Here is a 58563-nt window from a genome sequence, read left to right as displayed (position 1 = left end):
ATTTCAGATCCTCCCAGAATGAGATACCCGGAATGAAACAATGAGGTTTAAATTGCCCAACCTGTCCCTGCACAGAGCCTGTATCAGTTATTCAACACTATATTTCCAACTGTTAATATTGAGATTAATGGAATGTACAGCTGCAAAACAAGAAATGTAGTTTACTGTATTCCATGACAGAAATGTAAACTACTTTGTACAGGACGGATTTAAAGATGAAAGTTGAAAAAATGAGAGAAAATATTCATGGTCTGATCCTGCTAATAGATCCAAAAATACAAGAAATTTAAGTCTTATTTAATGAAAATGGTTCCCTTTTTAAAGTTTTCTGATTTGAAAAAATAACATTTTTTAAAAAAATTTTTATAATTTATATTTGCTAGAGATAACATTACCAAATGACTCCTACTTGCCAACTGCATAATTATTACATTTCATACTAGAACGGCTTTCTATGAAGGTAACTTTAACCTCCAGTAGGAATGTGCAGAAGTTTTGTGAATATTCTCAATAACCTAATTGCACAAATTCAAATTTTATCTGAATTGTTGCATGCCACAACAGTGGCCTGTGTTAGTTAGCCAAAACACTGTTGTGTATCATCGCATTATTAATACTGTGTGTATAGCAATAGTTAGTTGGAATAAAAGAATAGCAAAATCCCAAAGCTTGGTATTTTTTTTCAGTTTTTTATGTTAATTAACCCATCTGCTCCTTGGGACAAAGTATGGCCTTATACAATAGATCCTCAGATGTTTTTTTTTTTATTATTGTTGTTTTGTATATTCTAAAATTGGTACAAGGTGCGTCCAGAGATTTTCGGTGGTGATTGGGATTTTGTATTAGTAATGTTTTGATGATGATTATGAAGAGTTTTTTTTACACAGTATCAGTTACACATGGGTCAGGAACATGTAACATGTAATGTAAAGTATTATATAGCCAGCTACTTAAATCCTTTATGACAATAATAACCTAATAATAAAAATTAACAAAATTAGAACTTACCAAAATTTGAAATATAAACCATGTAGAACCATTTTTACAAAACATAAAAATGATTTTTATTAAAAGGAGCATTTTTGTTTAATTTAATCCTGAAATCGCAGTCATTATAAGGTTAAAAAAAATTATTTTATTGATTAGAAGGGGTTTAAAACTATTATTGAAAAGATTACTTAACACTTAACAGGCTAGGGGGGGGGGGTAGTTTTGCTTCCTCCCCTCTAGTTTTTTTGCCCTAGCACCCTCATTTTTGACACCTAAAAGATTTCTTGTAATTTTTTTCTTTATGCATAGGGTAGGGTACAGGGTCTTAAAAAGTCTGGTCTATGTAAAAAATAAAATTGTAATAGCCCATAATTTGTTTATGACGAAAGCTACAAATCTAAATATTTTTTAAATTTAGCATCCATATGTTTATTTCAATAAATCCATAAGATCAGCAAGGATTCAGTGGTAGAGCTGTTTTTAAATCTAGGCCTCCGGATGGGAGGTGGGGAGCTGGCGGTAGGGGGTGGAGAGCTGATGGTAGGAGGTGTCGCCTCCTTCTTCTTCTCCTTATTCTTCTTCTCTTTCTTCTCCTTTTTCTCTTCATTCTTCTCTTGCTTCTTCAGTCCTCACATTTTTTCTCTTCTGGAAGTGAATTAAGCGTATATTAGACAACAAATCTAAATATACATTTTTGAAAATCATGTGTCACTTATTGATATTTGTTTTAATGCAATAAAAAGTTAACATTTTGTAACCTTTTTTGATATTTTTCAACCCTCACTGGCATCCAAACTACAATAGATATTAATCTATTTTTTCTCCATAAGCTGGCCTTCAAAAATTGGGCTTTCAATATGCATTTCAACCCTAAACCCCCCCCTATATTTTATTTTTTAAATTACATGTGTTAACTAAACTGGACCCAGCCCTACTTCCATCTATGCTGAAATTTTCCATTTCATGTCATTGAAATAGAATTTCCCTAAGCTTTATCTATGCATATGCTTTGCATGCATCAGTTAAAGTTAGAATTAATAACATTTCAAAACATGTTTTCCAACAGTCAAAACTTCCAAAACCTATGCAATAGTTTTATGAACTCAATCTTTTCGACTTACTATCGACAGCAAACTATTTCAAGGGAAAATTCCACATTTTATCAGTAGTAATTCAAAATGGGCCAACTTAAATATTCCTACATTTTTTATTTTTTTATGAAAAAAATAATATTTTTTGGATATTGTAAGCAACTAGCTGGAAACCCAGCACCACCATCTGCATTTGAAGGATTTTACTGGGAAATTAAAATTTTGCTATTAAAGTCAACCCACTCAATTATAATCTCAAAACCAAGCTAAGAACATCTACATGGGTCTTCAAGTTCCCAAATTAAAATTTGAGGCAAATTGTCCTAAGTTTTGATCAAACAAACCAACAGTCAAGAAAAGATTACAACTTTATATATATAGATACAAGGAAAGAATGTAAATTTGCTAAAAAATGGAAAGATATTGATGCATAAATGTAATGATAAATGTTTTTAAAACTACAGGATACTAATGTCAAAAGCTTGTAAATTATGTAGAAATGTAAAATATTAAAAAGAATATTGTCAAAATGTTGGCAAGAGTAAAAATTTCTACACTTGATTAACTAAAATATGTTTCATCAGTCACATTTTTCATTCACTGTATTATTTTAGAATTTAATAATGTATACATTACAATATTTAGTGATACAAAATGCATTGCATGTTTAAATCCTTTTATTCTAGGGAAGCTCATTGGACACAATTGGTCAGCTATCATTAATGTTTGCTAGGGACTAATGAGGTTTATAAAGAATGTCAAATAATGCCGGACTGTCAGCATAATTGTCCGACAACTTGATAAAGTTCACAATTTTGTATCCAGTTCTTAATAGCTTATCATTGGGATTTTAGATCTTTATCCTTATTAGCAAAATAGTTATGGGCAATTTAAAATTATTTATATTGTAATTTGCTCTATCCTAATTAAGTGCTAGGGTAAATTAAACTTAAGACCCCAAAGTTGGTTAAAACTTTGTTTTCTGTTAACAGACGTTTAACTGAGATCTGGTGAAGTAGATTTGTCCTACACAGAACATCAGATACATGAATGCCATATGGAAATAGTATTTAAAAAATAACCAAATTAAATGCTAAAGGGTAAATGTTTTAATTCACACACTGTATGTTATGCACATGAGTTAAATGAAAATAAGAATTTCCAATTGGAATTAAAAGTTTTAATGAACTTTCCTGCTATAATAAAATCATGATTGATAAAGTTATACATATTGATTTAATAATGTTTAATGGGAAATCAAAATCTGTGTAAATCTTTTGTAGGCCTGAAAGTAATGCTATAGAGGTGCATTACATGTTTATTGTTCATTGTTCATAGTCAAAAGTTGTTACACAGACATGGATTGGATGACTGTAAATACTCATCAGACTACAAGGGAGGGTTGACAAAACATTATTTAAGAATTATTTTGAACTGAAATTATTGACTTATAAAAATGGTTTAAATGTAGAATGAAAATGTTGAAATTATTAAGTATCACTAGAAATAGATAATTCAGTTGTATTACTGTGGTCAACTTTAATTTGATTTCAATGTTTGTTTAAAACCTATTCATTTACAGTAGAGATGACAGCAACAGTATCATAATATTTTATGTTTTTGTGTGCCAGGTTACAATTATAGAAAACTTTTGGATATAGCTTTTTCCTCATATATGTACTTTGTATGTATGTATGTATATGTACATGTAAGATATAGCTGGCCAAACGGCTGAACCATATGGGCTTACATTTTTAGAGAGAACCCTTGATTACCCCAGGGGCAACATAGGCTATAAAATTGAAATGTATGCACCGGAATTATTGAACTGGACTCACAAAATTTAAAAGTGAAGAATATGCAAGTTTGAACTAGTTTATGGTTAAACTTACAGTTTCTGTAAAGAAATAAATTATATACCTGAAGAAGTTTAAAGTATGATAATTTCATTTTACTCAAGACCATTAGAAGGATATGATTTTCAATGGCAGGGTTTAAAAGTTAAAAGGAAACACAGGGACTACTTAAAAGATTCAGATTTCTTTTCTGGGAGTTTAAAATTCTACAGGAGGGATTCAGATATCCTTCTGGGGGTTTAAAATGCTGCTGGAGTTATTCCAATAGCTTTATGGAGGTTTAACATTCTACTGGAGGTGTTTAGATAACCTTCAATATAGGGTTTATATTTGCATTGATTTAGATATTTATACTAACTAGATTACGCAGAAAAAAAATCTGCACTTAAAAGAGTTGCAGCTGCATTAAAATTTGCGAGAAAAAAAAATTTATTTCTTTTTAAACTGAAATTTTGCAAAACTTTTTAATTTTTCCGGAAAGCCTATTTATAACTATTGCAATCTTTGAAATCAGGAACCCCAAATTCACGTTTGTTCACCATTTTTTTCATAGTATAATAGGTAAAACATTTCTTTAGTACATCTTAATCTTTTAAAGATTATATGTTAACTTCTTATTTTAGTAAACTATTTGTAATTCTCAATTGTTGTACTTTTGGGTATTCATATTTCATCTCTGTTAATTTATATACTTTTTGACAAATTTATTGAACATTGTATATTTGTTGATGTTTTTAACCATAAAAATAAAATGAATTTGTTTGAACAATTATATCTAGATGGCAATGTTAAGGGGTAAATTATATTTTTCTATTATACTAAAACATTATTATATTCTGTGTATTGAAGTCTTGGTAAATATAGCTGATAATGTTCCTTAAATATATCCAACAGCCTTTTCCCCCTGATAATAGGCTATTTTTGATATTGTTTGCAGTAGCAGAGCCAAATTCAATTTAATAGCATTTCTTGTCATATTTTATTTATATTTAATTTATCATTCCTCTTCATTTGAAAAATAATGCAAAAGGTTGAATTTGGCTTAGTTACAACAACATTTTTTTCTAATGAAAATTTTAGATTCCTTAGAGTATTGGCCATTTAGATATTTTCAATTTTTAGTGTAAATGTTGGCTTATTTACTGTTTTGAGTAAAAGGTACTGTTTTCTCTTTTTTCACAATGATCTAGTACACACAATTTATGTTGTCCAGTTGCACATACTTATCAGATCTGCATAGTTAGGACAAATGTAATAAAGTCTTTTTTTCTTCTGATCAAAATAAAGGAACAAAATTAAATATCTTAAGTTTTTAAAGGATTTAAAAGTTATGTAATAACAACAAATGACAAACTGGTATTGAAATACCAGCCATGCTTAAAATGAGCTAGAAGCTTGAAAATTGAAGTTAGATGAAAGTATCTTGTTTCATATGAAATCAGAAAAGTTAAATAGGGTAGGTTTTTAAAAAATAAATAGAAATTTTTAATACTTTTTGCCATGAAGCTAGCTGAAGGGCCCTGCGTTGCCCGTGAAAATAAAAATTTGGAAAAAAATTTCAAATTTTTAAAGCCTACAGCATCTCCGGCCATCCCTGAGTGTCCACAAAAAATTTCAGCCCAATCGTTTGAGCTGTTTGGCTGGCTAGACGTAAGATATATATTTACCAATGTCTTGTTTTATTTTATATATATTTTTGATTAATATTAAATTTAGAAACATTTGTATACATTTTAGCTTTATGCCAGTTGTGAACATTGATGCAGAACATTTCCCTACTTGATGATTTTCAAATTTTCACTTTAAAGAAGGGTGTAAGGGTGTTGTGGGGGTATTAATCAGTTTTAACTATAGTTTCTTATTTATATTAGTAATTAAAACAGAAAGTGTTATTTTAACTTATTAAATATAATGTTGAAGTTTCAAAATTATTTCAATTTTGTGGGCTCTCAGTAAATGACATTCTAGATATTCTGGATAGATTGTCTGACATTAATTGATGATTCTGATGAAGATTCAGATTATCTGCAAAAAGAAGATGAGAATATTAACTTTTCTCTCTTATTGAACGTTTCTTGTAACCAATAAACAACATTATTATTTGAGGAAAATGATAATCTCCAGCAGTGATACATCAACTTCAGAACACAACCTCTCCTCTTCAGAACACAACCTCTCCACTTCAGAACACAACCTCTCCACTTCAGAACACAACCTCTCCTCTTCAGAACACAACCTCTCTTCTTCAGAACACAACTAAATAAATGGATAACTGGATAACTGGATGATGTCAGGATAACTCCAGATTTACTGATTAACCGCAGAAACCTGTTCACAATTCTTCTTAGGTCTGGTAGGAAGACTAGTGTCTTGTATTTCTCTTCCTGGCGTAAAATCAAGGAACTCTTGAGGATTGAACCTGTTAGAAGCATTAGTTTTTTCTTTTTTCAACTTCTTCAGCTTAACCCCATCAGGGAATTTGAACCCAAAGGCCTGCAACGATATCAGTTGGCTTAGAATCAGGACAAAAACGCCTCTCTTCCAGTCGTCGTACATCTGTGTCTGGCTCTCAAGTTGTTTAATGGGATAAACTTGGCATGTTAGGGAAGATATAGTTGCTTTTCAAATAATAAATCAATCCAACTCTGGTCGGGAGAAGTCACTTCAAGTCAGTTTGGCTTGGACAAGGCGGTGGTAGCATGAACCTCATGCGTAGCCACATCTAAGAGCATACTTCTGTGAGGAAGGGTAAATGCTATACCTTGCAAATCTGCCTGCACTTACTGCAATCCTCCGTTCTGCGTACAAGAATCACTAGGACGGTATAAAGGAAGGACATGGAGTTGCTTGGACACTCTGCTATCCTCATTTTTACCTCTGATTTCTGGCTTAGATAAATGTTATTTATGTCCTTATGATTATGTGTGGAAAAATCTACCACCCCTGTTACATAGGGGTGGTCTGATCCTGGTCCGATCCGGCAATGCACATCTAATCAAGTGTTGTTGCAGTCATGTCCAAGCCTTTTTTTTAAAATCAAAAATAAACTACTCTCCGTTCTGAGACCTCATGATTACCCATTCAGGGGCAGGACATCTATCAATTACAGAATCTGGGACTGGAACTGCTGGCTGAATCACAATAAATCGAAGAGTGTCCCCCGACACACTAAACCTCTTATTAAAAGTTTTTTAAAATCTAAATATTTATTGTCTTATTATTTAAATTGTACAACATAGTTTACGTGTGTTCAATAATAAAGCTTAACGACAAATTTGTTTACATTTTTTTTGAGAGATTTGTGAGATAAATACAAAATAGTTTACATGTGTTCGATAATAACGACAAATTCATTTACATTTTTGAGAGATTTGTATAAGGATTAAATACATACATTTCGCTTTCATGCAATTTGGGCAATTTGTGTAGAAATCAGTTCGCGCAAACAATCCACAATCCTCATGAAACATTGATATAAAGTCGCTGTACACTATATGGAAAATACAACGATTGTACTAACGAAGAACATTGAAGGTTCTACGTCGGTATGGCATTACATTAGTTAAACTATGTCGTCTTGATGCTATTTAGCCAACGTAAGGATAGAAAACTATATATTTAAGATACATACTGGCGAGGAACATTGATGGTTCCTTCCTGCATGTTCTTTTTTCTCTGTGGTTTAGAATCTACACGACCGACATGAAGATGACAGACTCCAAAATTAAGAAATGTTAAATGTGAATAGCTTATTAGAGAATCATTTAGTTTCAATTGTAAGAAAACACATTATATTTAAGAGCTGGACTCACGTAGAACATTTATCGTTCTACGCTCCTGTCCAGGACATTGAAAAGAGATTATGGTTTAATCTCTTCATTTTTCTCAAATCTTCAATACTCTAGAGCAGATATGGTGCTCGTTTATATTGTGCTACGAATTAGAGATATCGATGTAGCGTAGTTGTCCCATTTTCTTGAGACATCCTGGTTTCTCGGCGGGGTTTGTTGGTTCAGGAGGTGTTACAGTTCTCTCAGACTGAATCAGGAAAAAAAAGATCATCAGTTTATTTTATTTTGAGAGAAAATTCCGGGTAAGAAGGAAGATTCAGATTTTAAACCAAAGTCCTCTTAATTTAAAGATCAATTTCTAAACGATATCAATAAAAATCTATTAATTTAGACAATTTATTTATAGGGACTCGATTTTACTGGGAGTTTTTATTTCTTCAGTTTTTAGTTAACTTTACGACAAAAATGACGTTTAGTTTTTTGATTGCAGTAGTAAAGTAATAGTAAAGAAATATCAAATTACAAAATAAAGGATAAGAAGAAAATCTTTAAACTTAGACAACTGACATTGTATACTTAAAGTTTGAATTTTGTTAGACTTTTATTTCAATTGAGTGTACGTTAGTTACGGTTCAATAGGGTTTCAACCTTAACAATCCAAAATGATCCATGTGCACGCTCCTGCTCTCTGTATATAAAAGGTTAGAAATTCATTGATAATGAAGGAAATCTGCCAGTCCTCGAGGGGACTTATGGAAATATATTCTTTTACCGTTATTTTCTGCTGAGTGGTGAAGCTATGGGATCCGCCGGATCCTCTGAGGTTCGCTGCTCATTCATCTTCCAGGTTTCAGTTTAACAAGGTAAAGAGAGAACCATGAAGAAGGGAAAAAATCAAGGATGTCGGCATTAGAGTTCTAATTCTGGGATTTCGAGTATCATTGGAATTCAAAACTTGAGTTTAAACATTGAACTATTTAAGTAAGATCTTAAATTTTAGACTAATTTAATTTCTTGGAAGTTTTATATCTGAAGTATCTAATTATAAAATAAAAGATAAGAAAGTCTTTAAACTTTGACAACTGACATTGTATACTTTAAGTCGTAATTTTAATAGAATTTTATTAAATAGCATGTACATTAGTTCCGGTTCAATAGGGTTTCAACCTTTATAATCCAAAATGATCCGTGTGCACGCCCCTGCTCTCTGTATAAAAAAGGATTAAAAATTCATTGATAATGAAGGAAATCTGCCAGTCGTCTCGGGAGCTTATGGAAATATATTTTTTACCGTTATTTTCTGCTGAGAGGTGCAGCTATGGGATCCGCCAGATCCTCTGAGGTTGGCCGCTCGTTTCTCTCCCGGGTTTCAGTTTAACTAGGTAAAGAGAAAGCCATGAAGAAAGGAAGAAAGAAATCTTCTATTTCCCTTTGATATTTGATAAGGCCCTCGGGATTTAAAGTTAAATATGTTGATAAAGTTCTAATTCCGGAATTTTGAATATCTTTGAAATTCAAGGCTTAAGTTAAAACATTTAATTGAGTAAGATCTTCAGTTTTAGACTAATTTAATATCTTGTACGTTTTATATTCGAACTATCAAGTTAAAGAATAAATGATAAAAAAGACTTAAAACTTATACAACTGACATTGTATACTTTAAGTTGTATTTTTATTAGAATTTTATTAAATAGCATGTACATTAGTTTTGGTACAATAGGGTTTCAACCTTTACAATCCAAAATGATCCGTGTGCACACCCCTGCTCTCTGTATTAAAAAGATTAAAAAATTCATTGATGAAATGAAATTCTGCCAGTCTTCTCGGGGACTTACGGGAATATATTTTTTACCGTTATTTTCTGCTGAGTGGTGAAGCTATGGGATCCGCCGGAACCTCTGAGGTTCGCTGCTCATTCATCTACCAGGTTTCAGTTTAACTAGGTAAAGAGAGAACCATGAAGAAAGGAAAAAAGAAATCTTCCATTTCCCTTTGAAATCAAGGCAGTCGGGGTTATAAAATTCTTTTTTTTTTGCAATTTAAGCCGTATGTTAAGGCGCTCAAACGAAGTATTTAATTTACATATCACTGATATTACATAACTTCAAGTTTTAATTTCAGAAACGTGATATTTAAATTACATATACTTGATATTACATAACTTCAAGTTTTTAATTTCAGAGACGTGATATTCCAGATTAAAATTTTAACAATGAGAGATTAATTAAATTAGATTTTTGCAGTGAAAGAAATTTTTAAATTTGATTTTCGAATTTCATTGATGGAGTAGAGATTCTTGGAGTATTAATTAGACGTAGCTAAGTAAAAATAGTGAAAAACTTTAAATTCAATTTTAATTAAGAAGATAGTAGAGATTCTTGCAATACTATCAGAGAGTACTTAATTTAGAGCCTTTTAGTCTATTCATGTACTACTTTCTTGACTTCAGTATAGAAAAAATGTATATAAAGCCCCCTGACATAGAACAAGGTTGGCACATATTCCCACGGCATCCTGTTCATCCTATTTAATCTTTTTTACCGTTATTATCTGCGTTGTGTCTTGCAAATCTGAAGATCTGCCGAAATATAGATCCGCGTGTCAGCAATCGAGCGATTCCCTGTCTCATACAGCTACAGCGATCAGGGTCAGATGGTTTCACGTCTAACTATATTACAAAAATTGAGATTTAACAATATATATGTGAAAGTTTAAAAATGTTGTAAGACCGGAAAGTATGATAGTATTTTTAATAAAGAAACAGTTCTTTTTTTGTTTAGTTACATTTTATTTTTTTTTCCTTCTTAAAAAAATAGAAACGCCCATTAGTGTTATGAGGAATATTCGCAACTGGATTTTATAGAAGCATAAAAACTGCGTCGTTAAGAGTTGTCGGACATATGTCGGACATTTTATTTTTGGAAGGAATCAACATGAATAAAAAGTTAACTTGGTTAGACTTCCCATATTTACTAGGATAAAAAGTCTTGTAGAAACCGAGGTTCCATTTAAAACGCAGGTATGAATGACGCATATGTGTATATGTATTAACCATTACAATTTTTACAAAATGAAAGAAAGTTAAAATTCTTTTTTCTTTCCCAAAATAGACTGTATTGTGTGAGGTCTGTTCTTACCGTTTTCCTCAAGCCATTTAGCCACAATTCACTCCTCATGTTTGAGAAAGTTGAAATATTAAGGCAATAGGAATAAATTGAAAAATAGGAGAGTTCTAGGAGCTTTAATACTGACAGATATTAGCATAAGTCAGCAAAAATAGGAAATATTTTAATTTTATGAATATCACTGACAAATATTGAGATAAGTCAGCAAAAATAGGAAATATTTTTGTTTTTAGGAGTTTAAAAAGGAAACAACCCTGATAGTTATTCGCATGAGTCAGTATTGAATGGAGTAAGTGCTGAAAAATGTAGGCATAAGTCAGCAAAAATAGGAAATATTTTTATTTTAAGGATTTTATAGGTAATAAATTAAATTGATTGATTGAAAGGAAAGTATTGGGATTGTGAAAAAGTGCTGGTTTAAAGGAAAAGGATAGGAATAGGAATAATATTGGAATCTAGGATAGGAATAGGGTGAGTTAGGGGATTTAGGATAAGGAGTTGGTAGATGGATGAGGTGTAGACGAAGAGACAAAAAACTGCAAGATCAACCGGGGCTTTGCTGGAAAGGTGGGGGTACCCATGAGAGGGGGGGGGGGTGAAACTGTGCAGGGTTTAAATTTTGTGTTGTGCACATTCAGATAAATTAGCGTTTTGCTTGCCTCTGATATGACATGGGCGGCTGCGGGCGTTTTGCGGCCCCTGAGGGCTTCAGGTCCTCAAACCCACAGGACTCTCTGTGAGCCTCAACCCATTGGGAGAAACTGATGTCGCATGGGATGGAGGGGCCCAGGGTTGGTTTAGGTCAGTCCATTACCGGCCTGAAGAAGTGCACGCACTTCTGGACCATTGAATAGACCACTTGGACTCCCTTATCAGTCAGGTGTACACGGTCATCCTTTAACATCTTCCCTCTCGAGACCCAGTCATCTTATCAAAAGTTAACTTGAGTTCCTCAAGACTAGAGGCTGCTCCTAGCTAGGAGTACGAGGTAGAATCGTCTGCTCCGGTACAGTTGCATGACGGGAACACATCCATTAGCTTGGACCGTTTCTCAGTCAGCTCTACTTGGGCTTCATTAGAAAAATAGGAGAGATTGTCCTCAAATACCTGGGCTGCAGTAGATTTCACAAAGCTTGTAATATCCACCCTGCCATTATCAAAATTCTTGCACTTTACCCCTCTCTTTGCAACCATTTCTCCAGTTTTCTTCTTGTTTGCCATCTTGCTCTTTGGAATGATTAGATTTTGCCTGATGAAATGTTCACTGGACAATGAAGATCATTTATCAGTCCAAACTATTTTCTAAGCAGACCCAGCAACAACTTCATCTTGAGCACTTTACAGACATCTTCATGTGAAAAGAAGCACTTCTGCTTCTTTTGAATACAACCAACTTCAACATCTCAAGATGATCTAAAAATTATAATCAAATTGAAGAAATTAGTTCATAGCTTTGAGTGAAAGGTAGAACCAAGTGCTTAACTAGTATCTGTTAACTTCTGTGACAACCAGCCCATAGTGCTGATGGCTTTTATAAAATATGACCTTTAATCAGCAATTTAAATACAGGAGCCTGGTTTTTTTGCTGATTAAGTGAGGTTTGCCATTGATAAATTAATGATACCATACTATGGGCGTCAAATGCTACCAAACTATTCAAACATGGCAAACCTGTTCGCTGTGGATACAAAGTTAGGGTGCTGTGCACCTCTGGTGGAGCTGGGTTAACTTTTGAACCCTATTGTGGAGCAGCAACTTGAATCCAAATTTAGGACAGGGTTTGAATGTGGTCTTAGATTTGGTTAGTAAATTGAAAATTTCTAAAAGAAGTGAACTGTTTTTTGATAATCAGTTCTCCACCTTTCCTCTACATGAACATTTATCAGAAATGAAGATTGGTGGATTTGGAACTGAACAACAGGAAACCTACTTAGATTTTCTTTAAAAAAATCAGTTATCTGCATGTTCTGGATTCAAGGAACAAAGACATGATCTAAACAGCCAATGGATTGTCACCCTAGAAACCAGAGGTCGTCGATCTCCTAAGGACATCGATAATTACCAGTGGGACGTCCGGCGACTTCATATTTTAGGTGTTGAGGACGTTTAACGCAAAGATTCTTACGTCCTCACAACCTAATTTTCTAAGTCAAAATGACGTCACTTTGGACGTCCAAATGAACAAACTTTTGACTTCCAAATGACCAAACTTTTGAAGTCCAAATGACCAAAGTTTTGACGTCCAAATGACCAAACTAGTCACTTATATATCCTATTTAATAACCACTGAACAGAGCCTAATTTATTCTATTTTTACTGCTACCCTTTAACCCTACCCCCCTGGTATTACATTCACAACATAACTGTCCTTCTGTTGTTGCTACCCCGACCCCACTCGGCAATGCCACTGCCCCCCCCCCACTTGTATAACACCATGACCACCTTACCCCCCTCCTGAGGTTCATAATGCACTTTATAATCCAAATACAATTCATTCATCAATTCATACTTACACACTAATCTATACCTGCTAAATATGCTGTAGAAAAGAACTTCTATTCGTCACAAAATTCACAATGTACTGACATTGATTTTTCGGATAACATTAATTAAATTCGTAAAATCAAAGTTTTCAAAAATGTTATTTTTCCAAATATTTGGATATTATATCTCACAGATCAATTCTTTGGAAAAAAATTATATTATTTGAAAATTTGAAAGTTATGACCAGTTTGGTAATCTAACCATGCAAGACCCAATCTGACTTAAGGGTCAAGTTATGAACAGTTAGGACCTAAGTGGATTGGTCAGGTTAAGACCAGTATGAGACCAGTTTGGTAATCTGACGTAACCTGACCTAACCTGACCTAACGCAACCTAAGGGGACTGGTCATATTGCAACCAGTTTGGTAATCTGACCTAACCCGACCTATCTCGACCTAATGGGACTGTCTCGCAACGTCGCTGGTTTCTAGGGAAGCTCTGAGAGCATAAATGAGAAAACTACTAGAAGAAACTGCAAAATGTGAAGTCTGAAAGGAAAGGCTAAAATGATAGCTGTTCATCCTTGTTCAAAATGGGAAGTGCCTTTGCATGTAGCATCCTTTTATGATAGAATTATTCAAATTATTGGTGTGACCTTTTTAATTTTAAAATTCAAAAGTTTTCTTTCATTAGACAATAATAGTTTTTATATAAATTTGAAATTTTTTCAGTTATCAATTTATGCATTGCTCTAAATTTCTCTTTTTACTGGAAACAATAGTTTATTGCAAGCTTATTGTAATATTTAAAGAGTTTTTTTCATGGGTTATTAAGTTTCATAATAATCTTATTTCACTATTTGGAGTATCAAATTGGAACCAGAGCATAGAAGATTCAACATATTTTATTTATCTATTCTTAATGAGTATTTCTTATTTTTTTATCCAATTTAAAGGAAAAATGACATTTTTTATACATAGCCATTGCCCAGTTTAGTAGCTCAATAACGCCAACTGGTATCACAAAATACAAAATTGGTGCACAATTAAACCAATGGATAGTCCTAGGCAAAGTTCACACTGTAATGATAATAAGAATCAATGAATTTTATCATAATTTATTTTTTAAAATAAACTATTTCCATAAATTATTCTTCCTATTGTAGAGATGTTCCAAACCAAAAACTAAAAACATTTCTTAACCCTTTTGCTGCTGGGGGATAGGGAGATCCCCATGCATACTATAAATATATATATATATATATATATATATTTATGACAAGTAACTGATTAAATTTTTTCTTAATGTAATAATGTAATGTAATAAATATAGTTTTTAGATCTGTAGCTTTGGTCACAAAAAAGTTTTAACATAGACCAGACTTTTTACTGCTCTGAAGATGAACCCTACCCAATCATTGGGTCCCAATGTGGTATCTTACTATTCCTCAGAAGTAAAGAAAATTCAATGTGATAATGTCAAAAGTGAGAGTTCTACTGCAAACAATCTAGAGGGGGGGGGGCATCAGATTTGAATTAAATAATAAAAAGCCACCCTAACAGAAATAAGGTTATTAAAATGTTTAGTTCCTAAAGTAGCAGTTGTCAGACCAACTCCAAAAATTATAAATGGAATTGTCATATGCTGAAGGTTCAGTGTTTCCTTAAGAAAAAATTTAAAGAAACTTTCTCTGGGTGTGGAATGATTTTATTTCTTTAACATTTGATGATGAATTATCCTCAAAACTTAATTACCACATTGTGTTCTTCTGGAATCATTTCTATCAACATGGTCAGCATCTCATCAGAAACCCTTGATAGTAATATGAAAAGTTTAGGTCCTTTGATAAGAAAATCTCAAATAACTCTTAACCTTAAAAAGGCAGAAAGACACAGTTTAATCCATATTTTAAACATACATACCTGCCTTGATATTTTCTCCTGATGTATCTAACATTGTTAGCATGGTCAAAAGGACCAAGCCAAGGATCTTTCAATGTAGCCCTTTCATCTGCTACTGTGAATCCAGCCTAAAGTAAAGTGTTAGTTTCTGAAAAAAAAAAATTTTCTCAAGAACTCATCCATTGTTGCCAACCATGATTGAAAAAGCCAGGGTAATGAGTAGAGGTTTTAGTCAAAAAATCTTGTGCACTTTTTGGATTTATGCTTGATCCACTCTTTTTCTTAATCTCAAGATTAAATAATACTTGTTCTCCTCTTGATATTGATCTCCAGTTTAATTAACCTATCGGGATTATTGATATCCCATTCTAAATTATGTAAATTAAAATTTAATTTTTAACAGTTTACCATTCCAAATTTAGACCTTGTTTTATTACTCTTTTGATGACCATGACTAAACTCTTTTTAGTATTATTATGACATGGTGGGTTGGTAAGTGTGTTAGACCAGTTTTTGTACAATCACTAAAGTTAAACACAAATTCTACCCACCAGAAAGTGGATTAGTTTCCACATTGGTTAAACTTTACACCTCATACAACATATCAAGATTCCTGGATATGAACCCCTTTTGCAAGGTTCCTCAAGGAGACCCTTATTAGCCTGGATCACGGATGTACACCCCGATGAGCAAGATTCCTGGAAGTTAAGCGATGTTTCTAGAAGAGAACCTGTATTTGCATAGTTCCTGCAAGCAAATCTTAAAAGCATGTTCCTGGATGTGAACCCCAATTAGCAAAATTCCTAGAAGAGAACCCCTGTTAGGGTAGATCCTGGATTTTAACCCCGATTAGCATGGAATTGGAGAATGAACCCCTAGAAGCTGGTTCCAGGAAGAGATCCCCTTAAGCATACATCCTGGATGTGAAACCCTATCAGCATGGTTCCTAGATTGAACCCCAATCAGCTTGGTTCCTTGGATGCTCCTCACTTTAGGCTGTAAACTGGGCTTTTATATATAACTCCTGAATGCCACAGTTTACCTTTGTTGTCAGACAAAATATATATTTAAACCTACTTTAACCCTATCCCTGCTGGGGTACTTGAAAACCAGGATACGCTGGGGGGGGGGTCAAGTTGACCCCCCCCCCCTCTAAATCCCATGTTTTATGTCCAAATATGACAAATGATACATCATTAGAAAGCTCTTGTGCTCTACTTTTAGAATCTGCAAAAAAATACACATATCAACATTTTAAAGCTCATTAAAAAGATGATCAAAGGGAGGCAGAATACAAAATTTGTTCACAATTGAATGTTTGGAGATTAGTAAGATTAGTAGTCTAAATTTCCTAAATTCCAAAATTTTACTACATGTTATAGATTTGTATCACACTTAGGAAAAAGAGCATATGTCAGTATGAATAGGGTTAACTGACACATTATGCATACCATTAAACTTTGATTAATATTTATACTTTATACAACCTGATAACAGATTAAAACATGAAGGTCAAAGACCTCATTCCAAACGAAATTTCTTCCCAATATCATTGCTTTGTATTTAGCAGGTGTTAGTTCTTCCTTAAAATAAAGATTCCATTTAAATTTATAATGTCAATATGGAATTTGTGAGACAAAAAAGTTTTTTTAAGAAGAGTTATATTTTTAATTAATTTGTGTTTAATAATGTTGAATTGGATTCTGAGAATATCAGGATAAAAGTTAATATTTTTCATTTAATACCTTCTAAATAGCAAAAGTAAATAAATTGCTTTACACTTCATGGTAAAAATTATTATGAAAATTACCTGTCTGCTGAAATGAAACAGTATAGACTTGTTCATCCTCAACCAAATTTGTTCTAACATTACCTTTTTAACATTCTAACATTACCACTTGTTCAACTATTTCAATTTATAACTATTTGCTCTAATAATCACCTGGTAGTTGGAACTCAAGAGAACAACATTTTTTTCCTGTAGAGCAACTTGAATACCTTCCTCCTTATCATAAGAAATTCAAAATGCTTCATTTTTAAGTTTTTTTTTCAATCGACAAAAGTACCATAGTGTTGAAAATGATGACATTTTTATTAAGTTTATGTTGATCTGGATGTCTTTGAAAGTATGGCGTTATATAATTACTGTACTGTATTACCAAAACCTAAATAGTTGTCAAAAGTTATCAAAGAAAATAGAGGAAGCAACAATACAAACCAAATTTTTCTCAACTATTTGAGCAGAGGTATCAGCAAAGGTTTCCATGACTGGTGATAAAAGAATTGCTCTAAAACAAGATGAATTTTGTATTGTAGTTTAATATTAAGGTTAGAGTAGAGAACTGTTATTTTAAAAACAGCTAAAAATAGTTTTCAAGGACTAGAGATGGGACTGTTTAACTTTTTTTTCCTTTTGTTTATTCACAGTTAATGAACAACCCGTTTGAGTGTTTTTTTTATCAATCGTTAAAAAAAAGATTTTGTTCTTCAAATTATTGTTTACTTTCCATCTATTTTGATTTGTTTTCTCATTGAATGATTGTTCAGTAAAATGGTTGGTTCATTAAAATCATTTGTGACTTTCCATCAATTACAAAACAATATAATCCTTTAGGGACAGTTTGTTCCTTTCAAAAGCCATGCCAATCTTTAACTATGGTTTCCATTGGTATTCCAGGTTTCAGTTTATGTAAGGAAATGATCCAGAAATTTTCCAATGGGGGAAGGAATTTTCCACGGAGCCAAGATTTGAACCCTAGCGACCCTTATCTAGAGAGCTCGGATAACGGTGCTTTCAACGGCAGAGAAAGCAAACTGAACGTCCATTTTGTTTCCCGGAAAAAGGTTAGTCTTGATGAAGGATCGGAGGAGAAGGGTCGTTAAAATCTCCAGTAGCTCCAGGAGGAGAATTATCTTCATCTATGATTCCAGGATTAACTTCGGTTGATCCTCAGTTTGTATTTCAATAATAATGTAAAATAAATGGCTGTACAAAGTTAGTGCTTTAATCGATTCAACCTGGCTTGTTATATTGAGTTTCTCTTTGTAAAGTTTCCTTTATTGAGTCCTTCATACGTGAGTTTCTCACCAAGTTTTTAAGGTGACAGTCTAAAATTTTCGAGTACGCCTTTAAAAAGTCCATTTAGCCAGATTGTTTCGATTACGGGCAAAGCCGCTTTTGTATATCGGTTCACCACTAACTGGTAAACAAAGACGACTAAAGAATATTCTGTCAGAAAACCATACGCGGTATTGGGATTTATATAATTTAATTGTTTTTATTTTTCCAGAAAGTGACTTTCACAATTTCCCGTTCATTGTGCTTGTTCTAAGTGACCAAAGAAGGTAAAAACAACAAAGCAAAATGACAATTAATTACACTCCCATTCTGACAATTAGATAAACATGCAGTATGACTCTGACAGGCCAGTGTAAGGGGTTATTTTCCAGTGTTAGAAGAGACAAATTTGACAGCGCGAAAATTGTTTATGTTTACAATGTATAATTTTTTTCATTGTTTAGAATGAGTTCATTGGATCTTGACCCCGGGCATAATGGAGGCAGAAGTGAAGCTGTGGTTCACATGTTGGCTCACGGAAAAGCAAGCAGACGTGAATCCTGTAGATGTGATCGCAGAAGAACCGATCAAACTGGAGGCAGCTCTGACCTCGGAGGATGTCCAGATCTCTGAGAAGTTCAGAAAAACGGTCTTGTCTCAATTCCAGGCTGAAGCTCAAATATCCGAAGCTCAACTGAATCAAGCATTGCAGTTGAAAACGGCGGTGGATCATGTAGACCGGACAGTTCTTGAACAAGAAGATTGGGTAGATTTTCCATTCAGAGAAATTGTTGGAGAGGAAGTGAAACTGATCTCCAAGGTTAACAGTACACTGACGCAGAATGATTTTTCTACACAGTCCATGAAATCCTAGAGGACAAAATTTACAGGAATCATTGATTCCTCTTTCGTCACGGGACGGTTAGCAAGACTAGCTATAGTATGGAATTCATGTTCAGATTCTACAAAGAACAGGATCCTCTCCATGGGTATTGGGGAGAGGGCCAATGCAGAAGACTTAACTTTTAAAGATTTGCTAAGGATCATTTGTATCCTCTATGGTTCCCCGTCGCATTCCGAAATTGCGCTACAGAGTATCTACAGCGGAGTGCCACAGTCTCAGAATGAGTCCATTCCAGTCTACCTGGAACAGATCAGATGCCTGGGTGAAGATGGTTTCAGGCTGGCCGTCCGTTGGACGTTAAATAATTTCCTGAAGATAGTTCAGACTGTGATCTCAGGGCTCAGGTCTAAACCTCTATCGCAGTTAGTGGCTGGATACATGATATCCATTCCGTTCCAATTTCATGTGTTCCAGGAAACAGTTTTACAGTTCCATACGAGGATTCCGAGTCAACATGCAGTTGTAAACTCAAATCAAGTAAATGTCCTCAACAATAAGAGGCCAGTGCGTTGCTTCAGACACGAGGGGGGACACTACCTTAAAGAGTGCCCCATCCTCATGTGCAGGAAGTGCAGTGGACAACATGATTTCAAGGATTGTACCCTGCCCAAGGAAAAACTGGTGTGCACGAAATGTAGCATCTGCGGTCACACTACGAAAGCTCATTGTGGACCGGTCACAAAGAAAGTGTCCACGAACATTCTGCAGCCAGCAGAGGGGTCCAGCAGTGTGTTTAAATGCAGTCCTGGAGATGCAGCTACCTCCTTTTTAGACGGAACGGTCAATATCATTCAGACAGGTGGCAATAGTTTTGTTTATTGTCCCAGAATTCTTATAGATACTGGGGCGCTTGTGCCATCAGGCATTGCAATTTCTGATGTTTTTTTTTTTACAAATCATCTCGGGGTGACCTAAGTAGACTTAAACCATCGCATTTAAAGTGGGCTAACGGGGCGACTGACAATGCGAAGATGACAACGTTAGGTGAAGTTTGTATACAGGTAAGGTTCAGTAAGACTAATATAACATTTAAGGGACAAGCAGTTGTGTAAGAAAATTTATCTCTGCCTATTATATTAGGGGTAAATTTTCTTAAACACAACAGTTTTAGCCTGTTTCTTACCCCCCAGTTAGCACAGCTTGTGTATAACCCCTCCCTTTAAACCCAAGATTTAATTGCAAATGTGGTTGTAAACAAGTTAACCCCCCCCCCCCTCTCGCTCCAGATCAAGGTATAAACTAAACGGACAACAAGTGGGGAAATTTCTCGTCCTAGAAATAAACCCCCTCCCAGCCCCTATTCTTCAGGATATCGTGACGGAAAAGATGGAGCTCCAATTCTGTTGATCAGATCTTCAGAATGTGTCTGGATTCCAGCAAAACAGCACATGGAATCAGAGTCGCTGTGCCAGTGAACCCTGCAGCAATCATCAGTATCCAACCTGTGGACCATGGAAGCCTGGATGGAGCGGTTTTGGGCATCTACAGACACAAAAACCTACAGAAGGATAAGTATCTAAATATTTTATACTGTAACTTGTCAGAGAATTGCATTGTTTTAATGCCAGGGGAAGTTATATCGCATGGGTCAATGTGTTAGGTCGAAAAAACACCTAAAGATGTAGTTATTAACGCAGTCAAACCTGGATTTAAAAGTAAAACGGTCACGGACAAATTGTGGGCTGATTTAAATCTAGAAAACAATGACATTCAAAAACAAGTTCCAGAAATCAGTAAAAATTTGTATACAATGTTGAATGATTAACAGGATGTTTTTACCAATGACACTTGTCATGTGGGCAAAACATCCTGGGAAACATTCAAAATTGAACTCTTGCCTGATGTGAGACCGGTCAACCAAAGAGTGAGACCACTGGCCCTCCCCCCCCCCTCCGAGAAAAATTGAAAAAACAATTAGCAGATTGGCTTCATGATGAAGATTGAACCTTCTAAGTCTCCCTGGTCATTACCTTTGATATCGGTCACGAAGAAATCGGGCAAGATACGTTGGTGTGTGGATTTTAGTGCGGTCAATAAGGTCACGGTGACCGATTCCTACCCTACCCCACATATCAGTGATATTTTAGAATCCCTTGGTTCTTCAAAAAATGTTCTACATTGGATGCAAGTAATGCCTACAATGCAATCCCTGTAGAAGAAAAGTCGCGCCCTTTAACTGCATTTGCCACTGCCTTTGACCTTTGGCAATTTGCTGAATGCCCTTAGGTCTTAGAAATGCAGGGGCTGCTTAATGTCGTTTAGTTCAGGGCCTCGTTGATATGCTGGGGCAGGAGGGAGTCCTAGCTTATCTGGATGATTTATTGTTACACACCAGCAACCCTGAATCTCATCTTAAATTGCTTAAATTAGTTTTTCAGGCTCATAGAGAGAGTGGGATAAAACTCAACGCTGAAAAAACACATTTGTTTAGGCAGGAGGTTGAGTACTTGGGGCATTTAATCTGGGAGAAGGGGAATACACTTTTGCCGTCTTATGTAAATAAAATTACGGAGTGGCCCCTGCCTACCACGGGAAAAGAGCTTGCAGCATTTTTGGGTTTTTTTGGTTATTATATGGATTTTTTACCTGGCTTTGCCACAATTACTGCAAATCTAAATGAGGTTAAAAACAAACCGGTTCTAACTTGGTCTAAATCAATGACAGAAAATTTTAACACTCTTAAACAAATGTTCGTAGCAGCACCGTGCAGAGCCCCCCCAGATTTTGCTCCGGGGGCTATCGTTCATCTTAACCATTGATTTTAGTATGAATGCAGTTGGAGCTGTACTGTCACAGGAACAGAAAGGAGCTGAAAGATTTTTAGGTGTAAAGGGTCGAAAGTGTAGGCCCCCCACATAACCAACCGACGTCGACTTGACGTCAGGGCAACGTCGTCTTTGGTTGGGCCGACGTTGGGGCAACGTCGATCTGAAGTCGATTTAAAGTTGTTTAGACGTCGCCTTGACGCAAAACGAACAGTTTTCGACCTTGTAGCGACGTCACCTTGACGTCTCAGCGACCTCTTTTTTACCAACCAAACCTATACTGGCGTCGTCCCCCCATCTATAACCGACCTGCTACGACCTTCCACGACCAACTGTCAACCTACTACAACTTCCTCTCTACCTACTACAGCTTTCTTTTGACCTAATACAATTTCCTTTGGACACAACTTTCTTTCAACCATTTAATAAAAGTACTAACCATATACCCATCAATCAATTGCAACTATAAACAAACCTTCAGTTAAAAAAAATGTTGTTGCTTTGAAATATTTTATATTAAAATAACTTAAATTGATTAGAAACAAACATAATTCAAACACAAATTAAAACTCGATATAAATTATTTTTCACTTGGTTTCTTTTGTTAAAGAATCTTGCTTCTATGAGTCTATTGAGATTTAATATCTTTTGAAGATTTCTTTTCTAATCACTGCACACATTCATCGATTCAGCCTGCTTATAAAAAGTCTCTTCAATAGGTGTTAACTTTGGTACTTAAGAAGAATTAGCAAATTTCTCATAGATTTTAGCTTGAGAGCGTAAGACCTCTAGATCAGTGTGAACACTGAACAACAGTATTATTCATAGACGGCAATGTTATCTGAACTTCATTCTGTATTCTGACTCCAAATTTCCCAGTTCTATCTGAAATTAAAAATCGATGAAAAAATAAAAAAGAAAAGGAAAGAAAAGACGTATGAAAGAAAAGAAAGAAAAATATTTGGAAGAGGAAAGAAGAACTGAACCACTTAACTTTTTCGAAAAAATTTTGAAAACATTGTTTTATTAAATAACAAACAATTTTATTGAACAAAGTATTTTACTGAACAAGCAATTTTAATGAAAGCGCGACGTTCAGTTTAACAACTAACACAATAAATTGTGAAAACAAATTGATTTAATTTTTATGGATTGATTTAGAAGATTAACAAAATGGCTTGTTCATGAATGATGAACGAACAATATTACAAGTTGAACAACCCCATCTCTATCTATAACTGATATATTCATCAAAAAAGACTTTTAAAGGGACTGTACAAGTAAATTCAAGTGACCATTTATCTGATCAATAATGTGGAATATTGTTATTTTCAAGTTAAAAGTTGAATTCACACAATTTCCCAGTACTGAAATCTGCAAGTCACTTTAAGAGAGAAACCACAATTGAAAATAATCAATTTTCAAAGAGGATTTAATTAAAAGAGTTGCTTGAAATTACGCCTACATTCCCTTTAAATAAATAAAAAAATATTTCAAGCCAAGTTTATTTTGAAATTCACGAAAAGAAGCAAATGCATTCCACCATTTAAAATTTTTAAATTAAAGAAATTTTCCAAGAAATTTAGCAATTTAAGAAAATCTTTGCAGTATGAAGTTTTCCAAGAAATTAGTCCACCATTTTAATTAAAAGAAAATAACGTTCGCTATTTTTAATATTTCTAGATATAAATCTGCCATATTTTAATTGAAAAATGTCAGCTGACCTGGAAAGGTATTAGAGGAATCTCTCGATCTCCGGCCTTGGTGACCTTCAGCTAGTCCTCCTCAGACAACTCATGATCCACACACAGGATAGCGATCATGTCCTGGAGACTTGTAGTCCTGAAGAATATTCTCAACTTCTTGAGCAACTCCGTAGTGTTTCGTGTCCATGCATACATTCGGGTAGATTCCTCTCTCGGAACATCTGAACAATAATTATTTTAAAATCAAAATTTAAACGTGTTTTCCAGGTTGTTTTTCTTCTCTTACAATTAGTAAAGTTTAGACACTTGCAGATAGGGATGTTAACGTTTTCATTTTTTTGAAATTGATCGTTTCGTTATGAAAACGACGACGAAAAATCAAAAATAAAATTATAAAAATTTGTCGTTTAGTTAACGATTGTTAACAACGAACCTTTGTTAACGATCGTTAATGACAACCCTTCGTTAACGATCGTTTACGACGACCCCTTCGTTAACAATCGTTAACGAAGAGAGGAAACCTACCTGAAGGGCATCTGTACTTATCATTGCAGAGTAGTTTTTAAGAAAATATCAAGAAGTTTAAACTTCCCTAATGCTCTTTTTAATAAACCTCAAATTTGAAATAATAGTTTAAAATGTCATTCTGGTCCCGACCTCATATAACCTAAATTTACTTAAGAACCTTGCAAAATGATGCGACCTAAAATGACCTAACCTGACCAAAAATGACCTAATAAATTAAGGTCGTTTAAGGTCGGCTAAGGTCATCCAACCTAACTCGACCTAAAATGACCTTAATCAACATCGCCAAAGGTCGTTTAAGGTGGGTTAAGGTCATCCGACCTAGCTCGACCTAATTCAGACCTAAACCAACCTAGATTTAAGGTCGGTTTAGGTCGGTGGTTTGCGGGGCCTATGAGCGCAATTATAATAGTAGTAATGGAGAAATGTTGGCTCTCACATATGGTTTGTCTAAATATTCTCATATTTTAAGGTTGAATGAGTTTGTAGTCATCACCGACAGCAACACAGTCCTGCATTGGTCTACAATGAAAGATCCTGGTGGGACCGTACGTAGATGGATGGACTACATTCAACAATTCAACTTCACGGTAACACACCGTGCAGGTAAGTATAACACAAATGCAGATCTCATCAGTAGAGCAAAACACATGGATGAACCCTAACCCTCGTGCATTGACTCCACAACACAAGGTAAGGAAGAGCTGTACCCTCTACCCTGGACTAAGGTAAGTAATATTCCAGAATATATACCCCCCCTGAGCAAGGGTAGAAAGACAGCAAATCTTCAGGTTAGTAATATTCCGGAATATATACCCCCCCTGAGCAGGAGCGGAAAGACTGCAAATATTCAGGTAAATAATATTTCGGAATACATACCCCCCTACTGCACAGGTAAAATATGTACACAAATAGAGCTCCCTTGGCATTTATCAGGTAATAACGGCATGGAAGGTATGGTACTGGCCGGGTTGGCGTTATGATACCAGTCAGTTTGTCACAATGTAAATTTAAAAAATGCATTACCCTTCGAGGACCCTGCGCGAAACGTCAATGACGTCTTGTGCATGGACTTCGTGGGTCCACTTACAATTTCGTCAATTAAAAACAAGTACCTACTTACAATGATGGACTGTTTTAGTTGTTTCTGTGCAGTGGTCCCTATTCCTGATAAGTCGGCAAAAACAGTCTCCCCAGCAATTCTAACCCACTGGATAGCACTCTACAGGACACCAATAAAAATCAGGACTGACATAGGACTAGAGTTTAAAAATTCCACAATTGTTTCAATGATGAGTAGTTTAAATGTAAAAATTAAAGTGGGTACCCCATATTCTCATCAATCAAACCCTGTAGAAAGATTTCACAGGACATTGTGGGCACTTTTATAAGCAAAAAAAGTCAATGGGTCCCTAGACTGGGAAAAGTTCCTGCCCACTTTAGTTTTGGCTTATAATGCTACTCAACATTATTCTACATTATGCAGTCCCGCGCGCTTATTTCTAGGAAAGGAGACAAACCTGCCTCACCTATTCTTGCTGCCTAAATTCAGAGATGATACCNAGTCAGAGATGATACCCCCCAGCCCCACACCTTAGAGGAGGAATTGGACCAAATTATCCACTTGATGAGAAAACAAGATGCAGTGAGGATAAGACGCCAGTTTAGGGCGTATACAAGACCAATTGATGACTTCAAAGTCAACGACCAGGTATATGCTGCAGTACTTCCCCCTGTCTGAAACTTAAGAAAGCTTCACATCTCCTGGAGTGGACCGTTACAGATCACAGAAATTATCAACCAAGCCATGGTTAGAATCAGGGAGTTAAATGTGCACAAACCTCGCATATATGACACTCATGTATCGAAGCTGAGATTGGCCAAGAAGATGGGAGAACGAGATCCAAATCCAATCTTTATTCTGCCAAGATTACCAAAAGAAGATATGTTACAACTGGCTGACGAATTATCTGAAATTAATTTGCTTTGCAAGGTAAATGATGACTTAGTTGATGAGTTCTACAAAGACATCAACCACAGGAGCCAACACCAAGATGATGATTCATCAACTGGACAAATTAGAAGTGTCACAGGAGAGAAAAGTGTCAGCAACAAAACAGAGCCAATCAGAAACAACACTCGGAGTAACAACAGCAACAGCAGCAACAGAAGCAACACTCTGAGCAACAGCAACAACAGTACTGAGAGGAGAAGCCAATCCTCAGAAGAAGACCTCCAAGAAGAAGAATCTGAGGACGATCACGATTTATATTAATCATTTGGAGACTCAGATCAGTCTGTCAATCAATCAACAAAGCACCTGAGCAACAGATGGAACACAGCGAAGAAGAAGATCTTACACAAATACTACAGGATGAGGATGAAACAATTACTGAGGATCAGTTGACCTCCGCAGCCTCAGAAGAAGAAGCTCAGGGAATTGAACCTGAGAAACAGAAAGAAACAAGACCAGAATTAAGGATTACAGAAGATACAGCTCCATTGACGGCAACAGGATCATCAGGATCAGGAAGAATAACAAAGCCAGTGGAGAAATATGACCCCTCCCCGAGACCAAGAACATCAAGAGCAGGACAGGTCCAGTTGTACCCAAGTCATTAAGACGATGAGGCTCTTCAATAGTGAAATCAATCAAGTCTGCACTCAATGAAGCCTGGGAGAGCTCTCCTCAAAGAATGGGACCATCAACCAGGAGAAGGAGCAGGTCGGGGGAGACCAGAGCAGCTTCGTTGGAGAAGCTAAACTAGAGAGGGAGTATCAAAATTAATAAGTCACTTTGTGTTGACAGAAGGACAAGATATTCAGTAGAAAATAGGTCAGCTAGTAGACAAGAAAGTAGGAATGAAGGAGAAAGTAGTAGTTGGACAGACAGTGAAGACGACATTGACAAAAGAAAAGAGGGTGGGATTCATGTCATTGGGAAAAGAAAGGTTTTAATTGCAAAAGTAGAAAAAACAGTAGTGATTCAGCCCAGGCAAGGAAAATGGATACCAGTTAGCGTTGATAATTTAAATAGAAAAAATAACAATGAGTTTTTAATTCCAGTGTTATTAAATACAATCATTGAACGAAACCTAGTGGTATCCAAATTCTCACCCCCAGGCAGGTGCACTACGTTCTCCATTCATGTACATGATAAACAATAACGATATCTTTATGCAGGTCAGAAAGGGCGAGACGTTGGCCAGGCTGGTGAGCCTAGAGACTCGAGGCGGAGACGAGGCGGAGAATGGGCCAGAACAGACAAGAGAGCAGGAAATGCAACACTCCCTCTAATGTTCTTTGGTCTAGTGGCAGCATTGGTGGTACCCACAAAGGGTGAGGAGAATTTCGGAGTAGTCGGATATGACTGCTCAGAACCCACCAATATATGGGTAAATGATGCAGGAGCACTTTGTCAACACGACCAAGAAGTACAAGGACAACCAGAAGTAGTGAAAATTCTACAAATAGTGAACACTGAAAAACTAGCTGGATTTAAGTGTAGAGTGAAGTCCCACAAAAAATTGTATTATTGTGGCATGTTTAGTTACTCTAAGCCCATCATGTCGGCTGAAACGGAAGAAACTTTAGTGATAAGTACCCAAGACTGCAGATCCATGGCAAATACAAAAGTATTTTGACTACACAAACCAGGAAATCCGAGAGTTTAGTAGTGCCTGGACAATCTTTCATCATGGAGTTTGAGGTGGGTTTTCAAACTGCCTCAAACTCCGCCGTCTGTGCCAGGGGATGGATGTACTGCTGGACGGATCTATACAGTCAGGGATCGTAATGCATACAGAATACGAAATAACAATAGAGGAAGAACTGTTCACCAAGAACCATGATCACGTGATAGCAAGATCGTAACCCACATGGTCCAGGGCTGGGTTGTGTTGGAGCTCTTCATACCTATTCCTGGAATCCACCCAAGAGTAACTGCCTGTTTAGAGAAGTAAGAGAACTGACAGGGGTGTTTTCTACCCAGTCTTTTGCGGTGGAGCAGTCTCAGATTTATTACAAACTCAAGGGAGTTCAAAATCTACCTAATGAATGTGGAAACCACAAAGTTCAGATCACCAATGTACAAGACATTTATCTATTAAGAACAGTAGAAAACACAGAGGTCAAACTTCATCCAATTAGTCCTGAAGAGCTAAGCAATGCTGCCGAGTTGAGATCACTGGCCTTGTTTCTACGGTACATGATGGAAATCGGAGAAGGACGACGAAATGAGCTGGGAATCCAAATGTCCTGTGAAGCCAATGTCAAGGAACCCTCAGAAGCTCTGCCTCATCATTTAGGGGGAGTGGTATTTGTTTTTAAACGAGGGGAAATCGTCTACCAGTATTCCTGTTCTCAAGTAACAGTCAAGTTAATGGAAAAGGAACATTGTTACCTCAATATCCTGATCCATCAAGAGAAGGAGTACAGGTTCATCTCTATTGCCAATAGAATGCTGGTCACCTCATCATCTCAGGAACCCTGCGTGCCACATTCCTCGAAAGCAATACAGGGAATAAAAAATTGGATTAAGATAAGTCCCAAGCTCAGGTCCATTCCTCCACCATGGTCAGAGACGAAGGAGACTGCCCAAACTCATCATGAAGATGAGTTGGGCCTGTACACCCAGGCGGAGGAACGGGATTTTGACCATGTCGCCGGATTGGCTTATAATACAGCCCAGGTTCAACAGCGAATCGTCCATGCAGTCTGCAAGAATGATGAGAGCTGTGACCTAAATCCATTACCAGGAAGTCCATCATACTCTTTGACAAAACTAGAACAAGAGGCTGAAGATTTCATAATGTTGGGCAGATGGAACTTTTTTCTCAAGAAAGTATGGGAACCAGTGTGGTATGCAATCCAAGTGTATGCAACCATAGGAGGATGTATTACAACAACACAGTGGGCGTTCCGGGTCTTAGGAGTCATGGAAAAGGGACTGGGTACATGCTGCAAGTCTCCAGTGGTGGATAACAAGTTCAGCGACGCCATGCTCTTAGAGCTTATGGGGGACTCACACCATGCTTCCTCCGCCTCAGCAAGGAAAGGCGGAGTTCGTTTTAACCTAAGGAAAGGTTCTGACGGAGAGGTAGAGTTGGGAATCCCTACCTAACTCATGACAAACAATTCTTTCATCATACTCCATGCTGTTAGAATCAAGGGTGGATGAAAACCCATCCAAAGATGTATATAAGTTGGAGACTGTATCCTAGTTCATTCAGCCCAAGCCAAGTCTTATCATCAGTTGAGGACTGGAAACGAATTACAATAATTTAACCCGTTACTTTGCATCTGTTACCAACGGGGGAAGGAATTTTCCACGGAGCCGAGATTTGAACCCTAGTGACCCTTACCTAGAGAGCACGGATAACAGTGCTTTCGTCGGCAGAGAAAGCAAATTGAACGTCCATTTTGTGCCCCGGAAAAGGGTTAGTCTTGATGAAGGATCGGAGGAGAAGGGTCAATAAAATCTCCAGTAGCTCCAGGAGGAGAATTATCTTCATCTATGATTCCAGAATTAACTTCGGTTGATCCTCAGTGTGTATTTTAATAATAATGTAAAATAAATTTCTGTACAAAGTTAGTGCTTTAATCGATTCAACCTGGCTTGTTATATTGAGTTTCTCTTTGTAAAGTTTCCTTTATTGAGTCCTTTATACGTGAGTTTCTCACCAAGTTTATATTACGGGGCAATACAGAAATTTCCAGGATGTTCTGAAACATTGTTTCAGAATAAGGTACCAGAATTACATTTAAGCCTTTAAAACTTATGGAAAAACAAAACCAGTAACTAAAACTAACAACATATGCTTTTACTCATTTGTCAAAGTTACTAGTGTAAATTGTGATAAGGGAGGGGGGGGAGGTAAGGCTAGCATTAGCAGTAGCATGCATGGAAGGGGGGGGGGCAATAATACATTTGGCCTCCGGAGCTCATACCCCCCAACCTTCCACCCTGAAATGTAACAGTAAAGGGCGAAACTACAGTGTAATAGTCTAGAATACTGATGAACTAAAGTTGTAGACCAGCAATGGCTGACTTTAAAACTTTGTAAATGATATGAATTTAGTTATAATAAAAATTTTCTTTAAGTTGTACTTTAAATTCAACCAAATTTTTTCCAGTTCATGAAAAGTAATTCAGAAATTTTTCTGCTCTATGTTACGTAAGCTGGAAAATGTTTAGGTTACAAAATGGAAACTGGAAATTTTACAGATAATGTTACATAGACGGGAAAAATGTTGGGGTTAAAAAATGGAATCTTGAAATTATACAGTTTACCTTTTGTAAACCTTAAAAACTGCCTGGTTAGGAAATGGAAACTGGAAATTTGATGGTTTCCATTCAGTTAATGGGATATATTTTTGGATCAAATCACATAAACCGTAAACATTTCCGGTTTCCATTTGATCCAAAATTATCCCAAAACTCCACTTTGAGTAACAAATTTCTGAATCATTCCATTTCTTGAATGGAAATTTTGATCCAGAATAATGAAAACCCTATCTCTACCTCTTAGCCTAATTTCACCTCACCTATGGTTTCTACTTCTGATCAACAAGAGTCAAAATATTTGAGAAATTGTGAATCTATAACATGATTATTTCATGACTTTCACATTTTTTTGTTTTATGAGTTGATATCAACATATTTAAAAAGTAGAGATGCAACTAGGGTTACCAGGAAAGAAGGAAAATCGTTATGCAAAAAAATTTGTCATGAAAATTTTCTTATTTTTCACATTTTGTTTGCTCTTGAAAAATGCAAAAAATTTAGCTTTTTTTTGCAAAATTTTGCTTTAATCTCATATATGAAAAATGCAAAATTTTTGCGAAATAAGAAATGCAAAAATTTCTTGAAAAAAATGCAAATATTTTGCGAAAAAATATGCGAAAAAAATAATGCACAAATTTGGAAAATAAATACAAACTAAATGCAATATAAACACAAAAATTTTAGCGGAATTTTTTCTTTTTGTGAAACTTCCTTTTGTTTTCCCATTTTTCACTTCATTTCTTCTCAAGAAAAAATGTAAAATTTTGTGAAAAAGCTAAGGGTTTTGTTTGCTGAAAACCCTAGACGCAACTAAAACTAACAAAATAAAATTTGTTACCTGAGATTACTAGAAAATGCAAAAGTTAGTAATGCCGATGCCAGAGCCCATACTATCAGCAAAATACTTCCAGATATAACTGAAAAAATTTTCTTAATAAAAGTATTAATGGCAAATGATGGGCAATTTCCCCCCCCCCCCGTCCCCTTTTTATAACATTACTCATTCCCCCTCCACCTTCATAACATTACTCAGCAGTCAGCCCCCCTCCCCTGGTTAAGTGATATCTTGGGGGGTTTCAGACCCCAAAGGGTTCTGAGCCCCATCCCCCCTGAAAAAATTTTTCCCCTTTGTACAAAATCCTGTATACGCCCCTGTTATCTTCTAGTTTTCATAGAATTTATACTAAGTATTATATTTACCGTTCAGAAATTATTCATTTTCTCCCGCACATTCACATAAATCATGTTTCCTTCCCATCCCGTCCCTCAATTCCCATCCCTCCCTTCCCATCCACCTTCATAACATTACTCAGCAGTCAGCCCCCCTCCCCTGGTTAAGTGAAATCTTGGGGGGTTTCAGACCCCAAAGGGTTCTGAGCTCATCCCCCTGAAAAAAAAGTTTTAAGTCCCCTCTGTACAAAATCCTGTATACACCCCTGTTATCTTCCAGAACTAGTGTTCATAAAATTTATACTAAGTATTATATTTACTGTTCAGAAATTACTCATTTTATCCCGTACATTCACATAATTCATGTTTCCTTCCCATCCCGACCCTCCCTTCCCATCATCCCTTCCTTCCCACCCCATCCTACCCTTCCCATCTCATCCCATCCCTCTCTTTTCATTCTATCCCTCCCTTCCAATTCCAGCCCTGCCTTCCTATCCATCCCTTCACATCCCTCCCATCCCTCCCTTCCCATTTCAGCCCTCCCTTACTATCATGAATCCATTCCATTTCTATCTCCCTTCTCATTCTTCCCTTTCCATCCGCTCCTTCCCATCCCTCCCTTCCTATCCAATCCATCCCTCCCATACCATCCCACCCACCCTACCTTCTTATCCCGCATTATCAATGAAAATATTAAGATCAATGCAGTTTATATTATTCTGATACTTGGGGAAGGCGTCTATTTTGCCCTACTGTTATGTTCCCACATGTGCAAAGCGGTCGATAACGACCGCTCAAAAAAGCTTCCAAAATTATAATAAAGCAATAAGATTAACCATTAAAATGTGAATTATATAAAAAGTAATTACTTTAGACATATTTTTTAAAACAAAAATCACGAAAATGTTAACTTTGTAAAAAAGTGAAGAGGGTCTCACATTTTTGTCTAATTATTGCGTATTCTCTCATTACCTATCAAGATCAACAATGAATAAAAACAAAAACAAGCAAAAACATGCTTGAACTTGGTTTCTGGGTTCCCAAGTTACGCAAAACTTTAAAGAAACAAATTAATTTGTAAACCGATAAGGGGTTAAAGGGTGAATAGAGTGAGTGGTCCATATCGACTGCTTCGTACGTAGATGGTTAATAAGAAAGTGGGTAGGGGTTTGGGTTGATGGTTTAATACCTTTTTTTTGCCCGAAAGTGAACCAGTCTGGCATTCCTTCAGCATTTAATAAGGAGAAGGGCATCATAACCATTATTACATTGTCCGGCTTAGATATTAGACATGATTATTTTGTCCTCATACAGAGTTAATAAAAAAAAAAAATTCTATTTTCCCCCAGTTCCACTTGTAAATAAACACAAAATTCTAAGGTATCTGGCAACTTGATTCTTTATTCCTTATTTCTTTTTAATTACAAAATCTTTGTAACTTAATGTCTTAGATCTTAGATATTTGACATTTTAAACCTGTAATTACCTGTTCAAAGTTTAGATATTTCAAAACATTTGATACAACCAGAATAGTAATGCTAGCAAATACTAAGCTAAACAATTATTTATTGATTTTCATATATTACAATTTCATCATATTAACCATAAAGTTTAATGTAAATTAATTATGAATTGTTTAAAGACCAGACAAAAATTACAATTTACAAAATAAATTTGTTTATTTTTAACTATTCAGCATATTAGGATTATATTAGATAAAACTGTTAACCTTATACATGGTAATACAAAACTAGGCTGTGTGAATGAAATAATTGAACAATTGAATAAAATAATTAAACAATTGAATAATACATAACTATATTTACAAGAATGATAACACAGTTACTAATGGTTAGGATTTAAATGAGTAGAGATGAGAGGTAACACTTCAGGGAATCATCTGCAAATCCGAACGGAGTTTAGTTCTGACCATCTCATATGACTTGGTCGTAATAACTGATCATCCATCCTATGGCTCAAGATAGTGGACACAATAGTTTAGATCACCTCAGGTAGCTCTTTAGTTCTCTGCTGTGTAGGCATACTGGTGGGTCAGCTATGAAGGATTCTTATCACAAATCCTCAATGGTCTGCAGGGCTTGGGTACTAGTTAACCCTAGCTCTGCATGTACCATTACATTTGTTATCATACCGGTTAAACATAAATATTTAATGTTAGATATTTTCAACCCAGCTATCTATACTGTGTGGCAGAATTCTGGCCTGGGTTACAGCATGAATTACATTAAATGACGAAGGAATCTGTATTATGTTATCATCTGCATACTCTCCTTTTAACAGCAGATTAATTGCCGATCCACTCCAGCACAACATCTAAAAAAATCAAATTAATGGCCTAAATCTTAGTTCATTGAGATAAAGTGTTTACCCACTGAAGGTTTGATTAAAATTTGTGTCCTTGATCCTTGAGGATCATCACTCTATCCTTTGGTTTGGCTGAAGGTTTTTTTTATTTAGGAAAATATGTTCCCTCTGTTGTAGGCTACATTATTTACTTTGTTCTTTTTGATCTCAGAGGATCATAATTATGGCCTGATCTCTGACCATTAATTTTCCGGGATCATGAATGACTTACCATGATCATATCTGAGTGAATTCCTCTACTTTCGAAACTCTCTCCTCTAAATTCAGGTCTTCCAGAAAACTACCAGCCCATAAACTTGATGGGGGTGAAGGGGTTCCGGTCCTGGACTCCATCACAATTGATTGTCTCCATCCTGTCTCCACATTGGTCCTTGCTACTGCAGCAGCAGCAGTCAAACCCAATCAGAATATCCACAACAAACTCATAATACTTCAGAACAGCAACACAACCTATCATGGTTTCCAGTTCAAGCTACAAAGTTTTTCTATAATGAAATGGAGGTTGATCACCTAGTTCAAGATGGTCATAATCTAAAACAGCAATTACTTCTAAATGTGAACTGAAGTTAATCATTTTTGATGATATGTTCAACTCTGATTCATTAGCTGAACTCTAAAATCTGTGTTTAGTGGAAGGTAGACATATGAATTTATCTATGGTATTCATTTCTCAGAAAATGTTTGTTAACAATGAAGACTTTAGACAGATTTCACAAAATTGTGATTATTATGTAGTCTTCAAAAATCCAAGGAATGCTCAGGAGATTAGAAATTTAGCATCACAGATGACTCCTGGCAAAATGGAATTGATTTCTTACTATACCGAAGCTACATCTCAACCATACTACTTCAACTTTCCAAGACTTTCTCATTATTTGCTAAATTAAGAGTTGAGATTGGGGAGTGTGGTACATGTCACTACTTCAAAAATGATTTATTTTTTTAGGATTTATTAATTACATTACGAAACAGTACATTATTCATATATTATGAGTGCTGTATATTATTTACATATTCATTCACTGTACTAAAAGCTATGAGTCCCCCATTTTCCATCTGCCTGCTTCTTCATGTTAATCTTGTCATTGTAGGCACTCAGACCCATTTCTTTATATTTACAGAATACATATGATGTGATTCACATACTATTTTTGGTATCGTCAAACTTTCACAAGTGTTGGGAGATTGTAGTGCCTGAAGGTAACTCTTACGTTTGAGTTGTTTTTCTTTCACACACCTAGAGATTCTTAGAATCAGGTTGCAAATATATAACATTTATAGAATAAAATTTTTTTTACGAAACAGGGTAAGTATGATGAAATAGTTGGAAAGTAAGCTGAAAAGTCACCCCTCATTCATATTGATTACACATATTGATTTATTTTTTCAACTGACTTTACATTTTTTATTTACATTTAGATGGGAAAGAAAACTTTAGTAGGAACAGCTGTACATCTACAAATCCGCATGGCCATAAAAATTCATTTGTCACTGAATATCAAATTACACACTTTGCTTAGAATTTTGCTTTAGAATTGAGACTACCCATTTTCACACTTTTTTATCAATGCCTTTACCATTTCAAACCTATAGTCTATTTTTTTAATGATTTTCCGCCTAAAAGTTAAAAAGAACTAGTATAGAATAGATTTACTGTTGGGAATTCATGATCAAATGGTTTTAAGTACATTCCCGTAAAAAGTTCTGGGTGATAATCTATATAAAATCTATATTTTGTTTTATTTTACACACCTGTCCCCCTCTGACTTAGAACAGAGAAAATCCATTCAATCTTATTGAAATAAATCAATATATATAAAATCAATATGAATGAGGGTACTTTACAGGTGTTTATATCTATCTATCTATCTATCCTTCTACATAACACCCGTACATAACCCCCTGTACATAACTATGTTTGTATGTTTCTATTTATATATGTTCGTATATTTGTATACATGTTATATATATATGTTTGTATATTTGTATATATATATATATTAGCTATAAAATAAATATAAATGAGGGTATCTATCTATCTATCCTACTATCTATCTATTATCTATCTATCTATGTATATAACCCCTGTACATAACACCCGTACATAACCCCCGTACATAACGCTGCGTACATAACCCCGCATACATAACCATTGAACATAACCCTGCGTACATAACCGTGCATACATAACAACTGTACATATGAAGTAATGGAGCATGTGGTTCACAAGGGCCTTTATCCCTCCCCCTCACTTTGGCCTAGATCCACCTAGGGTGTTCTGAGACGAGTATATAAATATGTTGATTTATTTTACACCCCTGTCCCCCTCTGACCTAGAACAGAGAAAATTCATTCAATCTGATTGAATTAGTTTTGTCTAGATGTAACCAAACTGTTAAACACTTTTAATAACCAAACCCCAAAACATTTAAAGAGTGTTTATGGCGTATCAGATACACGACAATATTTTCCTCATTGTTACTCATATAGACTTTAGAATATACAATAACAATTACTATATAAAAGGAGTGATCGGCAATTTATCTCAGTAAGGAGCAAGTGGTTCACATGGGCCTAGAACGCCCCCCCTTAACCCTCCCCCTCCCTTTGACCTAGATCCACAAATGCATTCAATCTTATTGCAATAAATCAACATATATAAAATCAATATGAATGTACATAACACCCGTACATAACCCCCTGTAAATAACCACCATACAAAACCATTGTACATAACCACTGTACATATGAGGTGATGGAGCAAGTGGTTCACAATTGCCTAGAACCCCCACCCCTTTTATCCCTCCCCTCACTTTGGCCTAGATCTGCCTAGGGTGTTCTGAGACGAGTTTATATATAATCTGATTGAAATAAATCAATACATATAACATCAATATGAATTAGGGTACTTTACAGGTACATATATCTATCTATCCTTCTATCTATCTATTATCTATCTATCTATGTACATAATTCCTGTACATAACACCCGTACATAACCCCCTATCCTTCTATATATCTATTATCTATCTATCTATGTACAATGGTTATGTACAATGGTTATGTACAATGGTTATGTACAATGGTTATGTACGGAGGTTATGTACTGAGAAGTTATGTACAATGGTTATGTACAGGGATAGAACCCCCCCTCCCTTTACCCCTCCCCTCCCCTCCCCTCCCTTTGACCTAGATCCAGGTTGGGTGTTTTGAGACGAGTAAACTGAAATCTACTTTCTGCAATCCCAGTGTTAGTTTCAAAGCAATGTGCGAAAATCTATCAAGCCTTGCCGTGCTGTCATCATATCACATTTTTAGAAAACGAAACTCCATTTTAGAAAACCACCTCTAAATAACTCAACTATACTCAAGCTAAAAGTCTTGTTTTACACCTGTTTTATTGGCAAACCCTGTCAGTTTTAAAATGTGATATCCAGAGAAATTCGTAAAATTTTATTTTGTTTAATGTTATTTTACTTAAGACAAAAATAAATGATGAATATATAATTGTTGTTTATGAATAAAATACTGCAGCTATGGAAGTTGTCTTTTACTGAAAATATTTCACATCGTACTGTTCAAAATCTGATATTATTGTACAATATGTCTTGAAACAAACATTGCTTCTTTTTGTATTCATGAACAAAATCATGCAAAAATTATGACTTTTATTATGTATTCATCTGAAATTTTGTGCCAACAAAATATTTATTTTGAATGAATGCGCTATTTTGTGTAAACCTGGTTTCGAATTGATACAAAAATGATGCAAAATATTGTGCAAAACAAGTCATTCCATGCAAAAGTTGCACAAGAGAATCTACTGTGTGTGGGAACCCTGGTATAAAGAGCCCTTTAGACCAACTGAGTTTGTAGTTTAAAATTTCTCATTCAAAAAACATCAGCTACCTGATAAAGATTGCAATCCATGTATACTTGTCGAAAACCTATGTGTAACAGTGTGTAAAATTTAATTCTATATTTATAAATTTCAACATGACCTGGAAAAAGTGTAAATAGATATTTAAACTAATTAAAACATATGTTAGACAGTTTATTTGGGAACAAATCTACAAATTCGCAAAATCTTTTTGTAAATACCATACAACTTTTTTTTTAAAAAGCGTGCAAACGAGCTGTGCAAAATATGAAAATTGTACCTTTTAGAAATGCTCTGGTTCAAATGACTATACTATAACCCCCAGCCCCCCCTACTTCCTCTCCTGTGGTCTGTAAGAGGTAATCACTGGTGAGTATTATCACATTTCAAATGTGATGTTGCGTAGATGACTGCTCAGCCAGCAGTTTAAAAGGAAATATTGAACCAGGATTACTCAGTTGATAATGAAGTCTGAGGGAGAGGGTATCAACTCCATTAATTCTACGCCTTCTAATCCAGGGAAGAGGAAGGATGGGTCAGAAGGATAACATCAACCATTGACCCCTCAGAGAGAGCCTATAATCTGCAATCTATGTAGTGGTAAGAGGCGTCTTTCCAGAGCTTTTAGAAGGAAGAACAGAGGCCGAGAGAGTATATAGTCTTTTAAAGAATCAGTGTGAGGCAGGGTCCAGTGCTTATTGTCGAGACTAGAGGCCAGGGTCAACCAGCAACTGACCAATTAAGTAGAATTGTAACATTTACCTCTTTTTACATAGCAATAAAATCTTAATATAACATTGCCTCTAATTTATTATCGTAAAGATGAATACACTGATCTTAGCCGACTGTACCAAGATTTTAAACTGTAGGCTCCAGTCCCAGTTGATGTTATCCTCCTGACCCATCCTTTATCCTTCCTGGAGTAGAAGCAAGTAATGGAATTGAAACCCTCTCCTGCGAACTTCGTTATCAACTGAGTAATCCTGGTTCAATATTTCCTTTTATAATGCTGGCTGAGTGGTCATCTACGCAACATCATCTTTGAAACATGATATAACTCATATTTCGAATCCAGCTGGTTACCTCTTACAGACCAAGGGAGTGGAAGGAGGGGGGTCACATTACTGTATTGATTATGCATCTAGACTTAATTTAAAAATTATTAACAGTGAAAAAGTTTATCATACAGTTTTTGAATAAACTACTTGCCTTTAAGAAATTTTCCGCTGGGGATAAACGTTCAGGATACTAAATTAGAAATTACAAGATAGGTTACAATTATAATGTTGAATGGTATTTAGCTTAGTTATGTTATGTTTTAGAACAAATTTTTTAAACAATTATAAAAATAATTGATAATTCTGCTTAACCAACAATATTTTGATTGTTGTTTTTCCTAAACAAATGATTTTTACAAACAAAAAGATTTTTTTAATGTAAAAATGATCATTCAGTTAGAAATTAAACAAAATAGATTTAACAAATTCAAAATTTGTTTGAACCAAGAAAATGGGTTAATGATAATTAAAAACTCAACTGAAAAAAACGCACCAATCTTTTCCTGCAGTGCATTTTTTATGGCAACATTTTGATAAGGTAACATTTAACCCTATCCCAATGGAGGGGAGGGGGGTGTTTTCTACCCCTCCCCTGTAGTTGTTTTCTTAATGACTAAGAACACTTACATGAAACTCTAAAAACATCTTCACTTTTTCAACTACATAAAAATTTTTTTGCTAAATTAATCTAAGGCAGGTTGGGGTTTAAACAAATGAAAAATGGTTAGTAACTGTTTTACTTATTAAACTACAGGGCTAAAATTAATATAATTGAAAAGTCCTAGAAAAATGGATGTTGTAGCATATGTCATATGAGTATGTTTGTCAAAAGTAAAAATATTAAATTTAAACTTTTAATCCAAAATACTTTTATAACTTTTTTTAAATTCTTCATTGCACACTTACCATTAAAAACAGAGGTGTATTTTTCTAATGAGCAGACCTTGAAAAGTTGGAATATGTATCACACTACCCTATCTCAGCTTTGGGGCATAAGGAGGGTGGAGAACATCCCTCTCCCCTTAATCTTTCTTAGACATAAATTGCCCAATATGGATAGGGGGAAAAAAATATGAAACATTTGGAGTATGTAACCTATTGTTAAAAATAAACCTATTTCATTTTTATCTTTGTAAACCATAAAAATACATTATTTAGTTCCTTGACCCTAGTTGAGGTCAACTTATTTACCGGTACCTTTTTATATCTAAATTTTGACAGTTCAACACAGTCTCTTCATATTTATGGATCGCACATACCTGGATAAGTAGAGAGGACAGAGTTTAAATTATGTTAAGTTTAAGTTAAGTTAAAGAAGCGGATTTAGGTGGATTTAGGCTAAGGAGTAGTTTAGGCAGTGAAAAAGAAGGAAGTTGACAAGGGGTATGTGGGAGAACAACCCTATACCAGAAACTTGAGACACATTTGAATACTCATGATGAAATAATCCCAAATGATAAAGTGAAGAAGATGCAGTTGTCCTGCATCATGGGGTCAGCCAGGCAAGAAATAGTGCTGTTGCATGCTTCCGATTTAGAGATTCACTAATTTTGAAATAGAAGAATTCTTCACAGAACTGCTGAAGAAGTCTTCGCAAGAGAAAGATGAGTAAGGCAGGAAACAGGAATATGTAGCCAGAACTCGGAAGACTTGGAGATCCAGGGAAATATTATGCAGACAGATGAGATTATGGGTCCAAGGATATGCAGCAGCCAAGAGGAACCAGAGCTGTAAACTTTAGAATTGTTATTTGTCGATTCCATGGAAATTTCCTCCCTGAACATTTCCCTTCCAATGGCATAGATACAGGATAACAGGTTTAAATTTGATTTTTGTCCATTGACTCAATACTCCATGGAAACTTCTGCCTTGGACAAAATGGGATAATAACATCTCTGAGTTCAACAAACTACTTTATACTTCTATATACAAAACTGTGCTGGGTTTTCATCCACCCTTGATTCTATCATCATGTACTTTGATGATAGAATCTAATCATGACTGTGGTCATTAACCCACTAGCGACTGAAGAATTTTTTTTTATATTTTTCTTTGAAAATTTTATTAAGAATACTTATTATTGGTTAGATCAAGGAAAAAAAAGTAAAAAATGCAAAAAATTAATTTTAATGGTGTTTTTTTAGGGTTTTTAAAGTGGCCTTATAAGTCACTGCAGTTGCTGCAGGGTTGGTATACAGAATTTATGAAAAAAGCTAAATTAATTCACTAAAATGTTATATAAATGACCATAGGAATTATTATTTACCCAACAATACTTCTACTCTTCAATTTCAAACATTACTAATAAACAATAATGTAAAAAAAATTGTTTATTTAAAAAAACATATTATTCACACCATCCTTTTGTGTGAGAACCAAAAAAGTGGTCACAGCAAATGGCTTTATCACACTTATCACAGTAAGTTTTTCACTTTGTTGAACAACCCTCTAATGCACATCTAGTTCTTTGATTCTTCCGCACAATGAGAAGGTGCTTTGAACCACCATAGCAAATTTCATGATCTCCAATTCGCCCTACTTTGCGTATGCACACTTTCCTTCCACCATCTCTCAAGATGACATTGAAAACATTACGTCTGAACTCCAGGTAGCTCATTGAACTGTTAACCCTACTTGCTCATCTGTTTAGTTGCCAAGCACTGTGCAGAGAAGTAACAATTACCCAGGTCAAGATACTCCAGCACCATTTTTTACCCCCTATCTTTGTTCGTAAATGGTTGTTATTCTGGTCAAATCGATCAACTCCTCCCATACTTCTATTATATTTATTGACTATATCAGGTTGAGGGACTTCAACATAAGATTTAGCTTTTCTGTTGTAACATGAACAACTTCTTTCTGGAAGGTAACCAAGCAATGAGCTAAACATTGTGACTGGAGCATTATCATTCCACCAAACTACAGTGGCAGACTTATCTTGTAAAGTGACTGTTTCACTGTATCCTCTTGGTTTATTTTTGAACAAATGAACAGGGGTTAGCTTGGGGTTACCTTTAACCCTATCTTTCCACAGTGTGCCTGTATAATTATAACAGGTACCAGTAATTACATCAAGAAGTTTCATTCTGCTAAAACAATTGTCTGCAAAGAAATGATAAGGAAGAATTCTTTTACAGTAGTGTTGCTCCAGATGAACCCACTGCAGCTACATGTTTCATATGATGATAGCCTACACCTACACCTTAACAAATTAAAGGTAACCACATATTCAGATTCTGTGCAGAGACACCAAGCTTTAAAACCAAACCTTATTGGTTTGTTCCTGATAGCTTGTTTCAGACCACTCTTCTCAGAATAACTGAAGAAAGTTGTCAATATATATCTTAAAAATATGTATAAATATGTGTTGATGTTACCGAATCATAGATTCATGTGACAGATTTTGTTCTGGTACCCAGTGTTCAGAAAACTTCTTCTGTGAATGTTCAATTAAAGGGCGAACTTTGCCATATCTGACAACTTGTCCTTCCCTTATAATGTTCTGCCCTTTTGATCCTAAATAGAGGAATCTATTGATAATTTTAAATCTATCTCTTGACATGGAACTTTTAACAAGAATGTTTGCAGTGTCTAAAGAGTTACTCTAATACAATTCATAGTTTATTAGGCTAATGTATCCAGAAAGTAATAGTATTCCAAAGAACACTTTGATCTCACTGCTTTTGATTCCAGGAAGCACACCACATTTTGTCAGAGCATACTGATTGGAACGTTTGGCTATTTCTTCTAAGATATCCTCAGAGATGAACAATTCAAATATCTCTTTAGGAGATAAATCTCTGTACTTCTGGAAGTTAGGTTCAGGAAAAGATGGCGCTTCTTTGCTTGTTTTATCTCTGATTTTGTTTTCCCATAACCAAGCATCTTGAGCTATTTTAAATGCAGGTTCATCATGCATGGCCTGATTCTCAGGTGCTTCCAAAAAATCATCAGATGTATCTCTAATCAAGTGGGTTAGTTCTCCAAATTCAGCTTCCTCACAATTGAACTCATCCAGACAGAGTTCTCACTTCAGCCACTTTGGCCTATGAAAAATATTTTTATATAACATAATCAAGAATATTTACTGATGATGTGGGGCAAAATCGTATTTAAAACTTTTTTCCAACCTGCAAAATCAGCCTTGCAATTTAAGTTGGATCCCCTTCATCTTCAGAATCATATCACTCACTGCAGTCACTGTCCTCAGGGGGCTCAAGGTATACATGGGCTGTATCTATGTGGTTATCTGCAAGAAGGTCAAGAATCTCATTTACATCCAGGTTCTTAGTTAGCGCCCTAAACATATTAATTTCTTTGATTTTGATTATCATTAATTTGCCCTGTAGCATTTTCTGTTGTAATGATTAGCACTATCTTTATTATCTATGTTATCACTATATATCTTATCTATTTCAATGTTGCCCTGACCAGCCAATCTGGTCAGTTTTGATTCACCTGTATATAAATAAATTAGTACTACATGAACCTTTGTGTTATACGGACAAATACAGAGCCTTGAGTTTTGGCTAGAGATTGAGAGCCTTGAGTTTTGGCTAGAGATAGGGTCAGTTAGACTGTAATTAGACTTTGATTAGAGTAATCTCGGGACCTAGATTTATCACAAAAGTGGTGGCAGCAGGTGGGACAATCTATGAACCAGATCTAGATGCCCGAGACTCCGAAAGTATTCCGGTAAAAGAGTAAAGTGAAAACCTGGTTTAACGGATTAGCCAGAGAAGTTTTAACAGGAGAGGATTTGCCTGTGAGTGAATCAAGTGTGGCTGCAGTAAATACAGTGGCTACCTTTCAAGGATATCTGAGTTTACCCAGTGACGATTCTGGATTGGAAGTAGAGATGGAGGGACTATCTCATCCAGCAATAGATGGTATGGCAGAAATAAGGCAGCAGTTTCAGCTGCTCCAAGCCCAGCTGACAGAGACTAAGAAGAAACTGAAGGATATCGAGCAGAAAGATAAGGATAAATCATTCGCCCACACGTGACAAGAGTCAGCACCACCAGAGACACAGGACCCTATCGAAAGAGTAGTTGCAAGACTAGAACGCCCTAAGGTGGAAGATGCACAAGAAGTCTATCTGTCCTTACTGAAGGCGGAGAAGGCAGCTGGCAGAGGGGATAGGCAGACGTTACGAGATCTGAGCAGGGCGGAAGCTGAATATAAGAAGAGGCTGTTGGATTTTAGCTGTAGAGACCCATTATATGATGGTAACCCTACTAAAGTGTTTGACTGGTTTGGCAAATTAAAGAAACATCTGTCGAGATTTGAGTGTGAAACGATCCCTAACGATGCCGTGAAAAGGATGCTGCTAGACTGTATAACGGGAAAAGCATAGTCTGAGATATACAATGGGAGAAAAGTTCTACTTCCGGAAAATGCATATGACCTGTCAGGAAGTGTACAAGCTATATATGTGGAGAACCATGCAGAAGAGTGTGTAGAGTTGTGTGTGGGACAGAAGCTGGGCACAATACATAGTATGTGCATAGATAAACAGGCCTGGATTAAAGAGGAACTAAGGAGAAGTACGGCACCAGATTTAGACGAGGAGGAAGTGTGCAATTCTCAGGAAACGATAAATTCCCTGCAAGAATCGGATTTCCCAACAGAAGAGAGTAGAAGAAAGTTTATCAAGGATAGTTTTAAGATAGATGAGAACGAGATTTTGAACAGGGATGCAGAGCTGAAAGAGGAAGTGATCAAGCTTTTCCTGGAAAACTTTTCTACGTTAGCCCTTCATCCTAATCATTATGGCAAAACAGATTTACTGGAGCTGCGGACAGAATTACAGCCAGGGGCAGTACCTAAGAGATCCAAGGTGAGGCCATTGAACCCTGATCAGCATGCAAACTTGAAAGAACAATTGGATGAGTGGATCCAACTAGGGATTATAGAACCTGCAAACAGTCCCTGGGCATCGCCACTAGTTCCTGTGAAGAAAAAGGATGGGAGGCCGAGATAGGTGACTGACCTGAGGCAGCTTAATGACGTCACAATCAAGGATGCTTATCCCCTGAGGAATATCCAGGAAAACCAGCAAAAGTTGAAGGGTGCAAAAATCTTCACTTCAATTGACGCCTGTGGTGTATACCACGCGGTCCAGATAGAGGAGGGGAGCAGGGATTGTACAGCTTTTATTAGTCCTTTCGGTACATTTAGTTATATAAGGATGCCTTTTGGCCTGTCAAACACCGGAAGTGTCTACAGCCGAATGTTGAACCTGGCCCTGGCACACTTGCCTGTGGAATACTGGTTATCATATTTGGGCGACATCCTGGTGTACTCCATGGACACCTGGGACCACTTGAAGCATCTGAAGAGTATCATGGAGGCTCATACAAAGGCAGGGATCAAGATTCAACCCAAGACCCAAGACCAAGATATTTCAGACAGAGACCAAATATTTAGGACATAAAGTGAGTCAGGGCGGAGTACAGAGGTTGGATCAATATGTGAAAGATATACAGAGCTGGCCATGTCCCACTAGTTGCAAGGAAATGTTGTCATTCCTGGGATTCACAGGTTATTACAGAGGTTTTATTCCCAGGTACTCAGGTACTCGGCTTTGACCAACAGGATAAATAGTCTTAAGAAGGCAGAGAAATTTGTGTGGACTGAATATATGGAGAAGGATTTCCTGGAGTTGAAGGCGGAGTTTTCAGCAGGGCGTATACAGGCTTATCCAGACTTTGATTCAGATAAACCCTTTATTCTTACTTTGGATTGGTTGTCTTTAAACATTGCAGGGGTTTTATCTCAGACACAAGATAGAGTGGAGCGGTTTCTAGGCTGCTGGGGACGGAAGTGTAACCGATATGAGAGGCACTATTCCAACGCCAAGGGGGAGCTCCTTGCCCTGGTGAAGTGTATGAAGAAGTGGGAACATATTTTGAAGTACCGGCCCCCTTCCTAGTTTGAAGTATATCGCAAACTTGAAATCAGAGGAAACTATTTTTCAACATTGGTACGCGGAACTGGCTCAAATTGAATTCATTGTGATAAATAAGAAAGGAAGCGAGAATGTTAATGCAGATCCCTTGTCCAGAGCCAAACATTTAGATAAGCCAACAGGAGAAGAGAATGAAGAATATTAAGAAGCCAACAAAGTGGGAGAGATGAAGGTACCTTTTGCATCAGAACTGGAAGGAAACCCTGTGGAGATAGGAAGAGAAAGGCGGAAGTTTGCTGGATATCCGCCTGCTATTCATAACCTGAGTAACGAGACAAGATTTGAGATAATAGAGGGAAATGTACTGAGAAAGTTACAGGAAGAGGATGAAGTCTGGAAGGAAGTGATCAAGTACCCAAGATGCAGGAAATGAGGGGAGGAATACAGGATGTGAAATCAGTGAGACAGATATTCAATCCTACCTTGTTTGTGATGCATAATGGAATCTTATGTTACAACTGTCACACAGATCCAGCCAAAAATATGATGCATTGCATGTTTGTGTACCAGCAGTGAATCCAGAGGAAGTGTTCAAGATATATCACGAGGGCATGGCAGGGGGACATAGAGGCATGGCAGGAACATTAGACAAGTTTCAGAGAACATTCTGTGCAATGTCTGCACATGAGAAAATCTGTAGGCTGGTAGATCAGTGTTACACCTGCTTAGCTAAGGAAAGGAGTATTCAAGCCAAGAGAGGGCCTCATGTGTCAAGCTCAGTGGGCAATGTGGGGGAGAATGAATTTATAGACTTAGTCTCAATGTCAGAAACTGTGAGAAAGAATCGTTATTTGCTGACGGTACAGGATGGGTTTACAAGACTTGCTAGTGCATATCCTATTTGCAATGAGGAGGCACTGTGGCTAGAGTATAAATACATGAACATTTCAGTGTTTTTGGATTGCCTAACCAAATCCACTCCAACAAAGGAGCTGAATTTGAAAACAAGTTATGGGCTGAACTTTGAAGATTTTGCAAACTTGAACCCCTCCCTACAACCCTTCATCTAATATCGTGGAGCAATGGCATAAAACAATAGTGAGTATATTGAGAACTATGGGCAGGGAGATGCAAAATGAATGGGACCTAGGTGTAAAAGCGGCTTTTTTGGCATACAATACCATGGTACATGATAGTATGGGCCAGACACCATTCTTTGCAACCTTTGGGAGAGAAGCTATAGTTCCCATCCATTGGGTTTACCCAATACCCAAACCTGATGCCGAGAAGGATGTATCTGCCTGGACAGAGACTATACAAGAAAGATTTCAAACTGACTATGTTAGGATGAGAGAGAGAAAACAACAGACAGTGCGGAGGAACGCTCAGTATTACAAGCTGATCCTGAACCAGTTCAACATAGGCCAGTGGGTATCCTAGAATCATTCCAGGCAGCTGTGACAAACTCATGTCATACTGGGGGGGGCCCTACAAGATTATAAGGTTGATGGCCCCAGCGTTGGCTGAGGTGATTGCAGTGTTCGAGCAAGGTAAACCAAGGATAGTTAGCTTGGATAATCTTGAGGAATTTTGGGGGGAGAACATTGTGCATGGCCTACCCAGTGACCCCCCACACCCCTTGTTTCAAGGAGGGGATGAGATTACAGAAATTCCTAGCTTGGAGTTAGAGAGACTGATAACAGAAGGGGTTAAGAGTCAAGAGAGACAGCTGGACAGAACGAGACCCTGGAGACAGGAGAGACACAGCTGGTCAGACTGAACCACAGGAGATAATACAGACTGACACAGATAACATCCAGCTGTGAAGAGGGAGGGAGGGGATCCCACCCCACTCTGGATTTAGATGGAGAAGTTAATATGCAGGGAGAGGGGAATAGGGGGGCAGATTACCAGCCTCTCCCCAGCCTGGAAAATACCGGAGAACCAACCCAGCCAACCCTACCCCAACCTTCAGGTGCAGTGCCAGCCTACAGCCGGAGAACAAGATAGATATGCAGGAGGGGACTGGGAAAGTAAGGAGAGGCCAAGCTGAACCTGAGGAAAACAGCCATAACGAAAAATGGAGGAAAAGGGAGGGGATCAAGAGGAGATTACAAGATGAACCAACCCAGCCAACTCTACCTCCAACCTCAAGTATAATGCCAGTCTATCATCAGGAGAACAAGATACATATGCATGAGGGGGCTGGAGGAGTGAAGAGAGGGCAAACTGAACTGGAGAAAAACCTCCATCATGATAAATGGAGAAAGCGAGAAGGGATCAAGAGGGGATTGAGAGATATTCCTTGTGTACAATATAAGGAGTATGAAGCCAGCTGGGACCAAGAGATTCAAGCCAAGAAATGCAAAGGATCAATAAACAGTATTTTGGATCGCTGTGATTGCATGGAGAGTTCAACAGAAAACCTGGCACATACAGTACGAATTTCACCCCTTACCCATGCTATGAGAGATCAACAGGCGGGAATGATCGCAGCCCTATCAGTGCAGCCAGAACGTGCCAGTACGGCAAGTTGGCAATGGTACAGAGCAATCTTAACCCTCCAGCTACTAGTCAGTCAACAAGGAACACAAGGAGGCGTAACAGGTCATAGAGTAGTTCTCTGTTTCGTACGGGTTTAATGCTTTAGTTCATGTTCCTCTCTATCACAGTTACAGAGGGTTTTAAGGATTGGAGCAAAATAATTCATCAGATGTATACACCTGACTGCAACCTCCAACCACAGATGCCCATCTACATGATGTCAGGAAAAGAGCTGTTTCCTTCCCATGAAATGGAGTGTAACTTAACCAGAAACCAAGGAGTCCATAATATAAGGGAGGGAGATGTTCACAAGGTCAAGGATACAAATCTAGCTAGAATCTGTCTTAGGGGAAAGCTATCACTGCTAGAGGTTCTACACCAACAGTCTAAGCTGGAAAGACTTAGAGCTAGATGTGCTTACCAAGATCAGCACAGAGTTAGAGGTTACGATGTTGTTCTGCAACCCGTTGATGTCATTCAGTCAGTACCTGTAGTGGGAAGTGTCCTAAGATATCAACCTGGGGTTATAGATTACAAGGTTGCTCCTCAGCGCATTGATATCACCAATGTTGCTGTTCTAGACCCAGGGTAGTTCAAGGTTAGACCCGAGGTCATCTCAGATCCAGCTGGAGCAACTGATGGCTGATGCTGGAAAAGTATGATGTCAAGAGATCGTTAAGATTGCATTGAACGATAACTCTCGAACCGTCCCCCCTGGGATTTGTAGCACTTTCTGTTGTAATGATTAGCACTATCTTTATTATCTATGTAATCACTATATATCTTATCTATTTCAATGTTGCCGTGACCGGCCAATCAGGTCAGTTTTGATTCACCTGTATATAAATAAATTACTACATGAACCTTTGTGTTATACGGACGAATACAGAGCCTTGAGTTTTGGCTAGAGATAGAGTCAGTTAAACTGTAATTAGACTTTGATTAGAGTAATCTTGGGACCTAGATTCCTCTCATCATTCAACCCCTTTGCACCATATTAAGTCCCTACCTACACTGTACTTTGATTTTTGTCGACTATTGTATTTACTCAAAAATAACATATAAAACTGTATACCCATCCTGTGACAACTAGCCCTATAAGGCCATTTTATTTATGTATAAATAAATGTAGTCCTTATTTTTAAAATAATGCCAGAAAGTTTTTTTTTCTTGAATAAATTCAAAGAATAATTAATAATAAATTGAAAATCTTTTATAAAATGGTTTAAAATTGTTTTCTAGTAAATAAAAATACCATACCTTGAAGGCTCCTGTTTTTGTTTACCATAAATTTAGTTTAATTGTTCACACCTCAACTTTACATGGTCAAATAATTTGGAAGATGAGTAGGTAGAACTGTAAAACTGTGCACATGTGTGTCCTATATTGTTTAATGTATCATATAATGACTCCCGGGGAGAAAAATTCAAAATTGAGCAAAATAGATGAGTTTTATGTAAAATAATTTATAGGGGACGTTTAAGTCACCACAGCCGCTAGTAGGCTATTATTGTGATGCACTCACTCCACCTCTCCATAGGTTTTAATTCTCAGGAATATTTCCCCCTTAGAGACACATGCATTTCTTTAGTTGTTTCTTGAATCTCAATGTCACGAAACATTCCTGGTCTGGTTTTACTCTTGTTTTTCCCCATAGGGATTTTAACTTCTGGGAACTATTTGCCCTTTGTAAAAAATATATTCCATTGTTTCTTTAATTTCAAGATCATGGTTTATGGTCTGCTCCTAGAGGATTACTGGCCCCAGATTGTTCTGTCCCTAATTATCCCTTAAATGATATGGAGGGTAAGGATGTCTCTGTCCCCCTTGTGTCTCCAGGCTCACCAGCCTGGCCAACGTCTCGCCCTTTCTGACCTGCATAAAGATATTGTTACTGATTATCATATATATGGATGTAGAATATAGTGCTCCTGTCTGGGGTGAGAATATGGATACCACTAGGTTTAGCTCAATATTGTATTTAGTAATACTGGAAATAAAAAATTTAAATTATGAACACTAACTGGTATCCATTTTCCTTGCCTGGGCTGAATCACTACTGTGTTTCTTACTTTTGCAATCAAAACCTTCTTTTTTCCCAATGGCATGAATCCCTCCTTCTTTTCTTTTGTCAATGTCGTCTTCACTGTCCGTCCAATTGCTACTTTCTCCTCTATCTCTATTTCCTTGTCTTCTTATACTAACCTATTTTCTATTGTATATTTGTTATTTGCAGAGGACCTGACCAGCTCAGGTGTAACTTCCTTGAGTTCCTGACGGGGGAAAGTACAGCATCATAAACCAGATCATTGACTTTGAGTTCTTCAATTGGTCCTGTGTTATCCCTAAGCTGGCATCTTGTACGGACGACATCTTGTCTGCGTATCAGGTCAATTATCCCATCCAACTCCTCCTCTAAGGTGTGAGGCTGGGGGGGGGGGGTATCACCTCTGAATTTCAGCAGCAAGGATAGATGAGGCAGGTTTGTCTCTCTTCCTAGACTGAAGCGAACAGGAATGCATAATGTATAATAATGTTGAGTAGCGTTATATGCCAGAATTAACGTGGTCAAATTTTTTTTAAATCAGCTTCCATTGACTTTTATTGCTTGTAAAAGGGTCCACAGTGTTTTGTGAAATCTTTCTATAGGGTTTGATCCAAACGCCAACCCAGCCAGTAGAACACCTGTTATCTCTGTTGCATTGTTTGTAGCACTCCCCAGTGTGTGTGTGCATTTACTGCGAGTAGGGCCTGATCCCTGTGCAAGGGCGAGACGACAATCCTCATTATTGGATTGGTTTCGAATTCATCCTCCATTAAATAAACTAATTTGGCTTCTTTTGTTACCTTTTTGTCTATAATTTTTAATTGTTTTCTTACCTTATACAGCTGTAACACATCACTGTGCAAAGTTTCGAGCTCATTTGTGTCAATGTTTTTATCATCGACCTTGCCTGTATTCTTGTTAAACCATGATATATGATATAAGTAAGCTGATTGTTCCATCTTCCAATTGAGCTCTTATTAGATCATATTCATCTATGACGATTTTACCTTGTATGGCTCCTATGAGGGGGGTCCCCTGCCTTCCATGCTGTTGGTAACTGATAAATGCCAGGGGAGATCGATTTGTGTGCATATTTAACCTGTGCAGGAGGGGGTATATATTCTGAATCAATATTTACCTGAATATTTGCTGTCTTCCTGCCCTTGTTTAGAGGGGGTATATATTCCTGAATAATACTCACCTTAGCCCATGGTAGGGGTTATAACTCTTCCTTTCCTTGTGTGATTGAGACAACACACAATGGTGTGGGTTCATCCATGTTTTTTGTTTGACTATTGAGATCTGCATTTGTGTTATACTTACCTGCATGGTGGGTTACCTTAAAATTGAATAGTTGACTGTAGTCCAACCATCTCCGCACAGTCCCGCCAGGATCTTTCATTGTTAAACTCATTCAACCTTAAAATATGAGAATATTTAGACAACCATAGGTTAAAGTGAGCAGCTTGCCTTTACTACTGTAATAACGCTCATAGGGCCTACATTTTCGACCCTTTACACCTAGAAATCTTTCTGCTCCTTTTTGTTCCTTTGACAGTACAGCTCCCACTGCATTCATACTAGCTTTGCATTAATTGTGACAAAGTCGGGTGAAAATTCCCTATAATACCCTCAAAATCCCAAAAATGCTGCAAGTTCTTTTTCTGTGGTAGGCATGGGCCATTCAGTAATTTTATTTACATAAGATGGTAATAACTTAATTCCATTCTCCGAGATTAAATGTCCCGAGTACTCGTCTTCCTGCCTAAACAAATTTGTTTTCTCCAAGTTGATTTTTATGCCGCTTTCCCAATGAGCCTGAAATACTAATTTAAGCAATTTAAGATGAGTTTCAGGGTCATTGGTATGTATAAGGAGGTCATTCAGATACTCTAATACTCCCTCCTCACCCAACATATCAACTAATTGCTGTACTAAGTGACAATATGCTGCCCCCGCATTTTTAAACCAAAGGACATGCAGCAAATTGCCAAAGGCTAAAGGGGGTAGCAAATGCAGTTAATTGATGGGACTTTTCTTCTACTGGAATTACATTGTACCCATTAGCTGCATCTAAAGTTGAAAAAATCTTAGAAGAACCGAGTGAGTCTAATATATCACTGATACATGGTGTGGGGTAGGAGTTGGTCACCGTGACCTTATTGACCGCGCGGAAATCCACACACCATCTTTCTTTGCCCGACTTCTTCATGACTAGCAACAAAGGTGATGACCAGGGAGACTCAAAAGGTTTAATTACTTCATCATGAAGCCAATCTGATAGTTGTTTATTTAACTTATCTAATTTCCCTATTGAAAGTCCCTTTAGTTTTATATTTTAATTTTGAGCGAGAGGGGGGGTTTAACTTGTTTTCATCTACATTTGCAATTAATTCTTGAGTTTGTAGAGAGGGGGTATGCACAGGTTGTGCAAATGTATGGGTAAGAAACGGACTCAAACTGTTGTGTTTAAGAAAATTTACCTCTAATATAATGGGAAGTGATATATATTCCAACACTACAGCTGTGGCCTGAAATATTATATTTATCTTACTAAACTGCAATTCTATGCTAACTTCACCTAGAGTCATCATCGTTGTTTTGTCAGTTGCCCCATTAGCTGACTTTAAATTTGACAGTCTTAACCTACTGAGGTCACCCCCGAGATGATTGGTAAAAAAGTATCAGAAAGTGCAATGCCTGAGGGCGGTTCCAGGTGATTGATGGAAATTTTCTTTGTGACCGGTCCATCTGTTGGGTCTATGCAGTCCATTGCTGTTTTCAACTGTCACACTTTTTTTTTTGCTTGGAACTGGCACAAAAATGTTTTCTTAAACTTGTCTTTGATCTGTATGTCCTCTGAGGTCAGGGCTGCTTCCAGCTTCATTGATTCCACTGCGATGAAATCCAAAGGACGCCCCACGACTTGTGAATCAAGCCCATGCATTGTCCAAGGCAGGTACCCAACGTCTAAGTCTGCTATGCCCGGGTGGGCAGGATCCGTAGAACTCATTCTAAACAACAAAGAAAATTATTCATTGTATACATTAACAAATCTCGCACTGTCCAATTTGTCCTTACTAACACTGAAAATAAACCCCTGAATCTGGTTGTGTTGGAGTCACAAAACATGTTTTTTATTATTTACTGACTGTCAGATTTGGGAGTATTAATTATTATATTTTGGTTTGTTACTTTACCTTGTTTGATACTGGGAACTTGCAAAATGTACAGGAAAATGTGAAATTCACTTTTGGAAAAAACTTAAAAACATTTAATATATATAAATCCCAAATGCCACTGATGGTTTTCTGACAGAATATTCTTTAGTTGTTTTGCTTACAGTTAGTAGTGTCTAGTTGCTGTATAAACGAAACAATCTGGCTAAAATGGACTTGTAAGGGTGACTCGAAAATTTTAGCATGTCACCACATAGACTTGGTGAGAAACTCATCATTAAGAAACTCAATGAAGGAAACTTACAGAGAGAGACTCAATATAACAAGCCAGATTGGATCTATTAATACATGTGCTTTGCACAGACATTTATTTTACATTAAATATATCAAAAACAAACTGCAGGATCAACTGGAGTTAATCCTTGACTCATAGATGAAGATAAATCAGCCTCCTAAGGATCCTGTCAACCCTCCTGGTTCAATGCTTCATCAAGACTGGCCCTTTACTTGGGGCATACAATGGTTGTTCTTTTTGCTTTCTCTGCCCACAGAAATCCCCTTATTTTAACTTGGCATAGATACAAGATAGCAGGTTCAAATCTTGTTGTTGTTTGTTGATTCCATGAAAATTTCCTCCCTGAACATTTCCCTTCTGGCATAGATACAGGATAAGGGGCTTTAATCTGATAATTGTCTGTTCGACTCAATACTCCATGAAAACTTTCGCTGTGGATCAAATGTGATAATATCTCTGAGTTCAGCAAACTACTTTATGCTTCTATATACAACACTGTGGTGGGTTTACAATATGAACTCTTTGAAGAAGGCAGAACGTTTTAAGTGGTCTGAAGACATCTGGGAAAATTCAGGCAAATCTGGATTTTGACTGAGATGAGCCTTTTATTCATACAATCAACTGGTCTGCACTGAACATTGCTGGAGTACAGGCTCAATGGATAAAGTGGAACCTATTTTAGGATGCTGGGGCAGGAAATGCAATCATTTAGGAAAACATTACTCAAGCACTAAAGGAGAACTATTGAGTTTAGTGAAGTTCACGGATGAGTGAGAACATTATCTGAAGTACCAGCCCCCCTTTTATGGTTATATGAATACTTCCAGTTTAAAGTAATAAGTGAATCTCAAATCTGACTAGACAATCTTTCAACACTGGTGTGCAGATTTAGTTTAGTTACAGTTTATCATGATACACACAAAGTGGTCTGCAGATGCATTATCCAGTTCTAGCCATTTTGATGATCTTACTACAGAAGAGAATGCAGAGAACCAGATTGAAATTAAAATTGGGTAACTCGGTGGCAGTCAATCCTATGTTATTCCTGATTCATAATGGTGTCTTATGTTAAAGCAGACACACAGATGCATCCAAACCTTCCCAGCTAGCCAAATTGCACAAAAAGAGCACAATTTAAATGTCACTGTTTGCATTTTTACGCAAATTTTGGGAAGAAATTTTGGCTCTGTTTACGGCATGAAATTTACGTAATAGTATAATACAAATTTACGCCGAAAATTTGCATTTTTATTTTCTCAATAAATATGGCGGCTTTCATTTACCAAAAAATTACGCTAAATCTAGGCATAATTGATGCATGCAGATAGGCCATCCATCCCTGAGTAGGTATAGGTACTCTCTCTAAACTGGGTCCTTTAAAACTTTCTGATATAAAATTCAGTGCATTTTCTTAATAAAAAAATGTTTTATTTAAAAAAATTAAAAATAATGTAAAACCCAAATCTTGACTTCTAAATAATATACTTTTGGTAAAAAAATTTAATCTGAACCTTTTTACTTTTTTTAAATCTTATGTGTAACAAACCTAGAGATACCTTGCGGTGAACTTAGGTACTATAAACCAGTGTGCTATGTAGCAATATAAATTCTCTGCCCAATTCCCCCCCCCCCTTCCCACTCTTATCTACAAATCACAGGGCTTTCTATATAATATAACATTATTATTCATTGCTGCACTCTGCACAGTGCACACACACCTAGGCCACTCAATTCTTCATTATTTAAAACACTCGAAACACATGCGCATAAAGAGCGCAATTTTTACGCAATTTTAATGCTAACAAAGACAACTTAAATTCTTTTAAAAAGTTTATTTTTTCAATTTTTTTTGGGAAAATGCAATATATGCTATTTTGGAAATTTTAGATATTTCATGAATAATTTACGCAAATTGAGCGCATTTAAACGCAATTTGTATACCTGAAATAAAATGATACACATCTCCACAAATTCATGATATTTTTACTTAGAGCTGGGTTATAAAATATTTTCTTTAGAAAAATTAGATATTTACACTAATTTGAAATCTAGACTTACACAAATTTGCGTTTTAATTGTATAATTGGAGCCAAAATAATATGTGTTTACGTTGCTTACGCAATTTGGAGAGATGGGTTGTGATGCATTAAGGAACTGTATACCACAAGTGAAATTAATGGAAGTGTTCAACTTAGTCATGAAGGAGTTACAGCCAGACACAGACGAGTGAACGGAATGTTAGACAAATTCCAGAGGACATTTATTTGTACTTTTTGTGACAAGATTCATAGATTTGTAGAACGTTGTTATGTTTATCTGACTAAGGAGAGGAGTATCAAAGCCAAGATGGGTCCTCACATGCCCAGTACTGATGGTAATGTGGGAGAGAATCTATTCATTGATTTTGAAACATTATCAGAAACAATAAGAAAAAATTGTTATTTGTTAACATTACAGGATGGACTCAAACAATTTGCTATTCAATTTGTAGTCAAGAGGCGAGTGTTAATATGTGAATATTTCAGTGTTTTCAGACTGCCAAATCAAATCCATTTGCCTGTTTGGCTTATAAGACAATGGTTCCTACAAGTAAAGGACAGACCCCATTTTGCACTACATTTGGACTTGAAGCTTCACTTCCAGAACACTGGGTAAATCTGGTATCTAAGGCAGACAGTGAGATGGAATTATCAGCCTAGATGGAGACAATGCAAGAAAAGGTTTCAGACTGCTTATGCTGGTATGAGAGAGAAACAGCAAGAATCGGTGAGGGGCATACAGATTATTAGAAAAATTGACCCAGCCTTAGCTGAAGTAATAGAAGTAAATGAGAATGGGAAACCTAGGCTGGTCAGTCTAGATGTATGAAAAGAGTTTCATTGAGATAACAATAGCTATGGATACACTAGTGACCCTCCCCACCACTCCAAGTTAGTAGGGGAAGCATGGAATTGCCCAGCATCTAAAAGGAACCCTTGTCTGTTGCCCCCCCCCCCCCCCCCCCCTCCAGACCAGTTGAACAGAGTTCAAACCATCCCAGCTGTACGAATGGTCAGTTAAACAGTTAAAGAGGCATTTGGGGGGTCCTACTCAAAGAGGGTGATGTGAAAACCCCTGCCTTGCACAGAGAACAAGGACCGAGAGGGGGAGGGACAGTTGGATGGATCTGAGGAACTGATCCTAGACATGACCGATGGATTGGTCCAAGAAGATGGATGGGGTCAGGAACACAGATCCTGACCCAGATGTAGACATGTTGGTTCAAGAAAACAAAGTTATGAACTCAAACCCAGATTTAGACATGGAGGAGGCTGGAAAGATAAGAGCTCAGAAGAGTTTGCAATCACATGACGGGCAATGCATATAAGGCGGCATAGAGAAGGCATATAATGTAATCAATGGACCAACCAGAAAATCTCTTATGAGATATGCAAAGATGATCTAGATGAATTAAATCAACTAAAGAAATGTAAGTTTGGCTTGAATTACTTGTGCAGCCAATGCTAGAAGAAAGAAGTTTCAGATCCAACCATAAGACAGAGGCAGCAAAATTCTACAAGCCTGTGTTCAGCTGACAGGGTGAGTGGCTGGAAAGGAGAGACATCAACAGGTTAGTAACTGGTAGTATTAATAGTAACAACAATAGTTTAGGGGTTATTGCGGTGCATATTTATCTATACATAAATTTAGCTTGTCTTTCTGTCTGTTTGTTTGTATCCAATAAACATCAAAACGGCTGAAGAGATCGGGCCCAAACTTTGTGTGGAACCTCACGTGACCCCAGGGAAGGTTTATGAATGATCAAAATCTAAAATATTTGTGTTAAAAAGTTTTTTTTTTTTGTAAAATTTTGAAAATGCGTGAAAAAAATATTATGAAATTTGCAAACTTTTGTTTATGTTTTTTACTGTACAAAGAGAAGATTCTCACAGATAAAGCCACAGTAAAAAGTTGAAATAGAAGATGGGTACGAAGGGCCCTAAAAGCCTAGTATATGAAGTTTATGAAGGTTTCTGCGGTCTGGGTCAATATTTTGGTCACCTCACTGGAGTGTCAAAGTGCAATTTAAACATCACTTTTCGCACTTTTATGTAAATTTTGCGTAGAGATTTTGGCTCTTTTTACGTCATGAAAGACGTAAAATTGCACACAAATTTATTGGTTTTAGTAGATGTAAAATTTACGTAATAATATTTTACAAATTTATGTCAAAAATGCGCATTTATATTTTCTCATTTTCTACGCAAAATTGATGCATGCTGATAGGCCATCCATCCCTGGAGGGATGGACAGATGGAGGGAGGGATGGAAGCAGTAAGGTACTCTCTCTGAACTTATTCCATTTATCAGGGAATACAGTTTAACATAGAGATTACTGCGTCTAGCTTTATAATTTGTAGGGAGTTATAAAAGTTATATAAAACTTTCTGATAGAAAATTCAGTGCATTTTCCTAGAAAAAATGTTTTATTTAAAAAAATTAAAAATAATTTAAAACCTAAATCTTGACTTCTAAATGATGTACTTTTAGTAAAAAATATAATCTGAACCTTTTTACTTTTTTTTAATTTTACATGAAACAAACAGAGACACCTTGCAGTGAAACTTGGTACC

At 36.5% G+C, this 58563-nt stretch overlaps 2 protein-coding genes and 1 long non-coding RNA gene across 3 annotated transcripts; 1 reads left to right on the top strand and 2 right to left on the bottom strand.

Moving 5' to 3' along the window:
* Window positions 1-7870: 7870 nt before the first annotated feature.
* LOC111709146 (uncharacterized) lies at window positions 7871-35142 on the bottom strand. Its single transcript, XM_023482755.1, has 13 exons — window positions 35098-35142; window positions 34322-34509; window positions 33139-33205; window positions 32842-32929; window positions 31321-31399; window positions 17457-17526; window positions 17181-17243; window positions 17049-17111; window positions 16726-16821; window positions 15260-15366; window positions 15092-15149; window positions 14892-14999; window positions 7871-7975 (listed from the first exon to the last, which is right to left on the bottom strand). Exons 1-13 carry the CDS (start codon window positions 35140-35142, stop codon window positions 7871-7873), a joined length of 1137 nt encoding a protein of 378 aa, XP_023338523.1.
* On the bottom strand, window positions 22462-24051 carry LOC111709160 (uncharacterized). The gene is made up of 2 exons (XR_002766796.1): window positions 23690-24051; window positions 22462-22850 (listed from the first exon to the last, which is right to left on the bottom strand). It is a non-coding gene; the product is annotated as an uncharacterized LOC111709160 (long non-coding RNA).
* Window positions 35143-44475: 9333 nt separating the features above from the next.
* Window positions 44476-44958, top strand: LOC111709145 (uncharacterized). The gene has a single exon (XM_023482754.1). The coding sequence runs from the start codon at window positions 44476-44478 to the stop codon at window positions 44956-44958; it is 483 nt and encodes a 160-aa protein (XP_023338522.1).
* The last annotated feature ends 13605 nt before the right edge of the window (window positions 44959-58563 follow it).

This window comes from Eurytemora carolleeae, unplaced genomic scaffold (genome assembly GCF_000591075.1).
Source record: "Eurytemora carolleeae unplaced genomic scaffold, Eaff_2.0 scaffold220, whole genome shotgun sequence".
Lineage (NCBI taxonomy): Eukaryota > Metazoa > Arthropoda > Copepoda > Calanoida > Temoridae > Eurytemora > Eurytemora carolleeae.
This window is presented reverse-complemented; position numbering and strand designations above follow the sequence as displayed.

Bases quoted from the DNA above. Each gene is read 5' to 3' on its own strand.
- LOC111709145 (XM_023482754.1), top strand. From the start codon at position 44,476: ATGTGCATAGATAAACAGGCCTGGATTAAAGAGGAACTAAGGAGAAGT.
- LOC111709146 (XM_023482755.1), bottom strand. From the start codon at position 35,142: ATGGGTCTGAGTGCCTACAATGACAAGATTAACATGAAGAAGCAG. The intron at 32,930-33,138 runs GTAATTACAGGT...CTAATATCTAAG, and splicing joins AATATCTAAACTTTGAACAG to CCGGACAATGTAATAATGGT. The intron at 17,527-31,320 runs GTAACAAATTTT...ATCTTGTTTTAG, and splicing joins GCATTTTCTAGTAATCTCAG to AGCAATTCTTTTATCACCAG.